This window comes from Zea mays, chromosome 10 (genome assembly GCF_902167145.1).
Source record: "Zea mays cultivar B73 chromosome 10, Zm-B73-REFERENCE-NAM-5.0, whole genome shotgun sequence".
NCBI lineage: Eukaryota > Viridiplantae > Streptophyta > Magnoliopsida > Poales > Poaceae > Zea > Zea mays.
Genome location: NC_050105.1, coordinates 106849718 through 106921806, shown reverse-complemented (window position 1 = coordinate 106921806; position 72089 = coordinate 106849718). Strand labels below are relative to the sequence as shown.

Below are 72089 nucleotides of genomic sequence, written 5' to 3'. Positions count from 1 at the left end.
GTGTGTTTTGTAGAGACAAATTGAAAGTCGCCTAGAGGGGGTGAATAGACAGAAACTGAAATTTACAAACTTTAAGCACAACTACAAGCCGGTGTTAGCGTTAGAAATAAAACCGAGTCCGAAAGAGAGGGTGAAAACAAATCAACCAAGAAATAAAGCGAGTGACACGGTGATTTGTTTTACCAAGGTTCGGTTCTTGCAAACCTAGTCCCCGTTGAGGTGGTCACAAAGACCGGATCTCTTTCAACCCTTTCCCTCTCTCAAACGGTCACTTAGACCGAGTGAGCTTTCTCCTCAATCAAACGGGTCACTTAGACCCCACAAGGACCACCACACAATTGGTGTCTCTTGCTTTGATTACAAATGCTTTGAAGAAGAAGAATGGGAAGAAGAAAGCGATCCAAGAACAAGAGCTCAAAGAACACGAGCAAAACTCTCTCTCTAGTCACTAAGTGTTTGGAGTGTATTTGGGACTTGGAGAGGCTTTGATTCTTTTGAATTGTGTCTTGTATTAATTGCACTAGCTCTTGTATTGAATGACATGTCTGAAAAACTTGGATGCTTGGAGTGGTGGTGGTTGGGGGTATTTATAGCCCCAACCACCAAACCAACCGTTGGGGAGGTTGTCTGTCGATGGGCGCACTGGACAGTCCGGTGCGCCACCGGAAAGTCCGGTGCGCCAGCCACGTCACCCAACCATTAGGGTTCTGACGGTTCTGACCGTTGGAGCTCTGACATCTTGGGGCACCGGACAGGCACTGTTCACTGTCCGGTGCGCCTTCTGGCGCTGCTCTGACTCTGCGCGAACTGTCCGCGCACTATAGCGCTTTTGCAGGTGTCCATTGGAGTCGACCGTTGCGCTGGAGCCCTTGCTCCGTTGGCACCCTAGATAGTCCGGTGACCTACCAAACAGTCCGGTGAATTATAGCAGAGCGGCTGTCCAGAAACCTTAAGGTGAAGAGTTCAGCCCGTACGGTCCCTGGTGCACTGGACACTGTCTGGTGGCACACCAGACAGTCCGGTGCGCTAGGCCAGGGTTCTCTTCGGTTTCTTTTGCTCCTTTATTTTGAACCCTAACTTAGATCTTTTTATCGGTTTGTGTTGAACCTTTGGCACATGTAGAACATATAATCTAGAGCAAACTAGATAGTCTAATTATTTGTGTTGGGCATTTCAACCACCAAAATCATTTAGGAAAAGGTTTGACCCTATTTCCCTTTCATTCTCCCCCTTTTTGGTGATTGATGCCAACACAAACCAAAGCAAATATATAAGTGCAGAATTGAACTAGTTTGCATAAGGCAAGTGCAAAGGTTGCTTGGAATTAAACCAATTTTTACTTTCATTAGATATGCATGGATTGCTTTCTTTTTTTTAATATTTTGGACCACATTTGCACCACTTGTTTTGTTTTTGCAAATTCTTTTGGAAAATCTTTTCAAAGTCCTTTTGCAAATAGTCAAAGGTATATTAATAAAATTGTGAGAAGCATTTTCGAGATTTGAAATTTTCTCCCCCTGTTTCAAATGCTTTTCCTTTGACTTAAACAAAACTCCCCCTGAATGAAGTTCTCCTCTTAGTGTTCAAGAGGGTTTTACCAATATGGAAAATATTTAGATACCAATTGAAAAATCCTCTTTTAAATATTTCATCATAAGGTACCAATTGAAAACTTCTTTTTAAATTTTGAAATTGGTGGTGGTGCGGTCCTTTTGCTTTGGGCTAATACTCTCTCCCCCTTTGGCATTAATCGCCAAAAACGGAGACATTTGAGAGCCCTTTTTACTTTCTCCCCAATGGTACAAATGAATATGAGTGAAGATTATACCAAAGTGAAGAGTGGTGCGGAGTGACGGCGAAGGATAAATAATACTGATAGAGTTGAGTGGAAGCCTTGTCTTCGCTGAAGACTCCATTTCCCTTTCAATCTACCGTGTCGAGGTCGAGATGCCCATTTGTTCCCATGGGTGTCTTGATGGGTTTGGCATCCTTCATTCCAAACTTAGTAAGTATATCTTGAATGTACTTGGTTTGGCTGATGAAGGTGCCCTCTTGGTGTTGCTTCACTTGAAATCCTAGGAAATACTTCAACTCCCCCATCATAGACATCTCAAATTTTTGAATCATTATCCTACTAAACTCTTCACAAGTAGATTTGTTAGTAGACCCAAATATGATATCATCAACATAAATTTGGCATACAAACAAATCATTGCAATGGTTTTAGTAAAGAGTGTAGGATCGGCTTTTCCAACTTTGAAGCCATTAGTGATAAGGAAATCTCTTAGGCATTCATACCATGCTCTTGGGGCTTGCTTGAGCCCATAAAGCACCTTAGAGAGTTTGTAAACATGATTAGGGTACTCACTATCTTCAAAGCCGGGAGGTTGCTCAACATAGACCTCTTCCTTGATTGGTCCATTGAGGAAGGCACTCTTTACGTCCATTTGATAAAGCTTGAAGCCATGCTAAGTAGCATAGGCAAGTAATATACGAATTGACTCAAGCCTAGCTACGGGTGCATAGGTTTCACCGAAATCCAAACTTTCGACTTGTGAATATCCCTTGGCCACAAGTCAGGCTTTGTTCCTTGTCACCACACCATGCTCATCCTGCTTGTTGCGGAATACCCACTTGGTTCCTACAATATTTTGGTTAGGACGTGGAACTAATGAGGTGTTTGGTTTGATGAATCACTCTATCCAAAATGAAGTGGTGCATCATGGGTCCATTCCTCAAATTTGGTGGGATGACTCCATTCCACATATTAGTACTAAACAACTAACTATGAGGAATGAGGTGGTGATGGATTAACTCACTCCATTCCACAAACCAAACAAAAAAGTGAGGAGTGAGAAGATGATGGACTACATCATTCCTTAAACTAAACACTCCATAAATGCCATACCTCATTCCTCGTGAAATTGTTGAGTTCCTCTTGCATTGCCAACACCCAATCTGAATCTCTTAATGAATCTTCCACCCTGTATGGCTCAATAGAAGACACAAAAGAGTAATGTTCACAAAAATGAGTGACACGAGATCGAGTTGTTACCCCCTTATGAATATCGCCGAGGATGGAGTTCACGGGATGATCTCGTTGTATCGCTTGGTGGACTCTTGGGTGAGGCGGTCATTGACCCTGTTCTTCTTGATCATCTTCCTTGTCTTGATTATTGTCATCTCCCCCTTGATCATCGTCCTCCTCTTGAGGTGGCTCATTGTCTTGATCTTCTTCTTCATTGTCTTGAGCTTGATCCTCATCTTGGGTTGGTGGAGATGCTTGCATGGAAGATGACGGTTGATCTTGTGCTTGTGTGGGCTCTTTGGATTCCTTAGGACACACATCCACAATGGACATGTTCCTTAGCGCGACGCATGGAGCCTCTTCATCATCTAGCTCATCAAGATCAACTTGCTCCACTTGGGAGCCGTTAGTCTCATCAAACACAATGTCACAAGAAACCTCAACTAATCCAGTGGATTTGTTGAAGACTCTATATGCCCTTATGTTTGAGTCATAACCAAGTAAAAAGCCTTCTACAGCCTTAGGAGCAAATTTAGATTTTCTACCTCTTTTGACAAGAATAAAACATTTGCTACCAAAGACTCTAAAATATGAAACGTTGGGCTTTTTACCGGTGAGGAGTTCGTATGATGTATTCTTAAGGATTCGGTGAAGGTAGAGTCGGTTGATGGAGTAGCAGGCGGTGTTAATCGCCTCGGCCCAAAACCGGTCCAGAGTCTTGTACTCATCAAGCATGGTCCTTACCATGTCCAATAGAGTTCTATTCTTCCTCTCCACTACACCATTTTGTTGAGGTGTGTAGGGAGAAGAGAACTCATGCTTGATGCCCTCCTCCTCAAGAAAGCCTTCAATTTGAGAGTTCTTGAACTCCGTCCCGTTGTCGCTTCTTATTTTCTTGATCCTTAATCCGAACTCATTTTGAGCCTGTCTCAAGAATCCCTTCAAGGTCTCTTGGGTTTGTGATTTTTCCTGCAAAAAGAACACCCAAGTGAAGCAAGAATAATCATCCACAATTACAAGACAATACTTACTCCCGCCGATGCTTATGTAAGCGATCGGGCCGAATAAATCCATGTGGAGTAGCTCAAGCGGTCTGTCGGTCGTCATGATGTTCTTGTGTGGATGGTGGGCACCAACTTGCTTTCCTGCTTGACATGCGCTACAAATTCTGTCTTTCTCAAAATGAACATTTGTTAGTCCCAAAATGTGTTCTCCCTGTAGAAGCTTGTGAAGATTCTTCATCCCAACATGGGCTAGTCGGTGATGCCAGAGCCAACCCATATTAGTCTTAGCAATTAAGCAAGTATCGAGTTTAGCTCTATTGAAATCAACTAAGTATAGCTGACCCTCGAGTACTCCCTTAAATGCTACTGAATCATCACTTTTTCTAAAGACAGTAACACCTATATCCGTAAAAAGACAGTTGTAACCCATTTTGCACAATTGAGAAACTGAAAGCAAGTTATAATCTAAAGAATCTACAAGAAAAACATTAGAAATAGAATGGTCAGGAGATATAGCAATTTTACAAAGTCCTTTGACCAAACCTTGATTTCCATCCCCGAATGTGATAGCTCTTTGGGGATCTTCGTTTTTCTCGTAGGAGGAGAACATCATTTTCTCCCCGGTCATGTGGTTTGTGCATCCGCTATCAATGATCCAACTTGAGCCCCCAGATGCATAAACCTACAAAACAAGTTTAGGCCTTGTTCTTAGGTACCCAAACGGTCTTGGGTCCTTTCACATTAGAAACAAGCACCTTGGGTACCCAAACACAAGTCTTGGAGCCCTTGTGTTTGCCCCCAACATATTTGGCAACTACTTTGCCTGATTTGTTAGTAAGCACATAAGCAGCATCAAAAGTCTTAAATGAAATGTTATGATCATTTGATGCAACAAGAGATTTCTTTTTAGGCATTTTATCATGGGTAGAATGCCTAGAGCTAGAAGCCTCATTCTTATACATAAAAGCATGATGGGAAACAGAATGAGTCTTGTTAGCATGAATTCTCCTAATCTTGTGCTCAGGATAACCAGCAGGATATAAAATGTAACCCTTGTTATCCTGAGCCATGGGAGCCTTACCCTTAACAAAATTAGACAGTTTCTTGGGGGCATTAAGCTTGACATTGTCTCCCTGTTGGAAGCCAATGACATCCCTGATGCTAGGGCGTATCCCATTATAGAGCATGCTTCTAGCAAATTTAAATTTTTCATTCTCTATCTCATGCTCATCAATTTTTGCAGTTAGTTGAGCTATGTGATCATTTTGTTCTTTAATTAAAGCTAGGTGATCATGAATAGCATCAACATTAATATCTCTACATCTCATGCAAATAGAAACATGATCAACGGTGGATGTAGAGGGTTTGCAAGATTTTAATTCATCTATCTTAGATTTTAGCATGACATTTTCATCTCTAAGATAGGAAATAGAAACATTGCAAACATTTAAATCCTTAGCCTTAGAAATTAGTTTATCATTCTCAATCTTAAGGCTAGAAATTGATTCATTCAATTTATCAATCTTAGCAATTAAATTAGCATTATCATTTTTAAGATTGACAATTGAATCATGACAAACATTTGATTTTTCAACCTTAGCAAATAAATTACTATTCACATTCCTAAGGTTGGAAATGGTGTCATGGCAAAATGCTAAGCTCCTTAGTCAAATTTTCATTCTTTTCTACTTCCTGAGCATAAGCATTCTTTACCTTAACATTCTTTTTATTTTCCTTAATAAGGAATTCCTCTTGGCTATCCAAGAGTTCATCCTTCTCATGAATAGCACCTATCAATTCATTTAGTTTTTCCTTTTGTTACATGTTAAGGTTGGCAAAAAGAGCAAGCAAATCATCTTCATCATCACTAGAGCTACCCTCATCACTAGATGTCGTATATTTAGTGGAGGCTCTAGATTTTACCTTCTTTTTGTCGTCCTTTGCCATGAGGCACTTGTGGCCGACGTTGGGGAAGAGGAGGCCTTTGGTGATGGCGATGTTGGTGGCATCCTCGTCGGAGGAGGAGTCGGTGGAGCTCTCATCGGAGTCCATTCCCGGCATACATGGGCATCGCCGCCCTTCTTCGTATCTTTTCTTTTCCTTCCTCTTTCCCTTCTTGTCGTCGCCCCTGTCACTATCACTAGATAATGGACATTTAGCTATAAAATGACCGGGCTTACCACATTTTAGCACACTTTCTTGGAGCGGGATTTATAATCCTTCCCCCTCCTTTGCTTGAGGATTTGGCGGAAGCTCTTGATGATGAGCGCCATTTCCTCGTTGTCGAGCTTGGAGGCATCGATGGGGAGCCTACTTGATGTAGACTCTTCTTTCTTCTCCTCTGTCACCTTAAATGCAACGGGTTGCACCTCAGGTGTGAAGGTGCTGCCTTGCTCGACAATTTGTTTGGAGCCTTTGATCATCAACTCAAAGCTCACAAACTTTCCTATCACTTCCTCGGGAGACATTAGCTTATATCTAGGATCACCACGAATTAATTGAACTTGCGTAGGATTACGAAAAACAAGTGATCTTAGAATAACCTTGACCATTTCATGGTCATCCCATTTGGTGCTCCCGAGGTTGCGCACTTGGTTGACCAAGGTCTTGAGCCGGTTGTACATGGCTTGTGGCTCCTCTCCTTGGTCGAGGATGAATCGACCGAGCTCCCCCTTGATCGTCTCCCGCTTGGTGATCTTGGTCACCTCATCCCCTTCGTGTGTGGTTTTTAGTACGTCCCAAATCTCTTTGGCACTCTTTAGCCCTTGCACCTTATTATACTCCTCTCGACATAAGGAGGCAAGGAGTATAGTAGTTGCTTAGGAATCAAAGTGCCGGATTTGGGCGACTTCGTCTGAATCATATCCTTCATCCCCTACGAATGGTACCTGTGCTCCAAACTCAACAATATCCCATATGCTTGCATGGAGTGAGGTTAGATGATGCCTCATTTTATCACTCCACATACAATAATCTTCACCGTAAAAAACCGGTGGTTTGCCTAATGGGACAGAAAGTAAAGGAGTGTGTTTGGAAATGCGGGGATAGCGTAGGGGAATCTTACTAAACTTCTTGTGCTCATGGCGCTTAGAAGTGACGGATGGAGCGTCAGAACCGGAGGTGGAGGGTGACGAAGAATCGGTCTCATAGTAGACTACTTCCTTCATCTTCTTCTTCTTGTCGCCACTCCGATGTGACTTGACGCAGGGAGGTGATTCCTCCCTTCCTTTGGCGCCAGACTCCTTCGATGGAGCCTTCCCGTGGCTTGTGGCCGTTTCCATCTCCCTCTTGGTGGATCCTCCGACATCACTTCGAGTTGTTAGACTCTAATGAAGTACCGGGCTCTGATACCAATTGAAAGTCGCCTAGAGGGGGGTGAATAGGCGAAAACTGAAATTTATAAACTTTAAGCACAACTACAAGCCAGGGTTAGCGTTAGAAATAAAACCGAGTCCGAAAGAGAGGGTGAAAACAAATCACCAAGAAATAAAGTGAGTGACACGGTGATTTGTTTTACCGAGGTTTGGTTCTTGCAAACCTAGTCCCCGTTGAGGTGGTCACAAAAACCGGGTCTCTTTCAACCCTTTCCCTCTCTCAAACGGTAACTTAGACCGAGTGAGCTTTCTCCTCAATCAAATGGGTCACTTAGACCCCACAAGGACCACCACACAATTGGTGTCTCTTGCTTTGATTACAAGGGCTTTGAAGAAGAAGAATGGGAAGAACAAAGCGATCCAAGAACAAGAGCTCAAAGAACACGAGCAAAACTCTCTCTCTAGTCACTAAGTGTTTGGAGTGTATTTGGGACTTGGAGAGGCTTTGATTCTTTTGAATTGTGTCTTGTATTGATTGCACTAGCTCTTGTATTGAATGATATGTCTGAAAAACTTGGATGCATGGAGTGGTGGTGGTTGGGGGTATTTATAGCCCCAACCACCAAACCAATCGTTGGGGAGGCTGTCTGTCGATGGGCACACCGGACAGTCCGGTGCGTCACCGAACACTGTCCGGTGCGCCAGCCACGTCACCCAACTGTTAGGGTTCTGATGGTTTCGACCATTGGAGCTCTGACATCTTGGGGCACCGGACAGTCCGGTGCCGCACCGAACAGGCACTGTTCACTGTCCGGTGCGCCTTCTAGCGCTGCTCTAACTCTGTCCGCGCACTGTAGAGCTTTTGCAGGTGTCCGTTGGAGTCGACCGTTGCGCTGGAGCTGTTGCTCCGCTGGCACACCGGACAGTCCGGTGACCCACCGAACAGTCCGTTGAATTATACCGGAGCGGCTGTCCAGAAACCCAAAGGTGAAGAGTTCAACCTGTACGGTCCCTGGTGCACCGGACACTGTCCGGTGTGCCAGACTAGGGTTCTCTTTGGTTTCTTTTGCTCCATTCTTTTGAACCCTAACTTAGATCTTTTTATCGGTTTGTGTTGAACCTTTGGCACCTGTAGAACATATAATCTAGAGCAAACTAGTTAGTCCAATTATTTGTGTTGGGCATTTCAACCACCAAAATCATTTAGGAAAGGTTTGACCCTATTTCCCTTTCACAAATGGTAAGTTAGGTCACATTACAGGTAAATGTACTACAATGGTGAAAACAATCCCGGAGATAAGAACTCGAAGCAACGGCTAAAGCGACGGAACACAAAGTGAAGGTCTTCGTATTCCTAGTGTCAAGGAGTTGCGAACACTCGTGATATAGGTAGGTCTTTTATTTTGTTTTAGCCGTACTATAAAGAGGGGTTGTCGATCAGTAGTTTGACCAAGAGAGTTCTAGTGTAGTGTTGGTGCATATTCACACTCACATATAGTGCTAGGTGACACTCTAGAACATACTCACAAGTTAGAACGAAAACCGATTTGAAAAACAACAGAGAATAGAAGTTAGGGTTTCTGGCCTTGGGGCACCGAACTGTCCGGTGCGCCCTCTGTCAGGTGGGGCCAGGCTGGCCCGGGGAAGGGTTTCCCTCACGCAGAAACCCGAGAGCGCAAGGTTCACGAGTTGAATTATAGTGGCGCACCGGACAACGCACCGGACAGCGCACCGGACAGTGACTGTTCACTGTCCGGTGTGCCATCTGCACAACGGCTAGCTGACATAACTAGCCGTTGGAGTCGACCGTTGGCGCACCGGTGGCGCACCGGACTGTCCGGTGCGCCCATGTGCAGAACATTGCTGGTAACGGCTAGTTGGTGGGTGAGGGCTATTTATACCCCCTCCACCCACCATATTCAATGTCTTGTTGCCCACATTTATTCCTGCACATTGGTAGAGCATTGCAAGCACCAAAAGCCTAGTGAGGTGATTAGAGAATCTTAATCCTGCATTTGAACCTTATTAGCGCTAGCGAGAGCCACCTAGAGCACACACCACTTGCATTAGGCTTCTCTTGGTCAAGCGAAAGTCTACGGCTTGTTACTCTTGGTGATCGGCATCACCTAGACGGCTTGGTGGAATTGGGAGCTCGGTGATCACCGTGGAGATCTTGTTGGTGACGCGACTCAAGTTTGTAAGCGGTCGTGAGGGATCCACCGTGCCGGAGTGGCAAAGGATCATCTCGTAGTGAGCACTTGGTTCTTGCGAGGACCAAGGGGGAGCGATACCCTTACGCGGGTGCTCCAACGAGGACTAGTGGAGAGTGCCGACTCTTCGATACCTCAGGAAAAATTGGAGGAGTCTTCCAAACCTTGCTTTACATTCCGCACTTAATTCAAGCATCTTACATTGTGTATTTGTTTAGCAAGTATTTGAAGTATTGTCTTAGCATTATTGCATTTCTAGTATTATTCTCTTAGTGCAAGTTGTTGGGGTGAAGTTGGGCTCTTGCTTAGGTTTTAATTAGTGTTGATTTTTAGAAAAGCCCAATTCACCCCCCTCTTGGGCATCGTGATCCTTTGAATTGGTTTCAGAGCCTTGTTGCTATTAGATTAGCTTAACCGCTAGAGTAACGATGTCCAGTGGGGATGGACCTCCTCCCGTTTTTGATGGTGACGATTTTCCATATTGGAAAATTCGTATGGAAGCATATTTAGAGGCTATAGACATTGGTGTCTACAAAGCCACCACACAAGGATTCCCCAAACCTAGAGATCCCACAAATCTTGTAGGTGAAGAGTTTAATTATGAGAAATGGAATGCTAAGGCCAAAAACACCCTTTTTAGAGGCCTTTGCAAAGATGTGTTTAATAGAGTTAGAAATCATAATGCTCATGATTTGTGGATGGACATATGCGCTCTACATGAAGGAACTAGAAGTGAGCATGAGGAGAGATATCACATTGCTATTAGAAAGTTAAATTCTTTTGAAATGCTTGCTAATGAAAATGCCAATGCTATGTGCTCACGTCTCAATATTCTTGCAGAGGAAGTAAATGGCTTGGGGCTTACACAAATCTCACAACCGGATGTTGTGAGGAAGATTCTCAGTGTCCTCCCAATTGACAAATATGGACACATTGTCACTGTGCTGCATCAGATGGATCTTTCAGTTACCACACCTACACAGATATTGGGAAAGATCAATGCTCATGAGATGTACATGCACATCAATGACAAGGATGAGTCATCTTCCAAGAGAAAGGATTTAGCTCTCAAAGCAAATCAAGAAAGAAAAGGAAAAGCTAAAGTACAAATTGAGGAAGAATCCTCAAGTGATGATGACCTTGATACTAACATTGCCTTGATGGTAAGGAAGACCACCAAGATGTTAAAGAAGCTCAACAGAGAAGGCATCAAATTTGATTCAAGAAAGAAGAAATTCTTTTCAAGCAAAAGAAAGCCCATTTCTGAAATGGATTGCTATAACTGTGGAGAGCTTGGTCATCTTGCTCATCAATGTAACAAGCCCAAGAAGAACAAGTTCAAGGGCAAGAAAGAAGATGACAGCGATGATGAGAAAAAGGAAAAGAGATTCTTCAAGAGGAAGGATGGGAAGCACAAGAGGTTCCACAACTAGAAAAATGGAAAGGCATATATTGTTGGTGACTGGCTCACTGATATTGAGTCATCAAGTGGATCTTCTTCAAGTGAAGAAGAAAATAATGAAAAAGTTGCCGTCATCGCTGGGGACTTCTCTTCACCACCACCATCGCCATCATCGACTTCTCACCTATGCCTCATGGCTAGAGGTGAACGGAAGGTACAAAATGATATTGATATTACTGATGATAGTGATAGTGATAGTGATGATGAATTTGCTTCACCTTCCTATGATGAATTAGCTGACTTGCTTAAAGAATACACTCAAATCATTAGGAAGTCAAAAGCTAAATGTGATAAGTTGAAAAATGAAAATGAATCTTTGAATTCCAAATATGGCATAGTTATGAAAGCTAGTGATGAAATGAAAGAAGAAAACAAAACTATGTCATCCACTGTAAATGAGCTTACATACTCCCTAAAAGATGCTAAGGATAAATGTGAAAAGTTAAATGAAGCTAATAGGGAGTTGAAAGATAGACTAGTGAAAATCAAGGAAGACTATATTAAGATTAAATTTGATCATGATAATCTTCTTGTTGAAAATGAACTTTTATCTTGCAATACACATGAGGCTATTAACCCTGTTGTTAAGATTGATGTAGCAACCTCATGTGACGATTTGAGTCAAGGAGATCAAACTAGTCTACATGATGAATTAACCGAAAAAGTTAAAGTCTTGACTTTAGACAACCAAAAATTGAAGAGATACTTGACTGATGCAACTACTAGAGGAAAGGATGCCATTGAGAACTAGTCGTTGGAGTCGACCGTTGGCGCACCGGACTGTCCGGTGCGCCCATGCGCAGAACATTGCTGGTAACGGCTAGTTGGTGGGTGAGGGCTATTTATACCCCCTCCACCCACCATATTCAATGTCTTTCTACCCACATTTATTCCTGCACATTGGTAGAGAATTGCAAGCACCAAAAGCCTAATGAGGTTATTAGAGAATCTTAATCCCGCATTTGGACCTCATTAGCGCTAGCGAGAGCCACCTAGAGCACACACCACTTGCATTAGGCTTCTCTTGGTCAAGCGAAAGTCTACGGTGTGTTACTCTTGGTGATCGGCATCACTTAGATGGCTTGGTGGCGTTGGGAGCTCGGTGATCACCGTGGAGATCTTGTTGGTGACCCGACTCAAGTTTGTAAGCGGTCGTGAGGGATCCACCGCGCCGGAGTGGCAAAGAATCATCCTGTAGTGAGCACTTGGTTCTTGCGAGGACCAAAGGGGAGTGATACCCTTGCTCAGGTGCTCCAACGAGGACTAGTGGAGAGTGCCGACTCTTCGATACCTCAGGAAAAATTGGAGGAGTCTTCTAAACCTTGCCTTACATTCCACACTTAATTCAAGCATCTTACATTGTGTATTTTTTAGCAAGTATTTGAAGTATTGTCTTAGCATTGTTGCATTTCTAGTATTATTCTCTTAGTGCTAGTTGTTGGGGTCAAGTTGGGCTCTTGCTTAGGTTTTAATTAGTGTTGATTTTTAGAAAAGCCCAATTCACCCCCCCCCCCCTCTTGGGCATCGTGATCCTTTCATCTGCCTTGCATGACAGTCTAGTTGGGGGTCATTCAGGATTTCCTGTTACATATCGAAGAATCAAGCAATTATTTGCATGGAAGAACATGAAACCTATGATCAAGTCATATGTGGCAGCTTGTACAATTTGCCAACAGTCTAAACCCGATAGACACAAGTACCCCGGGTTACTTCAACCCCTACCCATACCACACTACTACAGATCATGCTATATGAGACAGTTAATTTTTAGTTATTAAGACGCTTATGAAGTGTCCAAATTTGATGGAGTCGCAAAAGAAATCCCTCATTTAAGATGGTTCTAAACCGTCTTAAAAGATATTATATAAGACAATTTTTAATTTATAACCGTCTAGAAAGGTATTTATTTAAGTCATTTTGTCTGATAAACTGTCTTACATTAGGTTTTTGTTTAAGACACTCCTTCTAAAGAACTGTCGAGAATACGAACATTATAAGTCTCAAAGTATTTATGAAACTGACTAGAATATCCTATAATAATAGACGTTTGCAATAGGAAAACCATATTATTTAGGAGACTGATATTAGACGTTTTAGTAACCGTCTTATTTAGGAGTCTTATTTAGGAGACTGATATTAGACGTTTTAGGAACTCTCTTATTAAGATTTAAAGTACATTCTTCAATTTATAATCATTTTGAGATAACACATTATAATAATTTGAAAGAGAAATATACATACACACATTTATTTAATAATATTATAATTAATATAATATAGATAGGTATCATTCAATCTCTCATAAACAAGCATTGTCAAATAACTCATACATATGTGTACTCTAAATTCAAACTAAAATACTAATTGAAAAACTTGGTCATCAACTGTCTCCACACTTGTGCGACCACTGAAATTTGAGTTCCATTTCATCTTTTCCTATACAACAAATAGGAGAAGGCAATAATTAGTAGTTAGACACTGTTGAATACCTCACATCGTCACATATCACAAAGGTCATATGGATGTGTAAATGATAGAATAATGCTAGATTTTCATCTATCATAAGACGACACATGTGCCCCAGGAGAGAGGTGCCCCAACCCAAAATGTGAAAGAATGATGTGCCAGAAATGCAAGAAGCTAGAAGATGTTGAGTGGTTTCCTGTTCATGGTCGCAGAGAGGGCAACCATCCGGGTGCTCCAGCCCTCTTCTCTCCAGTATATCAGCAACACAATTAAACCATGTGCTTACTGATAACTCAAAACATGCTCATCATTGCTTTCGTGCACAGAAAAATGTAAACTACTACCAACTGATGAGTCTTCAAGAAAAGAAAATGAAAAGGTCGCAAGTGATTCCATTACTTATACCAGACATCAACAAACCCCAGCGTGTAACTTCAAGAATCAAATTACCTGTCATCACTCCCAACAATACCCTTGCATTCGACTGTAGCAGCTAATTTTACAGGATTGCCAGAACCATCCAATACCACATGTTCCTTCAAATGGAGCTGCTTTGTAGCCTCAACAACCTAAAATAGCAATACAGAATAGCACAACATTAGTTAAACTGAAGAACAAGCTGAATCGCAAAAGAAGATGAAATAGCATTAACATTAATACTAATATGGCAACAGGCGGATTAACTTCACCACTGCAAGTTTCCTACCAAGAGTAAGAATCGAGTGTAATCATTGAAATATTCTTATGCAAACAAAATTGTAATAAAGAACTTCAAATCAACAACACAAAAAAAGCTAGGGAACCCCTGAAATGTAAGCACCCCAAAAGTAAGACAGAAATATCAGTGAGTCAAACCATGTCAAGTGTGCACTAACAACAATGTTGTTCAGTACGGAATACTTAGCATATCATGCAGTTCAATTTGCCTCAGTAAACCAATTCATGTAAACGATCATCATACTTCACATTGCACCAAAACCTTTCGGACCCAAACAGGATGGTATTGCAGATTAACAAATATTTGAAATGCGCTATATTTCAAGGTTTAGACTAACCACTTGTAAAAAAAATATGGAGACAATTTTCAGACTTCTTTCAGCAGAGAAAATTGTTTACTCTTTATTGCAACAGACTGACATTAGATTTTTTTAAACAGTCAACTGACCTTAGAATGGAGTGTTTCGTTCCAAGATATCTTCTTGCCATTATCAACAGAACCATACAGAAGGGAATCAGACTTGTCTCCTTGAAGAATACCAGGTATTATACTCTACAGGTCGAAAGTTCGAATTGAGCTTACCATTTGTGACATTTTGACATAATAATATACAAAAAGATGTTGAGTGAAAAAACAAATTGCATAACCATAATAAAAACAGCAAAAGATTCTAAAAGCGCTATATATACGAGGAAATGTAATTTAAATACAGACCTGAGCTACAACCCTGTGACCTCTGTAATCAACTATTGCCATCGCAAGATTGTGAAGGCCAGAAACATCAGCTTCTTGATAAGCCTTAGTTCCTTTTAAGTCTTTGTTTGCAGAAGCATATGTCGCCTGCTCTCTATCTGCGAGTTGTGCCTCTTCAGATTTTGAATCAACTACCTCAGCAGATTTGCCATGGTTTGCATCTGGCTTAGTGATCACATCTGGGGAGGAAACCTTGGTGCTTCTGCTAGACCCATTTTGGCAATCTAGCTTGTGGTCCTTTGAAATGTCTTCAAAGTCAGAGTCGACAGCAAAACTAAAGAAAATATTGTTGTGAACATACCTGGGGCAGAGATAGCAGGAGTGAGATTAAAACAGACTTGTCAAGAAACTCAAATAATATTTGACCAAGCATGTATACATTGCAAGGAAGTGACAAGCTCCTAACAGTTTTGTAGCCATAACAATCCATTTTACAAAAAATCTGCATTACACAAATACCAAAATCACAAAGCAAAACCTACATTCGAAGGCTTCACTAAGCTAGAACAAGAGCACAAATAACAATACACTCAGTGTTGTAGCAGAGATAGAGTAAAGATTGAACTTTAATTGACATGCGCTTGTGCTTGAGGAGTCGGATGGCACAGGCCTTTACGACCTCCTGGGATGGGCCGGGTGGGTCTTGCAGATCTGCTCCTTGTACCTGGCCAGCTCCTTATCCAGCTTCTTGATCTTCTCGTACATCATCTCGCCCCACTTGTTTATCTGTCGAATCACGCATTGGAGACCAGATCAAAATGTGGCCACGGGTCGATGCAGTTTGAGCAGGGTATTGCGGCCACGGATCGAACGGGAGGCAACTCACCGTCCGTGGCTCCCTTATCTCCTCCGCCTGCAGCCGCCGCCGTCGGGGCGCGGGTGGTGGAGGAGGAGGAGGCGCAGGGTGGGGAGCAGAGCGAGGAGCTGCGGCGAGAGGGTCTCGTGGAAGAGGCGTGAGACGGGGCGGCACACGACGGCGTCGCACAGTTGCAGGCGGAGCAGCACGTTGTGGAGCGCGTCCGGCGGCAGGTGGTGGATCGGCGGCGGGGGCTGCGCTTCCGTGGGCGGGGCGGGGCCAGAGCCAGCGGCCATGGTGGATTCGGGGTGGGGTTGGGTGGGGAACGCACCGGGGGCGTGGAGAAGATGACGAGGCCAGGGGTGGTTAGTTCAATCCACTCGCGTAGCACACGTTGTGGGCTCCGTTTCCCGACTGATGTGGGTCCTTCACTGTCGCTGTGCAGAGAGGCCCGGATGTCAGTGAGAAGAAGGCGGATGGCCTTGGTGTAATGGTGTGCTTCCGTTCCGTTCCTCATCATCAATTCTAACTAGGTGTGTGCCTGTTGAAATCCCAAGGAAATATAAGATCCGATCAGATATGTGTTAATGCTCATCTCAACGTACTCCCGTTGCAATGCACGGGCACACACCTAGTATAATAATAATAATATCTAAATTTTATATGAATTGGTATGTCAGTAAGTTTCTATTTGTTTAACATATAGGTTATATAATCTAAATAATAATAATAATATCTAAATTTTATATGAATTGGTCATGCCAATAACGTGAGTCATGTTTGTTTACCTAGATTATTTGAGTTGGTGGTTGCTGCTGATGACGCCACGAATGAACGTCGCAGGCCCGCGCCGGCCGTTCTAAGCCACCACAATGTGAGACGGCCTCCGGCGGCGGCGATTCTTGGGGTTCGGAGTCCATGATTATTGGGCGGGGGCGGTCGTTCCCGAGGGAGGCATTGGGTGTGTATGGTGAGAAGGCGTCGCGGGATGGAAACAAAATGATAGTGATTTGTATATATCATCAACTCAAGGTGATTTCACTATTTGCTACATTTTTCATATACGTCTTGTCAGACTATCATGTGAAGACGGTTCCATATTTATAAGTGTCTAGTATACTCACTAACATCTATGACGGTTCTTATAGTCTAGATGACTCTAATAGTATTCTTATTTGAGATGGTTTCATACATAGAAGTGTCTCAAATACTCATTGACATCTAAGATAGTTGTTAAAGTAGGGATGACTCAAATACTATCCTTATTTGAGACAGTTAATAATAAAAACATGTCTTAAATCAATATAAGACATTGTTTACGATGTAACTGTCTCAAAAAACTTTAGCAATTAAGACGGATTTCCAAAAAATTGTCTTATCTTACTCAACATCGTATGATATAAGACACTTCTATAAAATATACTTATATGAGTCTTTAATGGTGTGTCTTAAATAGTCATATATGTAGTAGTGCCAGAGGCTGCTTAGCAAATCATAAGCCTGGATTTCATTGAGGGACTTCCCAAATCTGCTCATGCTGACACCATCTTGGTGGTTGTGGACTTATTTTCTAAATATGACCACTTCTTGCCATTGTTGCATCCCTACACAGCCTTGAAAGTGGCTCAACTCTTTATGGATTCGGTATACAAGTTGCATGGCTTGCCTGAGTCGATAGTATCAGATCGAGATAAAGTCTTCACTAGCAAGTTTTGGAAGGAACTATTCAAGCTGACCGGAACAACACTTCGCATGAGCACCTCCTATCATCCTCAAACGAACGGCCAAACCGAGCGTGTCAATCAATGCTTGGAAACCTTTCTACGCAGTTTTGTGCACGCTTGTCCTACAAAATGGTCTCATTGGTTGTCTCTGGCAGAATATTGGTATAATACCAGTTTTCATTCATCATTGGGGCAATCCCCATTTTAAGTACTATATGGTCGAGCTCCAAGACATCTGGGGTTAACGCTAACCGATGCATTTCCTTCCTTAGACCTTTAGGCTTGGCTTGACCAGCGAGAACTCATGGTTAAGCTAGTTCAAGACCACCTTCAACGAGCACAACACAGGATGAAATTCCAAGCAAATAAGAAGAGGACAGACCGAGAGTTCCAAGTTGGGGACATGGTTTACCTTAAACTACAACCATATGTCCAATCTTCAGTGGCCACTAGAGCAAATCACAAACTCAGCTTCAAGTACTTTGGGCCCTTTGCAATTATTCAATGCATTGGCAAGGTTGCCTACAAATTGTAGCTGCCTTCTTCATCCACTGTTCATCCAGTTTTTCATGTGTCCTAACTCAAGCACTCAGTGGGCTCCCAAAATGTTAGTTAAGTATTGCCTAACATGTCCATTCCTCTTCAGATACCAGAATAGGTGCTTGATCGGCGTGTTATCGTTCGAGGAGGCAAATCCATACAATAGGTCCTCATTCACTAGTCATCTACGGATGAAGCACTATCGTCCTAGGAAGATGAAGAAGCTCTTCGAGCTTGATTTCCAGCTGCGCCAGCTTGGGGACAAGCGACTTCTCAAGGGGAGGAGAATATCAGAGACCTACCAGCGCCAGCACAAGCTGAAAGGGGCGCGAGGAAAGGAGCCAAAGGATGGCGTTCAAATGGTGGGTCGTTGCATTCGCAGGCCTAATCTCCGTGTCAAAGGAGCAGAATGGATAGAGTAATGTGCCTTAGGCCATAGCTATACAGCAATATAAAGTAAAGTGTGTAATCCGAAGGGAAGCAGGAAAAACCAGAATAGAATCATTCTACTCCTCTACCTGTCCGTGTTCTTCCCCTTCCTGTATGTCTTCTTCCTCTCCTTCGCCAAGGCGTTAACAGCGCCGTCCACCGTCGCTAGAGCCCTCTGCTCCCTCGCCGGCGAGTAGCTCGTCGGGTAGCTCATGCCCTCCTCAGCGTGTTCCTCTGCTCTGTTTCACCGCTCGCTGTTGGTGCCCAGCCCGACTGGAACCATCGTCGATGCACAGTCTGCTTGCTCACACTGCTCTTCTCACTGGAATTCTTGCTGCACCATCAACGTCTCCTAACCTCGTCGCTGGTGCTTTCACCGTGGAGCAGCATGTCATGTGCCAAGACTCTATTGCAGCCATGGCTCGCCTATCACGGAACGTCATTGTGTCGTCTTCCTCATGTGTTGCTGCTCGAGCCAGCTCGTCCTAAGATTTCGCTCACCGTCGTTATCTCGAGCCCGAAGTTCCCTGTGCCGCACGTGCTGCTCGTCGGAGATCCTTGATGATGACCACACTGCGACGCCAATGCATGTTCCTTGCTGTTGTGCCGAACCAAGGTAGAAGATGAGGTCACATATACAGACTATCCCCTCTCGTCTACGCACTATATTGTTTGGATCTTGTGACATTTGTTATTTTTATAAACCGAATATTTGGAATCCAAGTTAATTACAAATGGTTATGTAAATTCTATAACTTTGTGATTAATATTTTAATTAGAGTTTAAATAATCGGATTCTTGTGTTATTAGCTTTATAAGATGCGCTTGCAATAAATTACATGTTTTCGTAATGTATCCAAGCGTAGTTTTCCAAATAAGAAAATTAGTCTCGTCGTTTTTGTAACAAAAAAAGAGATGGTTATCTTTATACAAAAACAAATAAATTTACCAACTACCTCTTCTAGTCTACCTTTATTTATGTGTAGGTCCTTGTTACAGTTTTTATTATAAAAATATATTAGGAACCCAAATAAAATAGAAACGGTTTTGTTAGTTTCACAATTATATAATAATAAATTTTAATTAGTGTTTCCAGATGTTCACACGTTTTCATAATTTAAATCTGATTTGTGACTATTATAATAACTTTATGCGTAGTTTCTAATTGTGAAGTTAAAAAGATTTGTAGATCACATTTTCTTAATCAAATGTACTAAATAAACAACTATATAATTACCTTTTTATGATTTAGATTTATATTAAGTATTTCATATTTAGATATGAATATGCGGGATTTCTAATAATATTAATATAACCTAATTCACCCACATAACTAATATGATAGATTAAATATTGTTGAACATAGTTTCCTTTTTAATGAATTGGACCTTTTGTTCCTAATTTAGAATTAATAGATTAATTATCCTTTCTCATAATTTATTAATCAAACCTATAGTCATTTTGTTCAAAACTAGATATATGGCATGGTTAATCATTTCATAGAATTTAGTCCACATTTTATATAAATCACTTAGTTTCTCCTAAGGATAAAATAAAGAAATTAGTGTTCGTGTTCTTTTTATAATTAAAATGTTAGTTTATATATTGACTTTGAATATAGCTTTCTTAATAATAATATAGACTATGTGTTCTCTTAATAAAATTGAAGTTAATTAATTGTTTCAGTATCTCTCGCATAAAAATCTATTAGACCATGTATTTTCTTAATGAAAATAAATATAACTATTTGTTTAACGATCTTTTCACATAAAACATGTTTAGGCTTATACTTAAGGTCTTTTCAAATAAATGTTTTCTTATATGTTCCATAATGCTTCATAGATTAATAATGCATTTCATAACACATTAACCTTAGATATATAACACATATCGTTTTTAAAAGGTTTAAAGGGTTAATAATGTTATGATGTTTTTCTCATCTCATGAACCTTAAATCTTAGACATACCACATATGACTTTTATAAAAGATTAAAATGGTAGACCTAATATTTATATATCTATAATTAAGATATTTTCAAGCTTATGTCTTGTTTTATAAAATATAAAACCAAACCTTTTCAAAAAAGAGCATCTTTTGCTATAACGATTGCTTGTGTTATTGAAGCGAAAACTATATTTTTATTATGTTTTCTTTTAGTCTGGTCTATGGTGAATGTTGTATGTTATTGAGTGGTGTTTGTTCCTTCTTGTTTGTTTATGTGATGTTCAGTGATTGATCCCGTAGTTGAGAATCAAGATCTATTCCGTGGAAGAATCTCAAGTTTCCTATAAGCAAGGCAAGTGGACTTCTCCCCCTGCATATTCTGTCTGATCCCATACAATACATTTAATAAAGTTTACTTTTGGATATGTGCACAATTTGATGGGTTACCTATTTAGATACATCTAAGCTTTCCAACCTTATTCCTTGTTTAACCTGGGTTATGATCTAATCAAGTAGCTATGCTATTGCTACAACTTTAAATTTATGCAGGTACTCCTACTGATCATATTAATGTTCCAAATGGTAAGTTTACATTATTGTTGTTAATCCAATGATTAAGCAAGATCATATTGTGATAATTGGAATATGGAGTTACCATCCAGGAAAACAGTGCTATCATGGTTCTGGCTTTGGTAATTAGCTTTATATGCTTAGTGCCTAGCAACCTTACATGAAATATGGGCAAGAGGGATAGTGGTTGATGGTGGCAGCTCATGTTAACATGGGGACGTAGTCTTGGCTAAGCAACTCGCCCAGAGGGCCTCCACTCGGACTTGAAAACCTTAGCAGGTTGCTTTGTATTAAGTATATTCTGTGAAAGCCTCATAGTGGATCCCTAGCCATTCACCTCGGAAGTGTTTATGGGTTTGGCCGACCTAGGCTAGAGGGGATACGCGACTTGTGGGTAAAGTTGTATCACCTCTGTAGAGTGTAAAACTGATATATCAGTCGTGCTCACGGTTATGAGCAGTCTGGACCCTCACATGATAATTGAACTTGAAGATGGAAATAAATCGTGATCGGTTTTGTTTAAGCGGTATGCTTAAGTGGTTCTCTCAAGAGGTTGAGCTTCATGTTGATGATACTTGCCCAAGTGGTTTGAGCTTATGCTAATTATGAATTATGCTTAATTGGGTTTGGTATTTACTTATACCTAGTAATCAGGTATTGATAATAAAATGTTGACCAACTAAAATGCTAACCGCAATAAACTTTAGCCTTACCTTGTTAACCTTGCATTTTCACCCCACTTGCGAGCCCCGACCATAAGTGAGCTCACCCTTGCTTAATTTTGGACCAGAAGTTTGCAGATGAAGATTTTGATGATGAACTCGATGGATGCTAGTCTAGTGATCCCCCCGGTCATCTTCCTGTGAAAGGATGTCCATGTTTCGCTGTACTTTGATGAATAAAGGTTAAGACATTACGTCTACTCGAAGTGTAATATGTTAATATAATCTTTATTTACGCTTTTATGCATTGTTCTTTTGATATATTACACTTGTGACGTCAACTTATGTGTGGAAATAGATCCTGGCACACATATGGTATGCATTCGGTTTTGCCCTTAAAACCGGGTGTGACACGTCGGATCGGACTTGTGCGACCGAGATGTGATCGGGGATTACCATTTGGTTGGTGCGCGCTGATGCGTCTGATCGCGATCGAACGAATCCAGGTGGTTGCGCGCATTTATTGATAATGCATCCCACGCCTAGGATCGGTTCATAGGATCATCGGAATGAGATTGTAATCCTGGCCGCGGGATTCAGATCTGGCGGCTAGACCTCCTCGATACCTCTTCGTCGTGCATACTTTATATAAGAGCCCCTCGAAAAAAATAACTAATCAACCCATCGTCCTGACACCGTTAGAAAGTATTTAAAGATAGGTCCTATTATTAGCAGTTAGGCCCCTAAAACTTCTAATAACAGTGTCTGCAGTCCATTCAGTTTATTAATTAAGTGAAAATGCACTGAAAATGAATTTCTAGTATAAAAATAATTCCATAAACTTGTTTAATTCATAGGAAATCCATTTTAACTCATTTTTTATCCATTCCAGTTGCATTAATTTTGTATTAATATTGCTTATCACCTAGTAACTCTGTTTTATCATGAAACATAGATTAAAATTATTCACTTTGTTTATTCTATACCAAACACTTGGAACTTCGAAAAATCATAACTCTCTAACCTTGACTCCGAATTTAGTGGTTCTCGAACCTACGATCTCATTACGATGCGTAGAATTTTATCATACCTTCTGTTCTGATGTTTGGTGTGATGCTAATTTCTCATGTACCATGTTTGTTTGTATTGTTGAGAGTAGACGAGCAAGCAACTGAGGACTCAGGTGCTCAGCAGGTGGAAAATACTGAGCAAGAGCTCGTGGAAGGCAAGTTGTGTCATTGATCACTTCTATTTACCCAATAATGTTCTTGTTAATCATTATGATCTGCATAGGTTAATTTTGATGGGACCCAATAGGTCATCCCAGTTTGGCTATCTTTATACCTTGTTTACCACTGAACTTTTGGGTAGCACCTGCTATTGCATTATGTGGTTTTGGGTGTCAAGTTACACATTATTAATGATCATGATTTTATTATAAATGAGTTATTTACTGTTCATGACAAGATTATTATGTTAATTGGAACATGGAGAACCACCCGGGAAAACAGTGCTACCATAAGGGTGGTATGGGACGCCCTTGGCTGACTAATTAGGAAAGCTGGTGAAGGACTACCTTACCCGAAAGGGGCAAGGGCAGTAGGGGAGTGGTCGGTATAGGGAGGTTCTCGGGTTGATTTTGTTGCGATGGCTTTTCAGACGGGGGATTCCTATGCTGCGCTCCCTAGAAACTGTAGCGGGTTTTCTGAAGCTAGTGGAACTTTGTAAAGGCCTTGTAGTGTTACCCTGCCTCGCTTCCTTGGTAGAGGTATATGGGATTCATGACCTCGTGGTAGATGGGTAGCACGACTTGTGGGTAAAGATGTGCAACCTCTGCAGAGTGTAAAATTGGTATATCAGACATGCTCACGGTCATGAGCGGCTTGGACACTCACATGATTAATATATGGAAGTAAATTTAATTTGTCATTTGCATCGCATTGTGGTTTATTATTAATTTTGGTCTACTATTACTTTGGGTTGGTATACACTTACATTTAGTAACTGCTAATAAAATTTGACCAACTTATTAAAAGTAATGCTCAGCTTTAACCTTTATTTGTTGATCAGCCTTACACTCCACATGAGCAGGGCCCCACCTTTGGTGAGTTCATGCATATTATTCCCCACAACTTGTTGAGCTATGATCTTTTGTGATCTCGCCCTTGCGATATATAAACCCCCCCACAGGTGAAGAGCAGGTAGCACAGGAGGAGGTCTACAACGAGGAGTACTAGCTAATCTAGGTGGCGTCTCCCAGTCAGCTTTATGGCGTCAAGGAATAATTACTAGTTCGTTTTATTGTTATCATTTATTTTTGTAAGACTCTTTCGCTATGTAATAATAATATTTGTGACATTTATCTCTATACACTTGGTCATTATATGTGTTGTTCTTCTTTGGCGCACATATGAGACGCACTCGGGTGTACCCCTTAAATCTGGGTGTGACACCCACGTCTCAGCACTCTTCAGGCCACCGTTCACAGACGGCTCGAGGCGCTCCCCTACAGACTTTACTACATCAACCAAGTTTTTGTATGAACCGATGAGACAGACTTTGCTACCATGGATGGGATACAAAGAGGCTACCACCCATATCCAGCCCTGGGTCTTAGATGCCCTCGTTTCTCACTCAGTGTTTGACATTGTGGACTTTCTTATATGTGAGATGGAGTACAATGTCTTGGATTGACTTTGTGCTCGTCGTCAGCTGCCATATGCTCACTACCTCTGTCATATCTTTGTGCAGCTGATTCGACCTCCTCATTTCTAGGCCACTCTTGACTCTACCAGACTTTTGTTTGGATTCTACCACCCGCACCTGAGGATGAGGCTCACACTAGTGCTCGTGCCTTGGATACTAGACCTCTAGATTCTTTGGCCTCCGAGTGCCAAGTTGAGGACGAGGCGATCCGACACATTGAGTATCAGGGTATGGAACCTCTTATTGCTGATACTTCTTTAGATTTAGATGATGATGATCTAGGGATTCTACCACCACCACCTCATGTACCACCTCACTCACATGATCACTAGGCAGGTGGTTCCAGTGCTGCACCTCTAGCAATTCATCCAGCCCTGGCAGACATTCTTTAGTCTTTGATGCAGCAACATTTGTCCGAGTGGATGCTCTCCATGTTTCAGACTACTCAGGACCACTAGGACACCCTTCAGCAACAGCTTCTAGCAGATAGGGCAGAGCACCGGGCTTTTATGATTCATATTCTTCAACACACCGACGTTCTTGTGCCTCCACTGCAGTCGACTCCGCCTCTGCCCCTTCAGACTTCAGTAGTGCCAGCCATACAGTCAGGAGCTTAGTTGCACTCTTTTGGTTCGACGTTCTCTCCTCTCCGGCCAGTAACTCTAGATTTCTCATCTCAGGCCATCGGAGTTGTGATTGTTCAGCCATCAGTGCCACTAGTCTCTACAGTGTCTACTCTAATAGTGGTAGTTTTAGTACCAACTCTAGCTCTAGCTCTAGAATCTCAGGCTCCGCAATCAGATCCTTCCAGTGCACCAGCATCTGAGTCAGTACCAGCTCCAGCCTCTACAGCAGATCCTAGATCTGAGTTTGACTTTGATACTGTTCCAGACTTTGCACTGAATGCTCGCCCTCGCCCTGATGCGTCTACCCCTCCTTCTTCTGGTCTCTAGGTTAGGGTGACCCTTTTGGTGCTTGACGCCAAAGAGGGAGAGATGAGAGTTGTGAGAGCTAGGGGGAGTTAGTTGAGAGAGACATTGTCTTTTGTTGTATTATATGCATGATACTCTCAGCTTTTGGTGTGTCCCACAAACTTAATGATGTGCTCTCAGGATCTTTTTATGACTGGGTGTTTGATTATATGTTTTCACCTGCTTACTTGTCATGCAACTTTTGTTCATGAATTTTATTCGTATTCTCTGAACAGGGTTTTATGTCATGTATGTGCTTATACTTTCTACTAGGTATGTGCCCATGCTTTGCAACGACACACAAAATATTCTGCAAAATATTAGTGCACAACGATTACATAGAAACGAAGAACTCCACATCTCTGTAGTAGTTCAGCGAGCATAGGATGTGTATCAACGGTAATAGTAAGCCTCAGATCCTACATGCAGAGGTATCGTATCTGCCAAATTAGGATTCGAAACAGGAACTCCACAACACTTTTAGAAGAGTATGAAGGAAACGGGTGACGCCTAAGAGGGGGGGGGGTGAATTAGGACTTCTAAAACTTTTACTAAACTTGGCCACAATTAAATCCCTAGAGCAAAATCTATGCAAGAATCAAAAATAGAATGTGCAAACTTGGTTTTGTCTAAGTGTTGCTATCTCTACCGCAAAGGCTAAGTTTCAATCTACACTAAATAAGTATGACAACAAGATTGAAACTTAAATGCTTAATATAAATGCGGAATGTAAAGAGCTAAGTAGAGAAGCAAACTCTCGTGGATGACGCCGGTATTTTTACCGAGGTATCCGGAACCGCGCAAGGTCCCGACTAATCCTCGTTGGTGCCCCTACGCAAAGGGAAGCCCACGCGAGGGCCAAGCACCTCGGTCGAGTAACTCCGTAGAGAGCCGCGGGCCTTCTCCACGCGCAAGTGGTGCTCCGCTTCCGGCTCCTCTCGGACGCTCCCCGCCGTCTCCACTATCGAGCTTCCGGCCGAAACGCCGCGGGCCTCGTTCCCTCCGGTACACGGTGGCGGCCGTGACACAAACACGGTTGTCACGGTCTCGCAAGACTCTCGCCCCACTCGGTACAATTACAACGGCTCGCGCAAGAGCCGAGGGGTTGTGAGGTTTATCTAAACTCACTCAACTAACTAGGATTCACCTAGAGCAAGCGCTAAAGCGGTCTAACTAACCTAAGCACTTCGCAAAGCACCTACGCTAATCACCGAGTGATTCTATTAAGCACTTGGGTGTTTGAGCACTTGGAAATATGCACTATGTGTATTGGAATGTTGCTTGGGCTCTCACACTAGAGAATGGCCGGTTGGGGTGTTATTTATAGCCTCCACACCCTCAACTAGCCGTTGGACAGAAAGCAGCAGCTTTCTGTCGTCGGGTGCACCGGACAGTCCGGTGCACCACCGGACACTGAACAGTAGATGTCCGGTGCGCCTATGTCAGCCGACCGTTGGCGTCTGTAGCAGTCGACCGTTGGATCCGACCGTTGGATTCGACCGTTGCCGTCTGCCCGTTGGCACACCGGACAGTCCGGTGCACACCGGACAGTCCGGTGCTACAGCCCGAGAGCGCCTGCCTGCGGCTTCTCTGCGCAGACCGTCCGGTTGTCCCACCGGACAGTCCGGTGCACACCGGACAGGTACTGTGCACTGTCCGGTGCGCCACCAGGCGCTGGCTGACAGCCCTCTTCTCAGGTTTCTTTGCTGATTTCTATGGGCTTCTTTTGTTCTTGAGTCTTGGACTTCTATGCATCTTTTTATGTCTTCATTTGAGGTGTTGCATCCTCATTGCCTTGGTCCAATCCTCTTCGCATCCTGTGAACTACAAACACAAACACTAGAAACCTTATTAGTTCACGGATTGTGTTGTTCATCAAACACCAAAACTCAATTAACCAAAAGGCCCGGGGTCCATTTTCCTTACAATCTCCCCCTTTTTGGTGATTGATGACAACACAACCAAAGCAAGCAAATAATACAAGTATTTGAATTAAAAAGTGCAATCTATTTGCTAGAATGCATGATTGTCCCCACAATGTGACATTATGGACTTAAGCCTCCCCCTAACTCCATAATTCACTTACTTCCTATTTTTGGACCAAATAACCAAAACCACTTAAAAAGTCATTTGTAGATATAAAATTTTAAATTGGTGGTGTTTGGTGTTTGATATAGTTTTCATTGCTTTGGCCCCTAAACTTCTCCCCCTTTGGCATCAACCACCGAAAAGGAAGACATTAAAGGCATGTAGGAAGTAAATAAAAGCTTGCCCTCAACAAATGATATCACTAGAAGTATATTAAATTAAGCCATGAAGGATACCACTTGTAGATCATGAAAGATACCATGAGTAGGAGTTCCTCAAAAGATTATTTCTCCTAAATGAGTATTCTCCTTTGGAAAGAGTTTTTCTCCCCCTTTAGAGATGAAGAAATACTCCCCCTGACAGAGATCCTCTACTTAGGAAAAAGCATGTGAGAATTAGAGGTGCAAGACATGATTTGAAAAGACTGACTTCCCTTATGCATAGGTAACAGAATATGAGTTAACTACTTATGCATTTTTAGCAACATGGAAGCATATGATATGAAATATAGTCTAATCAAATATTGGAGAAGACATGCAAATGATACTGAAAGTAGTCTCAAAAGATACCAATTGAAGATCAATGGCGAGCTTGAGAGACATGAGAGTTCTTGGAGATTTTGCAGTGGAAGATTGTTGTCTTTCTCAGGGGACTTCATTTTCCTTACAATGAGACTATCACATGAAATAGACTTGAAAAGGTGTTAGTCTCAAAGTGTTAGATTATAGAGTAACCTCCCCCTAAAAGTGTGCATACAAGTTTTGAATACTTGTAGGAGACATGCACTCTGATTTGATATCAAGAGGGGCAAATTATCCATAATCCTAACTTTTGCACATATAAGTTCAATGATACACTTGTAGAAATCAAAAATTTTCAATTTATGCATCAATTACTATGGAGTGATATAAAAGCAATGTGCCATTCTTAACTAAACATTTTGAGCCATGTAGGTTTGCTTAAGAGTATGAATTAAGAACAAGCAATCCTACCATATGATTTACCTAGTATGCATGATTTTAGACAAGAGTACATAACAAATGTAATACTAGGCAAGAAAGATAAACTAGATAAAAGGTAAATAGATACGCATATCTAAAAACGAAGAATACAATAAAACTAGTTACCTTAGTCATGGGTGGGAAATTTGGGTCCAAAATTTTCACTAACCCACTTGGCAATAAACTTGATCCAATATGATGTATCCCATGATATACATCCCAATTTAGCCAAGTCTCCAAATTTCCCGAATACCTTTGGTCCACTCACTTCCCTTTCGGGATCCAAACCTTCTTGGTGCTTTTCATGGTTGAAATTATCTCCTTTGGCACCCAGATGCGTTTGGCCCTCTTTCCTTTGTTGGCTTGCTTGTTGGTCTTGATTGCTATCACCTTTCCGTTCTTTTTCTTCTTGATCAAATATGGTGTAGCATCCTTTTTGTTCACCTTTTTGATGTAGGTGTTGGAGATTTTGCTTGATGGCTTTTGCTTGAGCTTTTGCTTTTGTTTATCCCCGGTCATCACCTTGCATTGGAAAGACTTGTGGCCTTCCTTGTGGCATAGCCTACAAATCACAGTTTCTCCCTCCATAGGCTTGTTCACTCCCGCAGTGGTGTTATCCCGTGGAGGTTGGATTTGTTTGGCTTTGCCTTTCTTGTCATACAAAGCCTTGCCAAGGCGAGCCACTTCTTGCTTTAATTGTTCATTTTCCTTTGCAACCTTATCCGTACATGTCTCTACAACAATATTCTCAACAACGACTTGGTTGCAGGGGTTAGAATCATCAATTAAATCAAAGCAGGAAGTAGAAGCATCTTTCTTAATTATTTCAGGTATTTCAACTAAAGATGCTGCAGGGGTGCTACCAATGTTTTCTAGCTTAGTAGTTAGCTCATTATTGTGTATGCTAAGAATTTCCATTTTCTCTAGCAAATTTTCAATAGCTTCTTGGGAGCTAGCTAACTTAGCCTTAAGTTTTTCATTCTTTTTAATAAGGCTATCATCGGTAGCAGTGGATGGAGCACTAGATTCTAACAGCTCAATTTTAGTTGATAGCTCACTATTTAAGTTTGCAAAAGTTTCAAATTTTTCTAGCAAACCTTTGTAATCATTTTGAGAGCTAACCAACTTATTTTTCAAATTTTTAAGTTGAGCTTTTTGCTTAGTGCAAACATCCTGAAAAAATTCTACTGCTTCTGCAAGCTCATCTAGAGAGGCCTTTCCCTCACCTTCATCATCACTACTACTTTCATCACTAGAGGATGGAATGCTTTTGTTACCTCTTGCCATAAGGCATTTGTGTGATGTCCGTGATGATCGTGACGAGGACCGGTGGCTGCGCGTCCTTGGAGATTCATCTTCACTTGAAGAGTCATCCCAAGTTCTAACACTTGTGAGCGCCTTGCCTTTGCTCCTCTCCTTTTTGGGTTTGGCCATATTTGGACAGTTGTCCCTGAAGTGGCCCTTCTCCCCACATGCGAAGCATCCTCTCTTCCTTTGCTTTTTCCTGTCAATGTTAAAGAGAAGATCCTCGACCTGCAGGGGCACACCCATTAGATTAATCTTGCGGATCATCCTCATTACCTTTCCGATGCGTCGGATTGTTTCTTCGTCCTCGGAGGATGATGTGCATGGTTGATTATCTTCATCATCATCACTTTCTTCTTCTTCTTCCTCTTCTTCGCTTGAGGAACTTGGAGTGGGAGCCTTCTTTTTGCCCTTCCTTTCATCACATGCAAAAGCATATGGCTTTGAGGAAGTTGGCTCCTCTCCCCGACTCATTTTTCGCGACATCTCAAAGGCCGCGATTTTCCCAATCACAATGGTCGGGGTCATGTTGCTCAAGTCCTCCATGTTGTGAAGGATGGTGATGATGCTCCCATATCTTTGTTGTGGTAGCAGGGAGATAATCTTCCTCACAATGTCCGCATCTCCTAGCTTATTAATGCCAATAGAGTTGAGCTCATTGATTATTAGATTCAAACGAGAATACATGTCTCTAACAAGCTCATCATCTTTCATAGCAAAAGAATTGTACTCATTTAAGACTAGGCAATGTTTTTGCTCACGGACATTGGATGTGCCGTCATGGAGCTCATGCAATTTTAGCCAAATCTCATTAGCAGTTTTCAAGGTAAATACTTGATTAAAAATATCCATGCTAAGAGATTCATACAAGCAATTTTTGGCTCTAGCATTTAAATGAATTTCTTTTTCCTCACTCGTGGTGGGTTTCTCGGGATTCTTGAGGGGTTTCATCCCGTCACGAGTGACTCTCCAAACACCTAGATCAACTGCCTCTAGGTAACAAGCCATTCTAGCACTATAATATGGGAAGTTAGTGCCGTCGAAGTGAGGTGGCCTATGGGTATCCATCCCTTCCTCTAAAAAGTGTCGGCTCTTTTAGCGGTGAAGCTAAAATGTTTCAAATGAGCCAAACCTGGCTCTGATACCAATTGAAGGAAACGGGTGACGCCTAAGAGGGGGGGGTGAATTAGGACTTCTAAAACTTTTACTAAACTTGGCCACAATTAAATCCCTAGAGCAAAATCTATGCAAGAATCAAAAATAGAATGTGCAAACTTGGTTTTGTCTAAGTGTTGCTATCTCTACCGCAAAGGCTAAGTTTCAATCTACACTAAATAAGTATGACAACAAGATTGAAACTTAAATGCTTAATATAAATGCGGAATGTAAAGAGCTAAGTAGAGAAGCAAACTCTCGTGGATGACGCCGGTATTTTTACCGAGGTATCCGGAACCGCGCAAGGTCCCGACTAATCCTCGTTGGTGCCCCTACGCAAAGGGAAGCCCACGCGAGGGCCAAGCACCTCGGTCGAGTAACTCCGTAGAGAGCCGCGGGCCTTCTCCACGCGCAAGTGGTGCTCCGCTTCCGGCTCCTCTCGGACGCTCCCCGCCGTCTCCACTATCGAGCTTCCGGCCGAAACGCCGCGGGCCTCGTTCCCTCCGGTACACGGTGGCGGCCGTGACACAAACACGGTTGTCACGGTCTCGCAAGACTCTCGCCCCACTCGGTACAATTACAACGGCTCGCGCAAGAGCCGAGGGGTTGTGAGGTTTATCTAAACTCACTCAACTAACTAGGATTCACCTAGAGCAAGCGCTAAAGCGGTCTAACTAACCTAAGCACTTCGCAAAGCACCTACGCTAATCACCGAGTGATTCTATTAAGCACTTGGGTGTTTGAGCACTTGGAAATATGCACTATGTGTATTGGAATGTTGCTTGGGCTCTCACACTAGAGAATGGCCGGTTGGGGTGTTATTTATAGCCTCCACACCCTCAACTAGCCGTTGGACAGAAAGCAGCAGCTTTCTGTCGTCGGGTGCACCGGACAGTCCGGTGCACCACCGGACACTGAACAGTAGATGTCCGGTGCGCCTATGTCAGCCGACCGTTGGCGTCTGTAGCAGTCGACCGTTGGATCCGACCGTTGGATTCGACCGTTGCCGTCTGCCCGTTGGCACACCGGACAGTCCGGTGCACACCGGACAGTCCGGTGCTACAGCCCGAGAGCGCCTGCCTGCGGCTTCTCTGCGCAGACCGTCCGGTTGTCCCACCGGACAGTCCGGTGCACACCGGACAGGTACTGTGCACTGTCCGGTGCGCCACCAGGCGCTGGCTGACAGCCCTCTTCTCAGGTTTCTTTGCTGATTTCTATGGGCTTCTTTTGTTCTTGAGTCTTGGACTTCTATGCATCTTTTTATGTCTTCATTTGAGGTGTTGCATCCTCATTGCCTTGGTCCAATCCTCTTCGCATCCTGTGAACTACAAACACAAACACTAGAAACCTTATTAGTTCACGGATTGTGTTGTTCATCAAACACCAAAACTCAATTAACCAAAAGGCCCGGGGTCCATTTTCCTTACAGAGTATTTTACTTCCCCACCAAGCACCGAAAAAATACAAATGAGTTACAACTCAACATTCGCCTTCTATTTGGAACCTTTTCCTTTCAACAAATTAAAGTGGTATGATAACAGCAAGATGTGCTATTGTTCTTTTTTTTGACAAACCACAGTAACTTGTGTGTTAAACTACGATACCTTTTGAACATCGGCAACTGCTGCTTGAAGAGGTGTGCTTGAAGACGATACCACCGTAACTTGCATTTGAAATAAGCCGCACTTATAGACAAATTACCATATTGATGGACGACCTTCACTCCTAATGCAATGAACCCACACCTAGGAGCATCAGGATAACCCTTCATATAGATGACGACAGGGTGCTCCTTGACATCCTACCAAGGTCTTTATCGTGAGAAACTAAGCTTCATATTTTGGCTGATTATGTAGTTGTGCCAAAGTTAAATGCTTTAATCTAAATTGTTTTGAAAGATCATTAATAAAGCAGAATGTATACCAGAGCAATAATGTGACTGAAAGACATGTCTGAACTTTTACTTGTTGGTTGAAAATCTTGATGCATATGGTGATCAACAGCTACTCGTGTTGTCATTGAATCCCCATTTGCATTAGGAGCACCACCAAGACTTGATGAGTATAGTTCATAAACTGTTGGATGGTCGTGACACAACATACAATTCCCAGTTATCATGCAAAAAAATAATTATATATAGGACAAAAATTAAGAGGTAAACACAAACATAAATACACACATACACCTCAGTATGCTCAATCTTAAAGTGGGCAAATCCATTTCACCATCTTACCAAAAAGATTGGGTGTGTAGGGGAAAAGACCTTGCAATCACTGGATGCACATTGAGGTCCCCATTAAGTGATAGACCTTTAGCATCCTCTAGCACAAACCCCTACAAGGACCACAAGAAAAATAAATTAATTGGCAAGTAGGCCAAATATCGAGAACCTCAAAACTGTCCCGAATCACTAATTTCTAGGGTGATTGTTGGGTCATGCAGATTAAAATTCTTAGAATAGAGCAAACAACCCTATTACATAATCCCCTAGAAACCAACATCAGAAGTCCTAAACTACTAAATAAAGTAACACGCAAGTCTGCAGCCCATTCCTGGATTCTGGTCTCGTGTGTATTGAGACGATGGAGTGATGAACAGTACAGTACAGCTTCAAGTTTTGCCCCAAAACTACGATTTCATAAGACATAGGATAGACTTGTTCAAACCCACTGCCAGATATATGCACCTGTTTGATTGCCAAATAGCTGACTAAGATGATCCAAGAGGATTACTATTTTCTAGTGGGCATCTGTGATTGTCAACAGAAGGAGGCAATGTGAGAACAGGTGAAGTGCCAAGATTTGCATAGTGCTCTCTTAGCATCAACAAGCCATGATGAACGAAATCATGAGAGCTCTCTTACTCTTGAAGAGTCTGTGAACAGAATGAGTATCCAATTAATGTTATACAGAAATGGACTGAGAGCCGAGTTCGTAGTCCTAGTAAAATCTAGTATCTACATTTCCACTAAAAATATCATTTAACTAATTGGGTTTTGCACTGTTTCGGAAAAAGATATCCCTGAGCTCACGTTGTATGGCTAACAGAAGCATTCATGATAGAGCAAGAGGAACAGCTGAGGCGTTCCAAGAGCAGAGTGGAGCAAACAACAACATACCTGAAACAATCGATTTATAATTATGTGTATCCAATCCTACATTCGATTGAAAAGGATACAGGATAACCTACCATATGTCCGTGTCCGTTTTCACAGCTTGGCTAGCTTCTTCGCCGCCCGTCACCTCTACGCAGGATTCAGTGTCGTTGCAACATCCGCAAATTGTGTAACGACACACCGAGACGAACATGCAAAATTCTCTGAAATTAGTAGATGTTCCATACCAGGTGACTGGTCTCTCTAGAGCAAATAAACTCCGACCAAAACAAAACAAAAAGATACAGACGGCTTCGATGGCGGAGCAGCGAGACTGGATTCACTCTTACACGCCTCTGTAATATTGGTGGCCACAAGCAGGTCCTCTTGGCCTGATCCGCTTGCTGTAGCGCCGACGCTAGTAATTGTCCTTGTCCCAGGGTTCTCGCCGCTGGCTGGGTTGCGACCGCCGTGGGGCCTGTCGGAATCGCTGCTGCCGGAGCGCACGGCAAACACATCAATCTCTATATCGGTTCTGTGATAGCCATCTTGCGCCTGACTCTGTCGGCTGTGGTATGAATCTTCCCTTCCGTGCGGTCGAGAGGAAGGCGTGTCCTTTCCCCTGCACTAAGGATGAGGCCGGCCACCTCCCGCATCCGCTCGACTGAAGCGAGCGACGAGCCATCGAACTTCATGACGATGGTGAACCCCGCCTGGGCATTCCTTGCCCCCGACGCGGCCGCGGGGGCCTCCTCCGTCCTGAGGAAGGGCGCTGCGGTGGACCCCGTCTGGCAGCGCATCGCCAGGCCCCTCCTCCACCTCCAGCATTGTGGCCCCGAGTTCGCGCTCGCGAGGGCCGAGCGCCGCTCCCTCCCGAGCTTGGGGGCGGCGACGGGCGCGTCCAGAGACAGAGACTCCCTCGCAACCCCCATGAAGCACAGCGTCGCCGACATCTCGGGACGAGGCCAACGTGCGGTGGGTTCTCCGGTGCGGGAGCAGGTGCGCGCGACCTGGGGAACGGGGAGCGCAGAGGAGGAGGTGGCGTGGGACATCTCACTATCGCCGTTCGACGTCGTGGCGGTGTTGCATCTGCATCTGATGCATGTCACGCGGGATTAAACAGAGGGGCGGGGCGGACCTCTGTTGCGATATCGGGTGGGAGGGCTCGGGCTTTGCGCGAGCGGGGCGGGGAGGAGACGACGGTCGTCTACTCGTCTCAGCGATCTAGAGGACGAACACGATCTGTCGGGGCGGGACTGGGGGCGGGCATCGCGCGGCTGTGGGGCACCGTGAGCGAGGCATTTGCAACGTTTGTTGGGGTGCGGCTAGGGGGCATCACGAGTAGGACGGGCGTGGGGTCGATGCCTTTCGGACAGGGCGCGTAGGTAGGGATGGCAATGGGTACGGATATGGGTAAATAACCGCGGATAATTATCCATTGGATATGGGTATGGTGGAATTTGATCTCCGTGGGTACGGTTATGGATATAATAAGGTATCCGTGGATATTTTTTTCGCGGGTATGGATATCCAGTATCCATACCCGTTACCTAATGGATATCTAACATGTGGGCCGTCCGGATTTATATATTATCATAAATTCTTATTTTTCATTTTTTATCCATAACATGTAGTTTGATGCTGAAATTATCATTTAATGCTATTGGAATGATAATTATTTTGAAATGTAATAAATTTGTTGTTTAGTGTTTAATGCTAAAATTGTAGTGGGTGGGCGGGTAACGGGTATGCACTGGATAGCGGATACCCGGCGAGTACGGGTATGGATACAGATCCATACCCACGAACGTTTATGGATACGGGTATGGGTTGAGTTTTGGCTCGCGGGTATGGATTCGCGAACTATATATCCGTGTACTACCCACCCGATTGCCATCCCTACGCGTAGGAGGGGGGCTTCGTGGCGCGGGGGCAAGCGGAGCCATGGTGAAGCAAGTGGTGGACGCCTACACTGTACCCTTATAGAGTAGTAGAGATATCCTACATATGACTATCTTTTGTAAACTAGTTGAATACCACTAACAATCTTCAAATGTTGACAGAAATTAAACAAAACTCTTTCACACTCTTGTAGGGTTGTCATCAATCACCAAAAATGGGGAGATTGAAAGCATCTAGGCCCCTAGTTGATTTTAGTGATTAATGACAACGCAAGATTATTTATGACTAACGTCTGTTTTGTAGAGCAAATGGTAAGTTAGGTCACAATTCAGGAAGTTGCGCTCCAACGGGTGAAAACAATCCCTCAGATGAGAACTTGAAGCGACGACTGAAAAAGGAAAATCAAAAGATGAAAGTCTTCATATCCTAAGTGTCGAAGGAGTTGTGGGACACTTGGTATAGAGTTAGGACTTTTATTTTTACTTTAGCCATACTATAAAGAGGGGTTGTGGGTGAATAGTTTGACCAAGAGATAACTAATGTAGTGTCGGTCCATGTTCACACTCAAAACTAGTGCTAGGTGTCACTCAAGATCTCACTCACAAGTTGGAATCAAAATTGGTTTAGAAAAACCCAAGCAAAAATAGAGTGTTGCTGCCTTGGAGGCACCGGACTGTCTAGTGGTGCCCTTGGCAACCGGCCAGAGAGCGTTCGAGAGCAGACCAAAACCCGAGAGCAAGCACTTGGCACTAGCCGATTTTTATAGAGGCACCGGACTGTCCGGTGTGCACCAGACAGTTACTGTGTTGTGTTTGGTGTAACTTTGAGCAACGGCTAGTTGTCAGAACTAGTCGTTGGGATCGCACCGATGGCGCATCGGTGGCGCATGCGTAGAACACATAGTAACAACTAGTTTGGGGGTGGTTGGGCTATTTATACCCCATCCACCAGCCATATTCATTGTCTTGCTGCCTGAAAGGGAATTAGGCTTACACCTATTTCCTAAATGATTTTGGTGGTTGAATTGCTCAACACAAATAATTGGACTAACTAGTTTGATCTAGTGTATAAGTTATACAGGTGCCAAAGGTTCACACTTAGCCAATAAAAAAAACCAAGTATTGGGTTCAACAAAAGAGCAAAGGGTCAACCGAAGGCACCTCTGGTCTGGCGCACCGGACTGTCTGGTGTACACCGGACAGTGTCCGGTGCACCACCGGACAGTGTCCGGTGCACCAGAGGACTCCAAGTCAAACTCGTCACCTTCGGGAAAATCCAGAGGCGCTCCGCTATAATTCACCGGACAGTGTCCGGTGCTCCAAGGAAGAGCGGCCTCAGGAACTCGCCAGCTTCGGGAATTTGTGACGGCTAGTCCGCTATAATTCACCGGACTGTCCGGTGTAACTCCGGAGCAACGGCTACTTCGCGCCAACGGTCACCTGCAACAGAAATTAATGCGCGCCAGAGCGCGCAGAAGTCAGGCACGCGCGTAGTGGCGCACCGGACACTCTACAGTACATGTCCGGTGCGCCACCGGACATCCAGGCGGGCCCAGAAGACAGTGCTCCAACGGTCGAATACCAATGGCTTTGGTGACGTGGCTGGCGCACCGGACATGTCCGGTGTGCACCGGACTGTCCGGTGCACCATACGACAGACAGCCCCACCAAACGGCTAGTTTGGTGGTTGGGGCTATAAATACCCCCAACCACCCACCATTCATTGGATCCAAGTTTTCACACTTCCAACCACTTACAAGAGCTAGGCATTCAATTCTAGACACACTCAAGAGATCAAATCCTCTCCCAAATTCCACACAACGCCCTAGTGTTTAGAGAGAGAGATTTGCTTGTGTTCTTTCGAGCTCTTGCGCTTGGATTGCTTTCTTCCTTCTTGATTCTTTATTGCGATCATACTCACTTGTAATTGAGGCAAGAGACACCAATCTTGTGGTGGTCCTTGTAGGAACTTTGTGTTCCAAGTGATTGAGAAGAGAAAGCTCACTCGGTCCGAGGGACCGTTTGAGAGAGGGAAAGGGTTGAAAGAGACCCGGTCTTTGTGATCACCTCAACGGGGAGTAGGTTTGCGAGAACCGAACCTCGGTAAAACAAATCCGCGTGTCACACCTCTTATTTGCTTGCGATTTGTTTTTGCACCCTCTCTCGCGGACTTGATTATATTACTAACGCTAACCCGGCTTGTAGTTGTGATTATTTTTGAGAATTTCAGTTTCGCCCTATTCACCCCCCCTCTAGGCGACTTTCAATTGGTATCAAAGTTCGGTGCTTCATTAGAGCCTAACCGCTCGAAGTGATGTCGGGAGATCACGCCAAGAAGGAGATGGAGACCGGCGAAATGCCCACTACAAGCCACGGGAGCACTTCATCGGAAGAGTCCCGCACCAAGAGAAAGGAGGAGAAGAAAGGCTCCTCCAAAGGGAAGGAGAAGAAATCTTCTTCACACAACAAAGAGAAGAAGAAATCCTCTTCTCACAAGCCGCATCGGAGTGGGGACAAGAAAAAGAGGATGAGGAAGGTGGTCTACTACGAGACCGATTCTTCATCGACATCCTCCTCCGGCTCCGACGCGGCGTCCGTCACTTCTAAGCGCCAAGAGCGCAAGAAGTATAGTAAGATTCCCCTACGCTACCCTCGCATTTCTAAACATACACCTTTGCTTTCCGTCCCATTAGGCAAACCACCAACATTTGATGGTGAAGATTACGCTAGGTGGAGTGATTTAATGCGATTTCATCTAACCTCACTCCACAAAAGTATATGGGATGTTGTTGAGTTTGGTGCACAAGTACCATCCGTAGGGGATGAAGACTATGATGAGGATGAGGTGGCCCAAATCGAGCACTTCAACTCCCAAGCCACAACCATACTCCTTGCCTCTCTAAGTAGAGAGGAATATAACAAGGTGCAAGGGTTGAAGAGTGCGAAGGAGATTTGGGACTTACTCAAGACCGCGCACGAGGGTGATGAACTCACCAAGATCACCAAGCGGGAAACGATCGAGGGGGAGCTCGGTCGCTTCCGTCTTCGCCAAGGGGAGGAGCCACAAGATAGGTACAACCGGCTCAAAACCTTGGTGAATCAAGTGCGCAACCTCGGGAGCAAGAAATGGGATGACCACGAGGTGGTTAAGGTTATTCTAAGATCACTTATTTTCCTTAACCCTACTCAAGTACAATTAATTCGTGGTAATCCAAGATATACACTAATGACTCCCGAGGAAGTAATCGGGAATTTTGTGAGCTTTGAGTATATGATCAAGGGCTCGAAGAAGATCAACGAGCTAGATGATCCCTCCACATCCGCGGCACAACCGGTCGCATTTAAGGCGACGGAGGAGAAGAAGGAGGAGTCTACACCGAGTAGACAACCAATCAACGCCTCAAAGCTCGACAATGAGGAAATGGCGCTCGTCATCAAGAGCTTCCGCCAAATCCTCAAACAAAGGAGGGGGAAGGACTACAAACCTCGCTCCAAGAAAGTGTGTTACAAATGTGGTAAGACCGGTCATTTTATTGCAAAATGTCCTATATCTAGTGACAGTGACAGGGGCGACGACAAGAAAGGGAGAAGAAAGGAGAAGAAGAAATACTACAAGAAGAGGGGCGGCGATGCCCATGTTTGTCGGGAGTGGGACTCCGACGAAAGCTCTAGCGACTCCTCCGACGACGAGAACGCCGCCAACATCGCCGTCACCAAGGGACTTCTCTTCCCCAACATCGGCCACAAGTGTCTCATGGCAAAGGATGGCAAAAGGAAGAAGGTTAAATCAAAATCCTCCACTAAATATGAATCTTCTAGTGATGATAATGCTAGTAATGAGGAAGATAATTTGCGTACCCTTTTTACCAACCTTAACATGGAACAAAAGGAAAAACAAAATGAGATAATTAGTGCCATCCATGAAAAGGATGATCTCTTGGACTCCCAAGAGGACTTCCTAATCAAGGAAAATAAAAAGCATGTTAAGGTTAAGAATGCTTATGCCCTAGAGGTAGAAAAATGTGAAAAATTATCTAGTGAGCTAAGTACATGCCATGACACTATCACCAACCTTAGAAATGAAAATGCCAAATTAATTGCTAAGGTTGATTCTCATGTTTGTAATGTTTCAACTTCCAATCCTAGAGATGATAATGTTGATTTACTTGTTAGGATTGATGAGTTGAATGTTTCTCTTGCTAGCCTTAGGATTGAAAATGAAAAATTGCTTGCTAAGGCTAAAGATTTTGATGTTTGCAATGTTACTATTTCTAACCTTAGAAGTGAAAACGATATATTACATGCTAAGGTTGTAGAATTAAAATCTTGCAAACCCTCTACATCTATCGTTGAGCATGTATCTATTTGTACTAGATGTAGAGATGTTGATATTAATGCTATTCATGATCATATAGCAAAATTAGATGCTAAAATTGCCGAGCATAACTTAGAGAATGAAAAATTTAAATTTGCTCGTAGTATGCTTTATAATGGGAGACGCCCTCGCATCAAGGATGGCATTGGCTTCCAAAGGGGAGACAATGTCAAACTTAATGACCCTCCTAAAAGATTGTCTAATTTTGTTAAGGGCAAGGCTCCCATGCCTCAGGATAACGAGGGTTACATTTTGTACCCTGCCGGTTATCCCGAGAGCAAGATTAGGAGAATTCACTCTAGGAAGTCTCACTCTGGCCCAAATCATGCTTTTATGTATAAGGGTGAGACATCTAGTTCTAGGCAACCAACCCGTGCTAAGTTGCCTAAAAAGAAAACTCCTAGTGGATCAAATGATCATAACATTTCATTCAAAACTTTTGATGCATCATATGTTTTAACTAACAAATCCGGCAAGGTAGTTGCCAAGTTTGTTGGGGGCAAACACAAGGGCTCCAAGACTTGTGTTTGGGTACCCAAAGTTCTTGTTTCTAATGCCAAAGGACCCAAAACCGTTTGGGTACCTAAAGTCAAGAACTAAACTTGTTTTGTAGGTTTATGCATCCGGGGGCTCAAGTTGGATCATCGACAGCGGGTGCACAAACCACATGGCAGGGGAGAAGAAGATGTTCTCCTCCTATGAGAAAAACCGGGATCCCCAACGAGCTATCACATTCGGGGATGGAAATCAAGGTTTGGTCAAAGGTCTTGGTAAAATAGCTATATCTCCTGACCATTCCATTTCAAATGTTTTTCTTGTAGATTCATTAGATTACAATTTGCTTTATGTATCTCAATTGTGCAAAATGGGTTACAACTGTCTTTTTACTGATATAGGTGTCACTGTCTTTAGAAGAAGTGATGATTCAATAGCATTTAAGGGAGTGTTGGAGGGTCAGCTATACTTGGTAGATTTTGATAGAGCTGAACTCGACACTTGCTTAATTGCTAAGACTAACATGGGTTGGCTCTGGCACCGCCGACTAGCCCATGTTGGGATGAAGAATCTTCACAAGCTTATAAAGGGAGAGCACATTTTAGGACTAACCAATGTTCATTTTGAGAAAGACAGGGTTTGTAGCGCATGCCAAGCAGGAAAGCAAGTTGGTGCCCACCATCCACACAAGAACATCATGACGACCGACAGACCGCTTGAGCTACTCCACATGGATCTATTCGGCCCGATTGCTTACATAAGCATCGGCGGGAGTAAGTATTGTCTTGTAATAGTGGATGATCATTCTCGCTTCACTTGGGTATTCTTTTTGCAGGAAAAATCTCAAACCCAAGAAACCTTAAAGGGATTCTTAAGACGAGCTCAAAATGAGTTCGACTTAAGGATCAAGAAAATAAGAAGCGACAACGGGACAGAGTTCAAGAACTCTCAAATTGAAGGCTTCCTTGAGGAGGAGGGCATCAAGCATGAGTTCTCTTCTCCCTACACGCCACAACAAAATGGTGTAGTGGAGAGGAAGAATAGAACTCTATTGGACATGGCAAGAACCATGCTTGATGAGTACAAGACTTCGGATCGGTTTTGGGCCGAGGCGGTTAACACCGCTTGCTACGCCATCAACCGGTTATATCTACACCGAATCCTCAAGAAGACATCATACGAACTCCTAACCGGTAAAAAGCCCAATATTTCATATTTTAGAGTCTTTGGTAGCAAAAGCTTTATTCTCATTAAAAGAGGTAGAAAATCTAAATTTGCTCCTAAGACTGTAGAAGGCTTTTTACTAGGATATGATTCAAACACAAGGGCATATAGAGTCTTTAACAAATCCTCTGGACAAGTTGAAGTTTCTTGTGACGTTGTGTTTGATGAGACTAACGGCTCTCAAGTAGAGCAAGTTGATCTTGATGAGATAGGTGATGAAGAGGCTACGTGCATCGCGCTAAGGAACATGTCCATTGGGGATGTGTGTCCTAAGGAATCCGAAGAGCCTCCAAATGCACAAGATCAACCATCCTCCTCCACGCAAGCATCTCCACCGACACAAAATAAGGATGAAGCTCAAGTTGATGAAGTAGAAGATCAAGCAAATGAGCCACCTCAAGATATTCTAAGCAAGTTTGGAATGAAGGATGCCAACCCCATCAAGACACCCATGGGAACCAATGGGCATCTCGACCTCGACGAGGGAGGTATATCCGTCGATCAAAAGGTATATCGGTCGATGATAGGTTCTTTGCTATATTTATGTGCATCTCGACCAGATATTATGCTTTCCGTATGTATGTGTGCAAGATTCCAAGCCGACCCTAAGGAAGCTCACCTTACAGCCGTAAAACGAATCTTGAAATATTTGGTTTATACTCCTAAGTTTGGGCTTTGGTATCCTAGGGGATCCACTTTTGATTTAATTGGTTATTCGGATGCCGATTGGGCGGGGTGTAAAATCAATAGAAAGAGCACATCGGGGACTTGCCAGTTCTTGGGAAGATCCTTGGTGTCTTGGGCTTCAAAGAAGCAAAATTTCGTAGCTCTTTCTACCGCCAAAGCCGAGTATATTGCCGCAGGACATTGTTGCGCGCAACTACTTTGGATGAGGCAAACCCTTAGGGACTACGGTTACAAATTAACCAAAGTTCCTCTTCTATGTGATAATGAGAGTGCAATCCGCATGGCGGATAATCCCATTGAGCATAGCCGCACTAAACACATAGCCATTCGGTATCACTTTTTAAGGGATCACCAACAAAAGGGAGATATCGAGATTTCTTACATTAATACTAAAGATCAATTAGCCGATATCTTTACCAAGCCACTTGATGAACAAACTTTTAACAAACTTAGGCATGAGCTAAATATTCTTGATTCTAGGAACTTCTTTTGTTAAATTGCACACATAGCTCATTCATATATCTTTGATCATGTCTCTTTCATATGCTATGACTAATGTGTTTTCAAGTCTATTTCAAACCAAGTCATAGGTGTATTGAAAGGGAATTGGAGTCTTCGGCAAAGAAAAAGGCTTTCACTCCGTAACTCATCGTCCGCCGTCGCTCCGCGCATCTCTCCATCTTTTGGGGAAAAGTTCAAAGCAAAAGGACTTCGTCTTTGGTACAATCTTCACTCATTTATTTATGACCAAAGGGGAAGAAAGTAATTGAAGGGCTCTAATAATTCCGTTTTTGGCGATTCATGCCAAAGGGGGAGAGAGTAAGAGCCCAAAGCAAAAGGACCGCACCACCACCAATTTCAAAAATTTTAGTTTTTCAAAGAGTATTTTCGAATTGATATCTTACTTGTGATATAATTTCAAATTGGTATACCCTCTTCAAAATTAATATCAAAACCCTCTTGAACACTAAGAGGAGGATTTCATTAAGGGGGAGTTTTGTTTAGTCAAAGGAAAAGAATTTGAAACATGGGGAGAAAATTTCAAATTTTGAAGATGCTTTGCAAAATCTTATTCATTTACCTTTGACTATTTGCAAAAGAACTTTGAAAAGGATTTACAAAAGAATTTGCAAAAACAAAACATGTGGAGCAAGAGTGGTCCAAAATGTTAAAAACAAAGAAACAATCCATGCATATCTTGTAAGTATTTATATTGGCTCAATTCCAAGCAACCTTTGCACTTACATTATGCAAGCTAGTTCAATTATACACTTCTATACTTGCTTTGGTTTGTGTTGGCATCAATCACCAAAAAGGGGGAGATTGAAAGGGAATTAGGCTTACACCTATTTCCTAAATGATTTTGGTGGTTGAATTGCCCAACACAAATAATTGGACTAACTAGTTTGCTCTAGTGTATAAGTTATACAGGTGCCAAAGGTTCACACTTAGCCAATAAAAAAAAGACCAAGTATTGGGTTCAACAAAAGAGCAAAGGGTCAACCGAAGGCACCTCTGGTCTGGCCCACCGAACTGTCCGGTGTACATCGGACAGTGTCCGGTGCACCACCGGACAGTGTCCGGTGCACCAGAGGACTCCAAGTCAAACTCGTCACCTTCGGGAAAATCCAGAGGCGCTCCGCTATAATTCACCGGACTGTCCGGTGTACACCGGATAGTGTCCGGTGCTCCAAGGAAGAGCGGCCTCGGGAACTCGCCAGCTTCGGGAATTTGCGACGGCTAGTCCGCTATAATTCACCGGACATGTCCGGTGTACACCGGACTGTCCGGTGTAACTCCGGAGCAACGGCTACTTCGCGCCAACGGTCACCTGCAACAGCAATTAATGCGCGCCAGAGCGCGTAGAAGTCAGGCACGCGCGTAGTGGCGCACCGGACACTCTACAGTACATGTCCGGTGCGCCACCGGACATCCAGGCGGGCCCAGAAGACAGTGCTCCAACGGTCGAATCCCAACGGCTTTGGTGACATGGCTGGCGCACCGGACATGTCCGGTGTGCACCGGACTGTCCGGTGCACCATACGACAGACAGCCCCACCAAACGGCTAGTTTGGTGGTTGGGGCTATAAATACCCCTAACCACCCACCATTCATTGGATCCAAGTTTTCACACTTCCAACCACTTACAAGAGCTAGGCATTCAATTCTAGACACACTCAAGAGATCAAATCCTCTCCCAAATTCCACACAACGCCCTAGTGTTTAGAGAGAGAGATTTGCTTGTGTTCTTTCGAGCTCTTGCGCTTAGATTGCTTTCTTCCTTCTTGATTCTTTATTGCGATCATACTCACTTGTAATTGAGGCAAGAGACACCAATCTTGTGGTGGTCCTTGTAGGAACTTTGTGTTCCAAGTGATTGAGAAGAGAAAGCTCACTCGGTCCGAGGGACCGTTTGAGAGAGGGAAAGAGTTGAAAGAGACCCGGTCTTTGTGACCACCTCAACGGGGAGTAGGTTTGCGAGAACCGAACCTCGGTAAAACAAATCCGCGTGTCACACCTCTTTTTTGCTTGCGATTTGTTTTTGCACCCTCTCTCGCGGACTTGATTATATTACTAACGCTAACCCGGCTTGTAGTTGTGATTATTTTTGAGAATTTCAGTTTCGCCCTATTCACCCCCCCTCTAGGCGACTTTCACTGCCCCAACCAACAAGAATTCATTGCTAGAGCATTTTGCAAGTCCACATAGCCTAGTGAGGTGATTAGCAAAATCATAATCCCATGTTAGGACCTCATTAGTATGCATGAGATCCACCTAGAGCACACACCGCATGCATTAGGCTTCTCTTAGTCAAGTGAAAGTCTACGACTTATTACTCTTTGTGACCGACATCACCTAGACGGCTCGGTGGCGATTGGAGTTCGGTGATCACCCTAGAGGATTTGTTGGTGACCCGACTCGGTGATTGTACGCGGTCGTGAGGGATCTACCACGCTGATACCCTTGCACGGGTGCTCCAACGAGGACTAGTGGAGAGTGTCGACTCTTTGATGCTTCAGGAAAAATTGGAGGAGTTTTCTTGTCCTTACTTTACAATTCGCATTTACTTTGAGCAATTTACTTTTTGTATTTGCTTTGCTAGTATTTGTCATAATGACTTAGGGTTTGCTTACCGTTTCATAGCTTTTATATTCTAGTTAGTAGATTGGGTGAAGTTGGGCTCTTGTTTAGGGTTAATCTTTCGCAAGAATTTTAGAGAAGCCCAATTCACCCTCCCCCTCTTGGGCATCACAATCCTTTCAAGTTTGTGGTGCAGCAGCTTCGGCTGCTACAACTAAGCTCTCAACCCTCGTCTCAGGGGTTTCCGAAGAGCACTAAAGCTAGCTCAGGGATTGATTGCTCTCCAGCTATCTCTGTGAAGTCAGAGTTCTCTTGATGCTGGCTAAGGCTGGTTTCGAGGTAAGAAAGTGTTCGAAGCAAGCTTGGAAGGTAGAACAAACTTTGTAAGCAAAGTACGTGACACAACGTATGTTGTGCCAATGATCACGAGCATGGCCCCTTTTATACGAGAATTTTTTTTAAAGTAAATTGTTTTACTCACTAAGCAGTTGACCCCACTAATTAGAGTTTTTGAAGTACCTTTTCATAACGAGCTTCAGGAAGATGTTTTTCGGATCTTCGGTACAAGGCCTCCCAATCATATTTTTGCGGTCTAAACTCATTATAAAAAAACAAACTCATTCCGTAGGGACTACTTCAGAAGCAAAAGAATAAGTTCAGCTTCGACCGTGGTCGTCCTTCAGCAATCGGAACCAAAGTTCACAAGAGGAAGCCTAATTGCAGTATTTTTCACTTCTGCTACTTTAGGCTTTAGCTTAACGTTGTTGGCCTTGCTCCTGCCTGTACAGCCCCTGTACACTTCTGGTCATAGTTCCCCCTGACTTCTCTTGCCCCCCCCCCCCCCCCCCTTTTACAGTGTTCTTTTTTATTTCCAATAAAATCCTCACAGTGGGGGTCTTCCTGCTGCATTGAAAGTTAACAAAAAATAGGAGACCAAGGAGAACCTGCCTTTCAAAATATTTGTACTCCACCGTCCCAAAATATAATTCATTTTAGACTAAATATACATTCATTAGTTAACCTATAAATGTAGTTTGTATATCTCGTTCGAATGTGGATGGAAAAAAAGGCTATAAATAACTATATTTTGGTACGGCGGGAGTATCATGTTTGGATTAAAACCAATTCGCTTGAAATATACAAGAATTTTCTACAAAGTTACTCACATCGCCTGTGTCTGAAGCAGGGAGCACAATAACAGACACTAGCTTTTGGGCAACACTCGATTCACTTGCATTGTTTCCATCAGAATCTTTACATTCCTCCATGTTCCCTTTTCCCTGATTAGAAAAAGCATGCTGTTCTGCGTTATTTTTTGAATCTACTGCATTGTTAGAAACTTCTGTTCCATCTTTTGCATAAAAGAAATTGCTAAATTCAGGATAGACAGGAGTAGAACTGTCATTCAAAATGACAGGCCCACTACTAACTTCCAGTTGACAATCTTTCTTGTCATCCTTGTCATCAGGTAGGATCTCATTCAAGCCTTCATCAGCCATTTCATCTGCATTCACTGGTACAAGATTCTCATTTTGGTCTGGATGCTCAGTAACAGCTTTGGCAGCATATGCATGAATTGGATCAACTTCATTTTCATTCAAACTAGCACTTTTCACAGCAGAATAAGGTGCTGCACCATTGTTATCCATACCATGTGCATGAACGTCAACCACACTTACCATAGATGGGTTATTACCTGCCTTCTCAAGAGTTTGTGCTTCTTTCAATATTTCATTGGATATATATGGGAGAGAACAAACTATCCTTGAAGCAGCTACTTTTGAAATAGCATCTGGGGATTCCACAGTAACAAATGCTGTAGCCATCTGATCACTTACAGTAAGACGAGAATTATCAGGCACACTATTTGGTGAAATCTCCATAGCAGGACTACCATTGTTGCTGTTTGATAACTCATTTTTTGGTGCTTGATTGCCTTCAGGAATTGCTTGAACATTTTCTGTCTCCATTTCCACCTTATCATTCAGTAATGATGCATTTGTCACCATATTTTTAGAGTTAGGACTAGTATATTTAAACATCAATTCCCAAATGTCAGCACATAAAATATACAGCATAATGTCTCTAATCACGTAGGGAAATCCATCAAAATACATCTGTTTAAAATAGGGAGGAAGAAAGATCTATTTAGAAGGATCAATGTTCAGAAACAACCTCGTCCATACAATCAGAGTATACATACATCTGAGTACTACAGCATAGTTAGGCAACAAGACTGCTACCCCTAGGTATTGTTATCGCAGGATAACTGCTGCATTTCTCAAGGCCAGGTACCTTTGGACGTATTCATCAGGAAGCATCCTGATCTGCTTGAACACCTCTGGATCAGAGTAGCGCAACTTTGTCCTCGGATCCACGTACCGTGCCTGCAATCAAGAGTTTAGTTCAATTGCCATCGGCAATCAAAGTGAAGCGAATGCAGAAGTAGGTTATGTGGAAGTTTGATAAACAAATAGCAATACAAATGAGTTATTCAGAGTATTCTTTCTAGAATTCTCTTTCATGTATGTCATGCAGATACTAGAACTGAGCTGCAAGGTACAGTTTAGTTAGGTTGTGTTTAGTTTGGAGATTAGAGAGGATGGGATGTGTCAAGAGCGTCGAACCCTTGACTCACCGGGCCTCGGCTACGTAGCTCGTAGCCCTCGCCCGTCTTCTCCGGTAGGAGTATTCCTCCTAGCCGCGGGCTTGAGAGAGGGAGAGAGGAGATGACTTGATTCTTTATTGCCTTCCACGGTGCTGAGCACCTGAGAATATATAAGGCCGAATTTTTTGCATTTTGGCACTTCCTCGGAAAAAAAATTACGTTTGGACCCTAATGTCATTTTTGGACCCTTTGCTCGGCGTCATAGGCTATGACGCTGAGGTAACACAGCTCGGCGCCATAGCCTATGCCGCCGAGGTACGTGCTGCGCTGGCACAACCGGATGCCGTGGCGCCGACGTGGCACCGAGCTCGGCGCCAAGATCTATGGCGCCGAGCTCGGTTATGTAATCACAAAGGCCATCTAGCTCAGTTGGTAGAACTCAAGGCTCTTAACCTTAGGTTGGGGGTTCGAGCCCCACTATGAGCATTCAATACTTTTTTTTTGTCTTTCTCACTGATTTGTTTTTTTGTTATCCAAATTTATTTCACACCCGGATTAGATTTTTAGTTTATGTCAGTGACGCGACACTTGTGTCGAAGCTAGCTAGCTAGCCATCTGGTCGCGTGTGTGGGTGACCACCCATACCCTGCACTTGGAGTACACTACACGTATTTTTTGTCCTCCCTCCGTCCAGCGAGTGGAGTCGTGTTCTTTTGGATTTTGGTTTGAAGTTTCCTACTACTTGTTTCTTTAAAACTTGGAGCTATAGCTAGCTTAGGCTTAGCTAGGACTGCTGGGAGGGGAAAGGGCACGCAGGGGACTATCGTCATGCGCTCGTTCTTTACACTAAAATAAGATTGTTATTAGTACAACTTTACAATACTTCTGCATATTCGGAGAGAGACTCCGATCTGATATCATCACGAGTTGCTAGATTTCATCAGATCTCTTCGATTGATGCGAACCAACAGATCTTTCTCTATCGCTGCACGGCTCCACTGCTGTATTTGCAGACGTGTACTACTCTATGTGCACCAATCAATGATAGCCCATCTGACCTTACATATACTAGTACTAAGAACCCATACTTCTAGTGCTAGATACATGTCAGTCAATCAGACAGAGTGGCTGTTGCTGTCCGGGAAGGTGGTCAGCCTACTTTTTCACCAGTTCGCAGTGCTACAACCGAGCTCGGCGCCAAGATCTATGGCGCCGAGCTCGGTGCCACGTCGGCGCCACGGCGTCCGGGTTGTGCCAGCGCAGCACGTACCTCGGCGCCATAGCCTATAGCGCCGAGCTGTGTTACCTCGGCGTTATAGCCTATGGCGCCGAGCAAAGGGTCCAAAAATGACATTAAAATTTTCTAAGGTCCAAACGTAATTTTTTTTCTGAGGAAGTGCCAAAATGCAAAAAAAAATCGATATATAAGGCAGGCGGCCACACAAATGGAGCAAGCTCCCTAATTATCCTTCTTGCCAAAATGCTACTTTCCTAATTATTCCTTGCCATAAGTGCTACTTTCCTATTTATTCCCTGCCATAAGTGCCAAATTGCTACTTTCCTACTTATCCCTTGCCATAGTGGTGCTTTCCTAAACTTAGGCGCCTGCCATCTGTGGTGCTGTAGCATCCCTAGCGCGCTCCCTGGCCGCGCGATCTGCTGCCCGCCGGATATCGCGCGCGCGCCCGCGCCTTGTGTACGACTTACCGTACATGACATCTCTCCCGTCCTCGAAAGTCAGCTCGTCCTCGAGCTGGAAAGCTAGGAAACTGGCCCTGAAGTCCTCGAAATCCTCCCAGGTCGCAGACGCCACTGGTTCGCCGTGCCACTGTACCAGAACTTGTTTGATGCCGCAAGCCAGGCGGCCTGCCAGGACACGGGAAGGTGTGGACACCGCTGCACCGTTGAGTGTGGCCGATAGCGCAGGTGGTTCAGTTGGTGGCGCCCCAACGAATTTCTTAAGGACGCCCACATGGAAGACGTCGTGAATTCTAGCATCGGACGGGAGCTGCAGGCGTACGGCCGCGTCGTTGATGATTTCCTCGACACGATAGGGGCCGACGTAGCGGGGTTTCAGCTTGCCAGTGGGTGAACGTGGTAGAGATGCCGATGGCCGTTAGCGAAGACGAAGAAGGGCCCAGTCACCAACGTTGTAGATGACCTGCCTGTGATGTTGATCGTAGGCGCGTTTCTGAGACTCTTGCGCCTGATGGAGATGGTAACGAACGTCGTCGAGGAAGGCGGCCCGTGCCTCCATCTCCTGCGCCACCGCGGGCACACGTGCGTCACCCGGCTCGTAGGACCGGATGGTCGGTGGGTCGCGGTCGTAGACCACCCGGAACGGCGTCTCGCAGAGTGAGGACTGGTAGGCCGTGTTGTAGGTGTACTCCGCCCATGGAAGCCACCGGAGCCACTGTCGGGGTCGATCGCCGGTGAAGCAGCGGAGGTACATAACGATGACGCGGTTGGCTGCCTCCGATTGGCCGTCGGTTTGTGGGTGGAAGGCGGAGGACATGAACAGCTTGGTGCCGGTAAGGGCCATCAACTCCCTCCAGAAGGCCGACGTGAAGACGGGGTCGCGGTCCGATACGATGGACTGCGGAACGCCGTGCAGCCGCACCACCTCGGCGTAGAACGCTTGCGCCACTGATTCTGCCGTGTATGGGTGCGCCAGCGGGATGAAGTGGCAGTATTTGCTGAAACGGTCGACGACAGTGAGAATGACTGTCTTGCCTTGCACGCGGGGCAGAGCTTCGATGAAGTCGATGCCAATGTCCGACCACACCCCAGTTAGGATCGGCAGGGGCTGGAGGAGACCCGCCGGCCGCAGGTGATCTGATTTGTATGATTGGCACGTGTCGCACGCCCTGACGAATTCCTGCACAACACGACGCGTGTTGGGAAAATGAAAGTCGCGTCTTAGTCGATGCAGGGTGCGGTGGACGCCTTCGTGGCCGTCGTCGTGAACAGCGGTCACGATCTCCCGTAGTAGTGGTGAAGTGGCTGGAATATAGAGGCGCCCCTCCATGGCGACCATTCCACCCACGATGGACCATGGTGCCGCGCGCGTGCCTGCGCGGATCTCTTCGTAGATGGCGACGAGGGCCGGATCCGTAGCATGTGCCTGGCACAGGCGCTCGACGAAGTCGAAACGGGGTGCTGAAATGGCCATCAGTGTGCCCTCGTCGGGGTCCCTCCTGGATAGAGTGTCGGCGACAGTGTTCGTGGCGCCCGAGCGGTATTCAACCGTAAAGTCGAATCCCAGGAGTTTGCTCACCCAATGGTGTTGGGGAATCGTGGCCAACCTCTGGTCGAGGAGATACTTGAGACTGAAGTGATCCGTCTTGACGATGAAGTGTCGTCCCCATAGGTACGCCCGCCAGTGCCGGACGGCCTGGACCAGGCCGATAAGTTCGCGCTTGTAGGCGGCGAGGGCGCGGTGGCGGGGTGCGATAGGTCGGCCGAAGAACGCGATCGGGTGTCCCTCCTGGACGAGCACCCCACCGAAGCCTGTGGAGGATGCATCGCACTCCACCACGAACCGCTTGCCGAAGTATGGCATGGCGAGGACAGGAGCGGACGACACGGCTGCCTTGAGCGCCGTAAAGGCAGTCATGGCCGCGTCATCCTAGACGAAGCCATCCTTCTTGAGGAGGGCCGTTAAGGGGGCAGCCACCGTGCCGTAGTTGTGGACGAAGCGACGGTAGTACCCGGCGAGGCCGAGGAACCCTCGAACGGCCCGGACCGAGCGTGGCGGCGGCCAGTCGTGAATGGCAGCCACCTTGGCCGGGTCCATGGCCACCCCTGCGGCCGAGATGATGTGGCCGAGGTAGGCGACAGATGGTGCACCGAAAGAACACTTCGAGCGCTTGATGAACAGCTGATGGCGTTGCAGCTCATCGAGGATGGCCCGTAGATGGCAGAGGTGATCGGCCCACTTGCTGCTGTAAATTAGGATGTCATCAAAGAATACCAGGACGAACCGTCGGAGGAATGGTCGGAGCACGTCATTCATCAGTGCCTGGAACGTGGCGGGGGCGTTGCAGAGCCCGAACGCCATCACGAGGAACTCGTACAAGCCGTTGTGTGTGCGGAACGCGGTCTTGTGCACATCCTCTAGCCGCATCCGGACCTGGTGATAGCCCGACCGTAGATCCAGTTTGGTGAAGAATTTGGCGCCGTGGAGCTCGTCGAGAAGCTCCTCCATGACCGGGATGGGAAACGCGTCTTTGATGGTGAGGGCGTTCAGGGCCCTGTAGTCGACGCACAAGCGCCACGAGCCATCGGGCTTCTTTACCAGGAGCACGGGCGACGAGAATGGGGAGTCGCTGCATCGCACGATTCCCTGGTCAATCATGGCGGTGCACTGTCGTTCCAGCTCGTCCTTGTGTGCAGCCGGGTAGCGGTACGGCCTGACAGCCACCGGCGACGCATCGGGCTTGAGGAGGATGCGATGATCGTGGGCGCGCTTGGGGGGCAAACCCATCGGAGCTGCGAAGAGCCCCCCGAACGAGGCGAGGAGGGCCTCCAGTAGGGCGTCTGTCCCGTTGGTGGCGCGCAGCGCTGGCTCCTTGGGGCTGGGCGTGCCCGACCAGGAGATGGAGCGCCCCTGGCGCTGGAACGTCATGCGGCGATTGGCGAGGTTCCACACGATTGGCCCCAACGCCCCAAGCCATCGTGTGCCGAGGACGACGTCGTACCCGGCCAATGGCATGACGAAGAGGTCAGCCGGGTAGAGTTCGCCCTCGAGGTGGAGCGACGCATTGCGAAGAACGCCCGCGCAGGTGATCCGTTCGCCGTTGGCCACCATGGTCGTGAGGCGGGGTCGGCGCTGGATGAGGATGCCCGACTGGTGCGCTGCCGCCGCGGATATAAAATTGTGGGTGCATCCCGAGTCGAGCAGTGCCACCAGGGAGACCGGACCGAGGGTGACGGCGATCTGCATGGTGTCCCCTGGCGCAACCCCGGCCACGGCCTGGAGGGAGAAACAGGGAGCGTCGGTCTCCGCGACTCCCGTTTCCGCCTCGGTCTCCTCAATTTCGATGCCATCCAAGAAGAAAATGCGCCTGCAAAAACGGTTGTGGCCACGGGAATATTTCTCGTTACAATTAAAACACAGGCCTTGGCGGCGCCGATCCGCCATCTCCTCTGGAGATAAGCGCCTGGAGCCGTCGCCACGGCCCGTTGCTGCGCCCAGTGGCGGCACTAGCAGCGCCAAGGGGGCCTGTGGCGCCGGTAGCGCCTGGGGCGCTGGCCGCGGTGGTGGCGGCGGTAGGAGGCCGCGCGGCCCTGTCTTGGCCGGTGCTTGGATCTTGGCGAGCTCCATCTGCTCCACCTGCCGCGCTAGGCTCATAGCGGTGTTGAGGTTGCCGGGGTTGAGTATCCGCACCGCGTGGCTGAGTGGTGGCAGCAGGCCGCCGGTGTAGAGTTGGACGTGTTGCTCCTCCGCCATCCTGCCAGCACGGGGTAGGAGCTCCTGGAATCGGTTGGAGTACTCCTCGACCGTGCCGGTGCGTCGGCACTCGGTGAGCTCGAAGAACGGCGCTGAACGGAGGGCTGGCCCGAAGCGCAGGTTGAGCAGTTCCCTGAATCTGCTCCAGGACGGGGTGCCCTCGTCTTCCTGTAGTTGTATGTACCAGTGTTGTGCGATGCCCTCGAGGTTATACGAGGCCATCCACACTTGCTCCTCCACCATCGTACGCTGCTGTCAAAAATACGACTCACATTTGTTGATGAAGAGGAGGGGATCGGTCTTGCCATCAAACCGCGGAAAGTCCCACTTCTGGAACCTTGGCGGGCGATCGATGTCGCGATGACGCTCGGGCTGGGCACCGCTTGAGGATGAGGAATCGGACTTCTTCAGCCTGGTGATGTCGGCCTGCATGGCCTTCATCATCTCGATGACGTCGGCTAAAGTGGGCTCGGCCATGTGGATGGAGGGTGGCGAACCGTTGGTGGACTTGGTCGGGGATGGTGGTGTGGTGAGTGGGTCGGTGGGCAGGACTGGGTGAGGCGAGGATCTCCGGACTCGTGATACCAAGCTGTCAAGAGCGTCGAACCCTTGACTCGTCGGGCCTCGGCTACATAGCTCGTAGCCCTCGGTCGTCTTCTCCGGTAGGAGTATTCCTCCTAGCCGCAGGCTTCAGAGAGGGAGAGAGGAGATGACTTGATTCTTTATTGCCTTCCACGGTGCTGAGCACCTGAGAATATATAAGGCCGACGGCCACACAAATGGAGCAAGCTCCCTAATTATCCTTCTTGCCAAAATGCTACTTTCCTAATTATTCCTTGCCATAAGTGCTACTTTCCTATTTATTCCTTGCCATAAGTGCCAAATTGCTACTTTCCTACTTATCCCTTGCCATAGTGGTGCTTTCCTAAACTTGGGCGCCTGCCATCTGTGGCGCTGTAGCATCCCTAGCCGCGCGATCTGCTGCCCGCCGGATATCGCGCGCGCCCGCGCCTTGTGTACGACTTACCGTACATGACAGGATGGCCCTATCTTCGTTTTGTAGTATAGGATGGTCCTTGTTTGTTGTTCGGTTGGAGGGACAGAGTCATCCTTGTTTTTACTTTGGTTGAAGGGATATGAAAAGTGGGATTAGAACTGTCACATGGACCAAACCCATCCTCACCTTTCTCTCGCTTCTTCAGCGGCCACAGCACGTCCTCTTCTCCATCTGTTCTCGACTCTCCATCGATCTTACGCCGTCCCAATTGTCCATCACGGCCACCATGCTGCCCTCGCTTCCCAGCCACCAGTGAACCCATGGCCGGCCGGCAGCCCCGCGCGCCTGTTATCGGCGTACCTATGGTTGGCAGTTGGCACTATAGCCCCAGCGGCTCGTCAAGCTCCATCCACACCATTGAAGTCCGCCACACCTAATCGAGGTCAGTCTGTCCCTTGATCCCTTCTCTCTTCTTGCCGCCCTGCAGATCTCGTATGTGCCATTGAGCTCGCCGACCCGAAGCCCCTCTGACCTCACCTGAGCTTACTGGCCCCAAGGCCTGCCGACTTCTCCTGGGAGCTCGCCAACACCATCAACCTCTCTCTTCTCGCATGCTTGCACTCTAGCACCAAGAGCCCTCAATCCAATTGGAACGACCCTGCCTGTCAAATTTCTAGGGGCGAGTTGAACCCGCATCTCCATCCAAAAGTGGGATAACCCACCTGGGACCTTCCCACCCTGGAACCAAACACTACCTTAGGGCTTGTTCGGTTGCGTCTGGATCGAAGGAGATTGGAGGGGATTAAATCCCTTTTCTAGTAAAAATTGAATAGCATGGGATTTAATCTCCCTCAATCCCCTTCAATCCAGACGCACCCAAACAAGGCCTTAGGGATGCTTCAACTACAACAGGCTAGGCCACTGCCCAGTGGCTAGAACAGGACTGCTCAGCTTCAGCCAAAACTACTAACATAGATATCAGCTGAGGATATCCAATGCACAAATTATCAATATCAGGGAACTGAGACAAAGTTTCTACATTATGTAATCTGAGGACGTCCAATACACAGGTTATTAATATCACAGAAGGTGGTACCAATCTGATGCAAATATAGCTATCAAAAAAATGCTAGAAAAATGGACAAAATCTTTGCCTACCAAAGAACTTTGGAAATGATGTCAAATAAACTCAACAGCTAATTGCAAGAATTTAGATATTATCCAAGCCACATCAAAATTCAATAGTCACTTCAGATTTAAGATACAAAATCTTGTTTTATTAGTGTTCCAAAACAGATTAGCCGTACATTAGATACAAGTACCTTGTATGAAGTAACTGCTGGGAACCTATAATCACCTCTAGTCTAGCGCGACCAACTGCCTAACAGTTCCACTCAGAAGTTTTTCATTCTATTGGCTTCCACACATGGACAAGAAAGGGAAAAAACATATTATGTGAAATGGCCCTAATCAAAAGTTTCAGGAGGAAAAAACAAACTCAAAAGAGTATCATGACAGCCATATTTTCCAAACAATATCTTCATCTTCAAAGCTCCAACAGAAGAAAACAGTATGCATTTCCAGAAGACAAAAGACATGCAAAGCTTCTTTAACATAATAGTCCGTTGTTCAAAAGACAACAGTATTGACTACATCTGTTCCAAATGTAGGTCTCCTTTTAGTTCCTTCAAATTTCTCTAACTTCAACCAAGTTAATAGAAAATATGTTACTATTCAGTTATCTACAGTACCAAACTACTCTATCAAAACATATTTCACGGTGAATTTCATAAAACTAATTATGCAGTAGATGGTCCATTTTTTCCTAAAAACTTGGTCCTAGAGAAATTTTAACTTGGGGCAAACAAAAATGTCCTATACATTTTTAACAGAGGGAGTTGCATACTAATGGCGTTCCAGTATTTCTTAGGTATAACTTCTTTAAGCTACCAATTAGTCTTTCTTCTAACCTACCGACCAGCAGCTAATAGCACACATTCTACAGAGAGTACAACTTTCATGTGCTACAGACAAGAACTGAACCAGTCCTATAGAGATGTTCCAATCACATATCAAGTCAATACTCAAAAGTTACCAAAGCCAAAAAAAATATAATACCAATAGTAAGTAAACGCACTGTGACCAGTATAGTAGTACTAAGGAAACGGTGTGACCCTTATTTTCTTCTTCCAGTTTGACCTTTAGAAGCTCAATATAACCATTGAAGTAAGCCCAAAAGAAGGAACCAATATTGCAGTAAACATACCTCAAAACCTGTTAAGTCACAGTATCTCTTTGGTGGGTAAATGGATGGGGGCGATTGGATATTCATATCTGCATAAAATTGAATAGCGTCAGCATATGATGTTGTCTCAATCTGCACAAACCACATATGCAGCATATTCAAGATAACATGTTGACAATGTAACACCCTTATTTCAAGACTTGCTAGGTTCTTAACTTCTTATTTTCCAATTATCCAACTTGAATGATTTTACTGAGAAAAATCTCATACAAGCCTACAAGAGATCATATTTTTTATTGTCTTTCAATCTAAAAACTGCACAAACAGTAAGAACAAAAACTTATGGATTTTTCTAGTGGCATGGTCTTTTTATCAAACATTACCATGCTTGACCAAACTATATAAAATTATCTTTTGTATATAAAAGTAATAATGCCATAAGATTCCTCAGTTGCTGTCTTTGGGGTGGGGGGGGGGGCACCAACCGGTGGTAACTAGTGATTGAAAGGGAAAGCAAGGTGAGAGGTTAATTAATAGAATTGTTGGGAAAATGAGGGACGACTTCGGCTGGGTGGACAAAGAATTAGAGGCACAGGATTTTATTAGTAGCTACTCCATGCAGCTTTTCCGGTCTATGCATAATGACAATTTAACCAATCGATAGAAGTTGTTGATCATAACAGACAATACCTTGGTTACATATGGTTGCGGAATAAAAGAGAAGGAAAACAGATATGCAGCTTATTGGTTCATATAGATCCTCGTTATTCCTCTCAGACGATGTTCGATAACTCTCCTGTAGTTTCATAGTGTGGATCGTCACCTCAATTCCCCAATAAATTAGTACAACTTTGAATATCTCACTTATTCTTGTAAATCAGTACCAATATACTTCTCCACTCATCAGGCATCTACTGGAAAATATGGTTGAACAACTTTCTTAGCCATACTATAGCTATGTCCCCAAGGCATCTCCATGTCAAAATTGAGATACCATCAGTGCCCATTGTCTTACCCACTTTCATACTTTCTAATGCCTCTCTAACCTCAGATTCTTGGATCCTATGCACAAAGCAAAGCGCCTATTGGTGTAATCAAAAAGTCATCTAACTAAAAGGTTGTGTCCACATTCTCCCGGGGAACAATTTGTTGAGATACTCTTGCCGTATATGTTTGATCTCATCCTCCTTCACCAAGAGGTGCTCCATTTCATCCTTAATGCGATTAACTTGGTTAAAGTCCCTTGTCTTCCTCTCACGGACCCTAGCCATCCTATATATGTCATTCTCTCCTTCGTACTCAAGCGTTTGTAAAGATCCTCTAAGTCCCTACCCTTTCCCACACTTACAACTCGCTTTGCGGTCTTCTTTGCTACTTTGTACTTCTCTATGTTATCCACACTCCTGTCATGGTACAAGCGTCTGTACCATTCTTTCTTCTACTTAATAGCCCTTTGGACCTTCTCAATCCACCACCAAGGTATCTTTAGGGTCCCTTCGGTTGGACTTTTGAATCTATTTTTGCTTTTGCAAAAGCCAAAAGCCAACCAAAGAGATGAAATCCACAGCTACTTTAGGCCAAAAGCTGCTTTTGCCTAGTACAAAACTGAAAGCAGCTCACCTCTTGCCTGATTTTACATGTTGTGAAGGTGGACAACTTTAAAAATTACCCCTACCACTAGTTATGAAGATATCAATTCATTTATTTCTTCTTTCCTGTCCCCGACCTCTTTCCGTCCGTGAGACCGTGACCCATTTCTCGTCACGTTTGGCGTCTCCAGCCAATGGCGGTGCTCCTTCCTCTCCCGCACCCGACTCGGGCGGCCCCTCCATCTCTGGCCTCCCCAAGGCAAGGCTATCGCCTCGAGCATGGCCCTGACCACCACGTGGGACCTCGGTTGTCACGACTCACGCGAGAGAGCATGGTCCGCTGTTGCGGGCAAGCACAACCTTAATCGCCATGCATGAGAGCAAGGGTCTGCCAGCGCGGTCGAGCGTGACCTCGACCAATGATCCATCCGGAAGATGAGGTAAACGGGTGGGGTCAGCTTGTCATTGAGAGAAGCTGACATTAGTCTCTACTATACTTAAAGCACCAGTTTCAACGGTCGCCCTGCGTTATCTTTTTATAAAAAAGTCCCTACATTTCTTCCAAATCAACTCAGCGTAAAATATTAAAAAGCGGTGCAGCAGGTGGGGTATGTTAAAAAGCGGTGCAGCAGGTGGGGTTTGAACCCACACCCTGATGGAAGAAGGGTGGAAGACACTAGGCGAAAATGTCTAACCAGTAGAACGTCATGCTTAGGTGTTTATAATATTGAATATAAATTGTACCTATGTATATATGGTTTTTTTGTAAAATAAAAAAATAATCGTGCCGGGTCGAGCAAGCACTATGGGCCGAGGCTACGGCCCAAGCACCGCACGACGCTTGTGCCGGGTTGGCCCATGCACTATTAAATGGGTCGTGCCTCGGGCCGGCTCGCCAGACACTGCCCATTTGGCCATCTATACCTCCGCACGATAATGATGGTCCTCGCCTCAGTTGCCACCACCTCTTTCACCATTCTACTTTTCTCTCTCCCCTCATGCCTCCACCTCCGCGCCACCCCATTCTCGGCAGAGGGCGTAGGAGCAGGCGCCTCCTCCCCGTATTCGTCCGACACTAGCCCCGACACCGACTAGCGCAGTGGATATTGCACGTCCACGAGGACGTTTCACATCATGCGTGCACCATCGTTTTCGCCGTCGTCAGACGTCCCGTTTGTCTTCCCTGCCTTCGCCCTGTTCTTCCACCCCAACCAGCTGCCCCCGCCCACGGTCACAACCGCGAGCCGACCGACGCTCGTCGACGCGGGTACGGGGCGAGTCGGTCATGCTCCTGGCCTTTCTCCGTGTGTGCCGTCGAGGAGGACATGGTGGCGCCTGCCACGCTTAGGTTATCTTAGCGATGAGGAGTCCAGGTCTGAGATATTGGACAACTAAGGCCAGTAGCGTGGCAGCAGTCGGCATATGCTACAGAGTTGGTGGTGGTGTTGTGTCGCTTCGGCGGATCCAGGGCTTGGAAGACTCACATTCTCTCGCCCTTCTCGGACTGACGCCTGGTGCTGGTGCCTCTTAGTTTGGAGCTGCTTCGGCTGGGCTTCTTTCTCCGCTCGCATGCTCTCTCCCTACATATCTAGCGGTATACTACCTATGTCGCCTTCAGATGCCCAGGTATTCGTCGTGTCCTTCTCGGGCAACGAACAGGTATGCCCGCTTCTTCCCTTTCCCCTCCTGCTCTACGAAACCTTGGAAGTAGGGGAGGCAAGGGATGGGGGTCTCTGATTTGCTGTCTATGGTACCCGTGCATTCATAAAAAATATTATGCGAAGAGTGGAGACAACCAATAAAAAATCTTGAGATCTTTTTGGTGGATAATTTACGTGGGTATTGTTGAGCCGTCACAACGCACGGGTAACCGACTAGTTTTTCCAAAAGCCACAGTTTTTGAACCAAAGAACTTTCAATTATCGCAAAGCCTATAACCCATAACCGCTTTTCCACAACCCACAACTCACAACAGTTTTTTCGAAAGACATAGCTCAACCAAACACAACCTTAGCTTCACCTCCACTCACTTTGGTTGATCCACACACCTCTAAGGCCACCTAAACCAAAATACTACCACCACAAGTTTATGTTGAGAGACAGCACACTGTAGGCATGCTCGTTTATCCTTTCTTCTTGTGAAGACAAAGTCAATCTTACTAGAGTGTTGGCCACTACTATGGGTCACTAAATGAGATTCTCTCTTCCTAAAGAAAATGTTGTCTACCAACAGATCAAAAGCTACAGCAAAGTCCAAAAGTTCCTCTCTCTCTCTCTTGATTGCTACTACCATACACAAAACATCCATGAACCGCCTCGAAACCTGCACTTGTACCTACATGCCCATTGAGACCCCCTACGAAAAGCTTCTCACTAATAGGTATAGCTCTAAACATGCCATCTAAGTCTTCCCAAAAAAGTTTCTTAGCACTCTCATTGTGGCTTACTCGGGGAGCAAACGCGCTCATTACGTTCAAGGACAAATAACCAACGACAAGCTCCTATATTTGTGCCTTCTCATATCCACCATACGATTCTTGAGGCTCTTAATAATCAAAACTCCTACATTTCTATTTGCAACTGTCCCTACGTACCAAAGCTTGAAGGTGGTATTGTCCACTTCCTTCCCCTTCTGACCCTTCTATTCAGTCTCTTGGATGCATAAGATATTTACATGGCTCCTAATGGTTGCCTCCACTAACTCCCTTAACTTACCTGTAAGCAACCCTACATTCCAACTACCTAAACAAATTCTAGTTGGTTTGACTAGCTTCCTTAGCCTTCACACACATCGATGATATAAAGACACTTGCACATTTTTCACTACACCCGGACGCTGATGTAGTGCCACTAAGAAAGTAGCGATCCCATCATTGCTCACTTGACATCGTGCCTACATCGTGTCACAGCGCGTCATCAAGGGGTGTCGACCCGTCCCTTACACATTTAACACTATACCCAGGTTTCGATATGGTGCATCACTAAAAGGGTTATGCCCCCAACATATTTCTTTTGGGTTTCATCTCCATTAGAATGGCTAGGTTTAACGTTCGCTCGCCAAGCCTATCATAAACCTTCCTCCTTTACTAGCTCTTAGGACCTGTTATGTTTAGACAATATAGGCGAAGTTGGCGAGGATATAGATGCATTTTTACTTAAATAGCACTAACATGTATAAACGAGCTAAAATTATTTAACATAGAAAATTATGATATTTAAGGTTGATACTATTAAAAAAGCAACTAGTGTGCACCACTACTCAATAACTGAAATATGTAAAACACACATACTCAATACATACCCATCACAAGATGAAGGGGAAAACCGGAAAAGAAAAAAAAAGAGAAAGCATGAGTGGGCAATATGCTTGGTTGTTGGGGCCAGACATCCCATCTAAGATGCCCTAGTGCTATTTGGTCCTCCATGCAGGGAGCTTCCACCACCGCTCGTTCTTCTTCCAAATGACAATCCTATCTCCTCCCTCAATACAGCTTTGCCATAGCCATCAATTGCTTACCACCTATGACTATCTAACGCCACCCACTAGCAAAATGGGAAGCCCTTGCCCTCATCATCTTTTATCACATTGGGTAAGCACTCTTCTCATATCCTGGCCCACCTTGCATGCCCCCCTAGTTCCCCATCACCCTGCTACTATCGCATGAATACAAACAACGTATTGGGTTGAAGCATCAGGAAGTATTAGAAACATGTTGGTGATTAAATCCTTCTATTTTTTAAAACCACAATTTCATGGTAGTTCCCGATATGCATATCACAACATTTCGCAGTATCCTTCCATGTCGAATATGGGTACAACAGCCTACCTCACGTATCAGTGAAACCTAGATTTTCATCACTCTTAGCTCTTGCTCAAGGCAGATAGAGAAGGAAGAATAAATAGAGTTAAAGTATGTCCAAGTGCTCCAAGTGTTTACCATCTTTTATTTACTCATGGTTCTTTGATCCTCGTTGGTGCAAATGGACAAAACGCTTTGCAGCTAAAAAGAATTCTTAGTTTGTACGAGCAATGCTCGAGCCAAATGATCAATAAAAGTCAGGTCTCTTTTTCAGTCAACACACAAAAATAGAAATGTAACAAAGTAGTGCGGGCTCTAGCCGAGCTTGGCTCGAAGTGCCATTGTGTTGCCAGTCCTATTATTGATGTAATCCCTGATTGAATCATTCGGCTTGCTTGCGATGACATTTCAGGTTCAGTAATAGTAAAGTCTTGCTTCAAAAAGTAAAGTGATGATATGTTACAAATATCTAAGGTTCCATTCACAGTGCTCAAAACAATCTTAAAATTTTATTTCAATGTGTATCAAGATCTCCACAATATAATATTATTGACATTCATCTGTGTAGTGTGTACAAATTCTTCACAAAAAGTATGGAATAATAATCATGACGATGGCATTAATCTAATAGTTTCTGTGTGAACAGTCAAACAGCTACTCTGTAACGACAAATTTCGATGTGATGTGATCCTTCTGCTGTCCAAAAATGTAGAGTCCAGATCTGAAGACCTTTTTATTTACCAAACCACTTGGTGGCAAATGCCAATGGCCTACAAGCATGTATACATTCTAATCCAATAAATTGTTACTGCCTGTTTGGCGTGGCTCCCCATTCAACAGCAACTCCGCTGGAGCCACAGCCAGGGCAAGAGTAGAAGCCTCAAAAGGTAGCTCCTCCTCCATACACTAAAAGTGGCTACAGCTCCTGTTGTTTACATAAAAAATGGTTCCTCTTCTTCAGGTGCTTGAAGCAGCTGGCTCCTCTACTGAAGTCGTTGTTGCCGGATCCAGAGCCAGAGCCGCACCAAACAGGCCTTTAATCTATGATCCTGACAACTTAACTGAATAGGAGCAACCAACTTACCTCTATTTATTAGCACCAACACACAACCAATAATTTTCAACTAATTACCCACATAAACATGAATAACTGAGAAGAAACGCAGAAACGTGTGGTTCTCTAAAGACAAGCACGGCCACAATATGCGATTGTTGGATAATCATCTAACAGAACTCAGGAGGAGTATCCAGATCATGAAGGTGGGGCCCGGAGGGTGCTCACAATTGGGGCGGTCCGGGGGCATGGAGGATGCATCAGCGGACTGGAGCAGGTGGCGCAGGTGCTTCCACTGGCGGCCCCGGGACTGGCCCTTGGGATACTTGTCCGCCGTCTGCACCTTCTTGAACGGCAGCGTCGGCGCCAGCACCATCTCCATCCTCACCACCTCCGACTCCATCATCCTCTCTCTACTCCCCTGCGCCGTGCAGGATGGGGGTAACTGGTCCAGCCTTTCGGCGGATCCTCCGCCTGGAGGTTAAGGGTTCAAGGCGATGCGGGTTTACCGAGAGGGACGGTTCGACGCAACGGGGGATGGAAGGCAAGAGAGAGGAGGCCGGCGGCGGCGAGGTTTTTCCCGGTCGTGACAGAGAACGGCGGAGTGAAAGGTGGCCTTAGATAGGGAGAAATGACTTCCGTAGTAGGCCCATTCTGATTGCTGATTTGATAACCAGCGATTCTATCATACCTGGTCACTAAACTGGCTCTCAATGTTAACCCGATCAAATGTTATCTTTTTTTTTCTTTTTATATTGAAAAATAATTGAAATTTACTCCCTCGGTCCTAAAATATAAGTCATTATAATATTTTTCGAAAGTCAAAGTATTTAAAGTTTGACCAAAAGTATAGCGAAAATCATAAAGATTTATGACACAGAATAGATATATCATGAAAATATATTTAATGGAGAATTTAATGATATACATTTAATATTGTAAATGTTATTACTTCATTGTAAATTTGGTCAAATTTGAAAAAACTTTGATTCTCTAATAATCTTAGAATGACTTATATTTTAGGACAAAAGAAGTATATCCTAACTTCAAAATTTTACGCTGATGGATACTTGTCGTCCTATGACAAGCAGCAGGCGCGAGTCGTGCGCGGAGGTAGGCACCTAACGTCCGGCAACCTCTTTACGTCACTCTCTATTTCAAACTCTATAAACAGTATAACATATAATGTAAAAATAGTGTTTTGCATGGCTATATGTACGCTCTGTTGAGCATGACCTTACAATCTTTATCTATATCTTTGGTGTTTCATTTTTAAGTTAAATTATATCAAGATAGCAATATTGTCAAATGTAGTTTAAGTTATGACAGTGAGGTAGTTGTACACATCAAGGGGTCAATAATAAAAACTAGTTTAAGTTAGAATGAATAATTGTAATGTTATATATAGCATACATAAGAGCATCTTCAACAAGGAGCTCTAAAATAGAGCCTAAAACTAAAATAGGACCATATTTAAATTGTTTAGGACCTCAAAATAAGTTGTTACTCTAATAGTTAGACCTTAAATAATGCAATTTAGGAAATAAGTCACGTTATTTGGAAATAAATAGTGGTAGATTAAGAGAAAAGGAGGACAGGGCTCCAATATATGGGATACTATATTTAGGACTCGAAAAATCAAGCTATATAATCGTTTGATGAATTTTTATAAAATAGGGTTACTGTTAGAGTATGTTTTATAGTCCCGAGTCCTATATTTCAAAATACAACCTTATTTAGGATCCCTTTTGGAGATGCTATAACGGATGATGTAACCATCCCTTGAGCGTCGAGACCTCTTTGACATGCATTGTGTGTTGATGTGGTCCTAGAAGTAGGTGTGATGGTATGGGGACCGCACCACTCTCTCGCTGCTTGTAACACCCTGAATTTAGGGGTATAAAATTTCTTCTCTAAATGCCTACCAAATTCAGGTGTTATCTCTTGTCTCTCTCTAGACTTCCTCTCTCTTTCTTTTAATTAGAGTTAAGTCAATTAGGTGAGGGGTTAAATATTTATTTTATCAAAACCTATGTGAGTAATGAAATGATGCATCACGCTATTCTTTTGTTTAATGCACATGTTTGAATTAGTTTGAATTTGGTTTGAATTTGATTTGGATGCTATTCTTTTGTTTAATGCACATGTTTGAATTAGTTTGAATTTGGTTTGAATTTGATTTGAAATCCAAAGAGAAAATAAAAAGAAAAAGCCTTTAGAAATTTGGAGGAAAACACATTTCTGCCTAGCTAGCCCAGACAGGCCGCACGCGCCCGCGTGGGTCCCACCTGTCAGTGATGGCCCGCGTCAGCGCACGCGCTCTCTCTCTCCCTCCCGTTGCCCGGTGGGGCCGGCTTGTCGGCGCCGGTTCTTTCACGCACGCGCTCACTCCTTCTCTCTGCCTGGCAGGCCCGCTCTGTCAGCGTTGACCGTCTGTTCTCGTACGCGCCCTCGCTAGCTCACGGCCCCACCTGCCAGTCACCTCCCCTTCCCTAACCTCTCGTCTGCGCTCTCCGTCGTGGATGCGCCCTCGTCGTGCTTTCCTGGCCACTCCCCCCACGCGCCCGACCTCTTTCTGGAGCCCGCACCCACTCGCTCACTCCCCTCGCTCAGTTGTGCCCCCACCAGACCCCTCGCTCCTCTCTCTCGCAACACGCCCACGCCTGTGGAGCTCTGTTGTGGTCCGCCGTCCGTTTCGTGGCCGTTGTCGAGCCCCTGTCGCGTCCGTTGCCCCGATGAGCTCCGCCTCCTCACCAGCAACATGAGACACCCTCTGGTTTGCCTCTAGCCCCTCTATTTCTCTCGGTTCGCGCTCATTGGACCTTTACTGTGCAGCCGAAGGCCGCCGCCGTTGACCCGAGGCTTCGTTGTGTCCCTGCCGCCGTTCAAGCGCCCCAGAGTCCTCTCTCAAGGTAACCCAGCTCCCCATACAATCACGTAAGAATTGTTAACAGGCCAAACTTCAGCCTCTCACTTTCTGATTTAGTTAATATTCTAGCCGAAGCCAGAAGCGTAGGCAACGGGTTCATTACTCAAATCTAGGCTAAGGGTGGTCGAGAGGCTGCCGGAGACGAAGCTCGAGCTTTACTTGGCAAAGTACGGCAATTTTCTTTACTTTCATGTCTTTATTTCAGATTTTTCCTTATTACGTTTCTCAATACCTTTGCCTTGTTGTTTTTAGGGTGAAGTTGGCAAAGTTTGATGAGCCGAAGCTCACGCTAAAGCTCTAAAGGAAGCTTCGGAAGCTTTTCTTTGTTCTGCTAATGTCTGCAAAAACACTTTTGGAGTTTCTTTGTACAAGAAAATGTACTATTTGACAAGGAATTGTAATTGAATGTATTTTTTTGTAAATATTGTAAATATTTGTGGATGTTTCGTAATGTTGCTTTACCTTTTATCCCAATGTTGTTTGCTTTGTTGTGGACGAAACCGATGCTCCCAGCTTTTTGAGACGAAGACGAAAAACACCTTCCCTTATTTTCGTTCACATCGAAGCACCTTCGGATTGATGTCAATGAATGGTCTTTTCATACATAACGAAGCATCTTCGCGCTGAGGGCAAAAAACCTTTATTTTCCTGTTAAGCGTCTCCGTTTATAACGAAGCATCTTTTTGCTAAAAGTAGAAACCTTCTCTTCTTCCTTGTTAGTGCCTTATGCGATGTGTCATGATGCGATGAAGCTACAGATGTCTAATGTATGTTCGTATGAATGCAAAAGATGATGTGATGATGTATGCAAATGTATGTCGAAGATGAAAAACTCACGCGAATACACACCCAGACTCTGCATCCCCTTAGGAACGACTTTGGAGTCTCTTCACCTTTTACTTAGGTGGTATTTCAGCTCTGCATCCCCTTAGGAACGATTTTGGAGCTAAGCTCTGCATCTCCTTAGGAACGACTTTGGAGCTTTTTCACCTCTGACTTAGGTGGCATTTTAGCTCTGCATCCCATTAGGAACGACTTTGGAGCTTCTTCACCTTTCACTTAGGTGGCATTTTAGCTCTGCATCCCCTTAGGAACGACTTTGGAGCATCTTCATGTTTCACTTAGGTGGCATTTTAGCTCTGCATCCCCTTAGGAACGACTTTGGAGCATCTTCACCTTTCACTTAGGTGGCATTTTAGCTCTGCATCCCCTTAGGGACGACTTTGGAGCTTTTTCATTTTTTTTACACTCGATGGTGTAATCTCAGATCTTTACATTTTACATGTGGGGGAAGCTGGACCTTGTATTGCACAGGGCTGCACAAGAAAAAAATGAAAATTACAACCTATGGCCCCATTAAAAACCTTTCTCCCCTCTTGAAAGGAAAAGGGTGTCATAGGGAAAAGAAGGAAAAATACACAGTTTACACATAATATCTTCGAAGCTCTTCTACATTCCAAGATCTTAGGACATCATTTCCATCCATGTCCTTCAACCTGTATGATCCTGGTATTGACGAGAACACTACCAAGAAGGGACCTTCCACTTAAGTTGTAGCTTCCCCACTGTGTCTGGGTTGGTTATTCTTCGAAGCACCAAATGTCCTGGCTTAATATTCTTTAGCCTTACTTTTCTGTCTCGCCACTTGACTGCTTCGGCTTGATATTTATTGATGTGGTCTATTGCCTGAAGTCTGACCCCTTCTATAGTGTCTTTCGTTATTTTGGAAGCATCTTCGTCTTCTGCCGAAGCTAGAGTCCTTATTGCTCATGTTCTTGCTCCTTCCAGCGTTATTGCTTCATCCCCGAATAAAAGATTGAACGGAGTGAACCCTGTTGATCGTGAGACAAAAGTGTTATGATTCCATACCATTTTTACCAATTCCTCTAGCCACTTTCCTTTTGGCAGATTGAAGATTGATTTCATTATTCCTGTGATGATGATACTGTTAGCTCGCTCTACCAATCCATTAGAATATGTATGTCTCACAGATGCAAAGTGTATCTTTGTGCCGATTTGGTAAAAAAAGTTTTAAATGTTTCAGCATCAAATTGGGTTCCATTATCAACCATGATAGCCTTCGGCACACCAAATCGACAAATGATGCACTGCCAGAAGAATTTTTGAACTGTGACCAAAGTGATCGTAGCTAGGGGTTTAGCTTTGATCCACTTTGAAAAGTACTCCACTGCTACCACAACATATCTCAAGTTCCCTTGCGTTGGTGGAAGTGGGCCTAGTAGGTCTAAGCCCCACCTTTGTAGTGGCCAAGTGGGTTGAATCAGTTGAGTTAGAGATGAAGGTTGCTTTTGATCTCTAGCGCACTTCTGGCAGTTTTCACATTTTTTAACTAGATCCGTTGCGTCCAAAGCTGCCTTCGGCCAATAAAATCCTTGTCTGAAAACCTTTCGAAGGAGAGGCCTGGATCCGATATGAGCTATGCATATCCCTACGTGTATATCTTTCATTAGCTCCTGACCTTCGGCTCTAGAGAGACATTTCAATAGTGGAGAACAAACTCCTTGTTTGAACAATTCCCCTTCTATGATCATATATGGTCTTGTCCTGGCTTGCATCCTTTTTATGTAAGCTTCATCATCCGAAGGATAATTGCCTTGGAGGAAAGATACAATCTCAGTTCTCCAGTCCTCGCTGTGCACAGGTGAAATTGTAAGCATTGCTCGCTCCATGAGCTCGACTGAAGGTGCTTTGAGAGTTTCAAAGAACACTTATGAGGGGAGTGGGAGCCCCTGTGCTGCTGATTTAGCTAGTAAATATGCATGCTCGTTTTCTCCTCTTAGAATGTTTTTCATTGAAAAACCTTCGAAGGAAGCTTCCATTCTTCGAACTGTGTCAACATACTTTTCAAGCTTCGGGTCTCTCGCTTTGCTGCTTTTATCAACGTGCCATGTTATAACTTGTGAGTCAGATTTGAGAACTGTCCTTCTTATTCCCATTGCCCTAAGCTTTTGAAGCCCCAAAAGAAGAGCTTCGTACTCTGTAATGTTATTTGTGCAGTTGAACTACAATCTGACCGCATAACAAGTTTTGATTTTGGATGTGAGATTAGAATGGCAGCTGCACCTGCATCGAAGATTCCCCATGATCCATCGCAGAACACTGTCTAAGCTTCAGTGTCTATTGTGCATCCTTCTTCATGAGCCCCTGGTGTCCAATCAGCAATGAAATCTACTAATGCTTGGGATTGGATCGAGGATCGATGGACAAAATCAGTAGTGAATTCATTCCATTCTGCAGCCCATTTTGCAACTCTGCATGTAGCTTCTCTGTTTCTTATGATGCCCTTGAGAGGTTGAGACGAAAGTACTATAATGTGGTGCGACTGAAAATAATGTCGAAGCTTCCTAGAGGCCATCTATACAGCATACAGTACCTTCTCCAGCTCTATGTAATTTCTTTTTGATAGACTTATTACTTCGGAGACAAAGTATACTGGGACTTGCTTCTTTGCTTGATCATTTTGTCTCTCTTGCATAGCGCTGCACTGACTACAGCGTGGGAAGCAGCCACATACAGTAGCAACGAGGCTCCTAATGAAGGTAGAGTTAATGTTGTTAGCTGTATCAGATATTGTTTCAGATCTTCGAAGGCCTTTTGTTGAACTAGTCCCCATTGGAAGACTTCGACTGATTTTAGCACTTCAAAAAATGGTAAATTCCTTTCTGCCGATCTTGAAATGAATTTGTTCAAATATGTCAGCCTCCCTGTTAGTCTCTGAGCACCTTTTCTTGTCTTCGGTGGCTTCATCCGAAGTATAGCTTATATTTTGCTTGGGTTTGCTTCAATCCATTTTGTTGATACTAGGCACCCAAGAAATTTCCCCGTTTTCACCCCGAAGACACATTTCTCTGGATTTAACTTGAGGCCAGCCTTTTTGAAGTTGGCAAATGTTTCTTGCAAATCAGCAATGTGATTTTCCTGCTTCGTGCATGTCAACAATGTCGAATACAACTTGTTTTGTTCTTGTGTTGTGAACATAACCAAAGGTGATTGGCATTGTTATTTTCTCAAGTGCTACTATTTGTCTTCCTCCGAAGCCACACAAGGGGTGCGTTGTATCATGTATTTGTCATTCTACTCTTGCATCTGCTTGAAGGCTTTTGCGAAGATAATGTCTATTGCACTGCTCGTGTCTGCGAGAACATTATGAACCAGAAACCCTTTGATAACACATGATATGACCATGGCATCATTATGGGGGTAGTCCTTGAGCTGAAGATCTTCATGAGAAAATGTGATTGGCACATGAGACCATTTGGATTTGATGAAGGGTCCTTGCACTCCGACATGTTGTACCCTTCTCTGTGCTTTCTTCTGTTTCTTGTTGGCTGGTTCGGAACTTGAACCGTCTGTGATTGGGAACACGAGCTTCGTAGCCGAAGGTGTCACAACTTTATCACCTTGCGAAGCCATTGTCGTGGTCGTGGAAGTGAGTTCACCGGAGGTGGGCGCTAATGTTGGTCACTTGTTCTCAAGTGTTGTGGATCAAGAACAAGGCAACACAATTATTAAAGATTAAGGACCTTCGTCCTTCGAAGCATTATCTCCTTTCGAATATAACGATCTTCGAACGAAGGTCATGAAGGAAACACCTTCATCATTTATCAAAATAATAATCCATAGAAGCAACATGTTATATATTCATTCATTTACTCATTCATGTATCTAATTCATAACATATACATTCATGAACATTAATAGAATTTATATTACATCGATACCTTCAGCTTAATTGAAGGTGGTGACGCGAGAGCAAGTACAATCCAGTGTGAACAGTATGGGGGTACTGTTCATCTATTTATAGGCAAGGTACACAGCCCAAGTAAAAATACATTTATGACTTTAACATGTACACATAATCGTAACATAAGTCATCAAGGATTAACCAGTCTTTTCCTCTTCGACTCGGCATCATGCTTGACCTTCATCACCACCTTAAGCCGAAGATGTTGTCCTTCGGCCATAGCTTCGGCATTCATTGTTATCGCTTTCAGATAATGCATTCGTCTCGAGGACCTTCGGCGGGGAAGAAGATCCTCAACATCACTTTACTAATGATATCTTCGTCTTGAGGACCTTCGGTGGAGAAGAAGACCCCCAACACACGTAAACAATGATTATATAACTGAACATCATCGCACAGTGTTAGAATAATAACATAAAGAAGTAATGCTTTATTACATCATGATGTCAGAGACATCCACATAGTCATTAACTTAAACAGTAATCAAAGTGATAAAGCGAAACAAAGTAATGACGAGGCCTTCACAGACATATGACTGGGGCTTTGTCGCTAATCTAGTCTAGAACTCCTCGAAGTCCTGGAACTCCTGAAAGTCCTCTAGATGGCCTTCATCTTCTCCTGGGCAGGGGTTGCAGTGAGGACAACCTGGTGTTTTGTGTTTAAGCAAGGGTGAGTACACATCAACGTACTCAGCAAATGTCCTGTTTAGCTAAAGTATACTAGCTTTATGTGGGGTGAAGCTCAAAGAAGTTGCTTTTAGTTCGTAAGATATTTATTGTTAGTGGAAGTCAAGTTTTAGCAATAACCCTAAGTTATTTTCCTAAAAGGTACTCTCTTAGAGAGGAAATACAAGAATTCATAATTATAATAATCATCATTAAACCACCATCTTAAATGCATTCAAAGTATCTCTAATCAAAGGACCTCCCAAGGCCACTCATAACCG

At 44.5% G+C, this 72089-nt stretch overlaps 1 protein-coding gene and 1 pseudogene across 5 annotated transcripts; both read right to left on the bottom strand.

Moving 5' to 3' along the window:
- Positions 1-32306: 32306 nt before the first annotated feature.
- LOC100275991 (uncharacterized) lies at positions 32307-35205 on the bottom strand (annotated as a pseudogene). 2 transcript variants are annotated; one of them, XR_004853258.1, is made up of 4 exons: positions 34037-35088; positions 33081-33181; positions 32812-32922; positions 32307-32728 (listed from the first exon to the last, which is right to left on the bottom strand). The product of XR_004853258.1 is annotated as an uncharacterized protein, transcript variant X2 (transcript). The 2 variants fall into 2 exon arrangements; XR_004549296.2 differs by having other exon boundaries at positions 32307-32648; positions 32771-33181; positions 34037-35205.
- Positions 35206-47714: 12509 nt separating this feature from the next.
- On the bottom strand, positions 47715-64112 carry LOC100280831 (nucleus protein). 3 transcript variants are annotated; one of them, XM_008663655.4, is made up of 4 exons: positions 63959-64112; positions 63678-63870; positions 57028-57095; positions 47715-48091 (listed from the first exon to the last, which is right to left on the bottom strand). In XM_008663655.4, exons 2-4 carry the CDS (start codon positions 63853-63855, stop codon positions 47960-47962), a joined length of 378 nt encoding a protein of 125 aa, XP_008661877.1. In that variant the 5' UTR covers positions 63856-63870; positions 63959-64112; the 3' UTR covers positions 47715-47959. The 3 variants fall into 3 exon arrangements, with proteins under 3 accessions (XP_008661877.1, XP_008661879.1, NP_001147223.1); XM_008663657.3 differs by having other exon boundaries at positions 63678-63862; NM_001153751.2 differs by having other exon boundaries at positions 47773-48091; positions 63678-64081.
- Positions 64113-72089: the final 7977 nt, after the last annotated feature.

Coding starts and splice junctions, on each gene's coding strand:
- LOC100280831 (XM_008663655.4), bottom strand. CDS start 63,855: ATGATGGAGTCGGAGGTGGTGAGGATGGAGATGGTGCTGGCGCCGACG. Junction 57,096..63,677: donor GCCCCCGGACCGCCCCAATT/GTGAGCACCCTC, acceptor AATTTTATGCAG/ATATGAATATCCAATCGCCC. Junction 48,092..57,027: donor GTGACTTAACAGGTTTTGAG/GTATGTTTACTG, acceptor TCTTGATTGCAG/GCACGGTACGTGGATCCGAG.